The 72,089-nt window shown below is 35.8% G+C and overlaps 5 protein-coding genes and 1 long non-coding RNA gene across 6 annotated transcripts; all 6 read right to left on the bottom strand.

Annotated features, from left to right (window-relative positions):
* Nucleotides 1–7,883: 7,883 nt before the first annotated feature.
* Nucleotides 7,884–10,637, bottom strand: LOC148197669 (uncharacterized). Its single transcript, XM_088115609.1, has 5 exons — nt 9,815–10,637; nt 9,588–9,655; nt 9,097–9,491; nt 8,532–9,003; nt 7,884–8,078 (listed from the first exon to the last, which is right to left on the bottom strand). Exons 1-5 carry the CDS (start codon nt 10,635–10,637, stop codon nt 7,884–7,886), a joined length of 1,953 nt encoding a protein of 650 aa, XP_087971735.1.
* Nucleotides 10,638–13,822: 3,185 nt separating this feature from the next.
* Nucleotides 13,823–17,056, bottom strand: LOC148197668 (uncharacterized). The gene is made up of 2 exons (XM_088116115.1): nt 14,591–17,056; nt 13,823–14,457 (listed from the first exon to the last, which is right to left on the bottom strand). Exons 1-2 carry the CDS (start codon nt 17,052–17,054, stop codon nt 14,129–14,131), a joined length of 2,793 nt encoding a protein of 930 aa, XP_087972241.1. The 5' UTR covers nt 17,055–17,056; the 3' UTR covers nt 13,823–14,128.
* Nucleotides 17,057–18,157: 1,101 nt separating this feature from the next.
* On the bottom strand, nt 18,158–18,809 carry LOC148197667 (uncharacterized). The gene is made up of 2 exons (XR_015786827.1): nt 18,519–18,809; nt 18,158–18,424 (listed from the first exon to the last, which is right to left on the bottom strand). It is a non-coding gene; the product is annotated as an uncharacterized LOC148197667 (long non-coding RNA).
* Nucleotides 18,810–25,592: 6,783 nt separating this feature from the next.
* LOC124835043 (uncharacterized) lies at nt 25,593–26,210 on the bottom strand. The gene has a single exon (XM_047309907.1). It carries the CDS (start codon nt 26,208–26,210, stop codon nt 25,593–25,595), a length of 618 nt encoding a protein of 205 aa, XP_047165863.1.
* A 17,927-nt stretch (nt 26,211–44,137) lies between these two features.
* On the bottom strand, nt 44,138–50,751 carry LOC124823181 (uncharacterized). The gene is made up of 3 exons (XM_047295351.2): nt 49,804–50,751; nt 44,750–46,298; nt 44,138–44,661 (listed from the first exon to the last, which is right to left on the bottom strand). The coding sequence occupies exons 1-3, from the start codon at nt 50,749–50,751 to the stop codon at nt 44,294–44,296; spliced, it is 2,865 nt and encodes a 954-aa protein (XP_047151307.2). The 3' UTR covers nt 44,138–44,293.
* A 17,949-nt stretch (nt 50,752–68,700) lies between these two features.
* Nucleotides 68,701–71,860, bottom strand: LOC124823182 (uncharacterized). The gene is made up of 2 exons (XM_047295352.2): nt 69,318–71,860; nt 68,701–69,229 (listed from the first exon to the last, which is right to left on the bottom strand). Exons 1-2 carry the CDS (start codon nt 71,812–71,814, stop codon nt 68,880–68,882), a joined length of 2,847 nt encoding a protein of 948 aa, XP_047151308.2. The 5' UTR covers nt 71,815–71,860; the 3' UTR covers nt 68,701–68,879.
* Nucleotides 71,861–72,089: the final 229 nt, after the last annotated feature.

Below are 72,089 nucleotides of genomic sequence, written 5' to 3'. Positions count from 1 at the left end.
CTTGACTGTTTTAAACTTGTTAGGATATCAATATTACACATTCTTAGCCAACTTTAATAGAATTTCAAAAATCTCACCTTTATAATATGCTTTTTAAGGTTTTAAGTAGTCAAATTTTAAGTTTTGCTACTTGTTCCAATTTGAGTTGTTTCTTAACTTCATTTCATTAGTTTAAACTTGTTAGGATATGAATATTACATATTGTTCGGCTACTCTAGGTTAATTCCCAATTCCTCACCTTTTTAGTACACTTTTTAAGGTTTTAAGTAGTTAAATTTTGAGTTTTAGGTACTTGATCAAATTTGAGTTGTTTCTTAGCTTCATTTCGCTAGTTTAAACTTGTTAGGATATGAATTATTACATATTGTTAGGCTACTTTAGGTGAATTTCTAATTTCTCACCTTTTTAGTACACTTTTTAAGGTTTTAAGTTGTCAAATTTTTAGTTTTAGGTACTTCATCCAATTTGAGTTGTTTCTTTGCTACACTAGACTATTTTAACCTTGTTAGGATATCAATATTACACATTCTTTGCCTAGTTTAATAAAATTTCAAATTTCTCACATTTTTAGTACACTTTTTAAGGTTTTAAGTCGTCAAATTTTGAGTTTTAGGTACTTGTTCCAAATTGAGTTATTTCTTAGCTACACTCAGGCTATTTTAAACTTGTTAGGATATGAATATTACATATTGTTAGGCTACTTTAGGTGAATTCTAAATTTCTCACCTTTTTAATACTCTTTTTAAGGTTTTAAGTAGTCAAATTTTGAATTTTAGATACTTGTTCCAATTTGAGTTGGTTCTTAGCTTCATTAAACTAGTTTAAACTTGTTAGGATATGAACATTACATATTTTTAGGCTACTTTAGGGGAATTCCCAATTCCTCACCTTTTTAATACACTTTTTAAGGTTTTAAGTAGTCGAATTTTGAGTTTTAAGTACTTGATCCAATTTGAGTTGTTTCGTAGCTTTATTTCACTAGTTTAAACTTGTTAGGATATGAATATTACATATTTAATAGCTGGTATGTCAGAATGGAGGAAAATGTCAGTTTATGTAGAGGGTCTATGACCTCGGCTCTGCAAACAACCAATGCCAAAAGTTGTGGACAAAGATTTTTGTTAAAATGAAGAGGGGAATCTCAGTTTGTCGAAGGGCCTACGTTCACCCTTTCTGCAGACAACCGAGGCCAAAAGCTCTGCATAAAGATTTTTGTCAGAGTGTAGAGGAAATGTCAGTTTGTTTAGATGGCCTACAGCCTCGGTTCTGCAAACGACCGAGGCCAAAAGTCCTACGCAAATATTTTTTTCAATTGAAAAGTTTTTCCTTGTCAGTTTTGTAGATCCTGTGGCGGTGGTTCTCTGGAGAGCCGAGGCCATATATACTCCATTGCTTTGGTTATTATTGAACTGAGATATATGTTTACGTAAACCAAAGCATAATAGGCATGTTAGTATCTCCTTGTTTTACTAGTGTACTCATGGTGTCTAGAGAAATTGCATTCGGGTTATAATAAATTGAATTGATTAGTGGAACCTCTTTAGCTGTTTTCTGGAGAAAGTATAGCTCGAGAGTTTTAGAAATCAGTATAAAAATTCATCTTTATTCTTGATTTTTTATTATTTTAGATTACTTAAAACGAAAATAGTTGTGTTTATTCAATTCTCTCATCCCTTTTTAGAGTCATTTGTAACAACATCTATTTATAGACCTTTGATGTTGAATTACATAACTTACACTACATACAACATTATAGTAGTAGTTCATCACATAACTAGAACACTTAATTAATTGCAATCAAAATTGATACACTAAAAGACAATATATTTCAAAAGAAAAAATATAAATATTTTTTTATCCCATCAATAAGTAATATCATAAGAAAGATACTATTAAGAAATTATTCCCACTAGTAAATAAATAACTTTTTAACTCGCACATTACGCTTCGGTTTCAAAAAAATCGAAACGTATAAAAATGGGGTGACAATTTCGTAATTATGGCGACATTATATGCCTTTGTTCAATTCGAACCAATGCTTAAAGGGGTATACTGTCTCGGTTCTCTAACCAACCAAGGCAAAAAACCCTATTGAATCAAACTATTCATCTGACAGCTTTTTTGAAAGAGGTCTACTGCCTCGGTTCTTTGACCAACCGAGAAAAATAAAACCCTAACAGCTTTTTCAAAATAGGCCTACTGCCTCGGTTCTCTGACCAACCGAGGCAAAAAGCCCTGACAAATTTTTCGAAATAAGCCTACTGTCTCAGTTCTCTGACCAACTGAAGCAGTGTGTCTTGCTAGAAACTGGTTTTGAACGTTTCAAATCCATTTTGTCAACCTTTACTGCCTCAGTTCCATTTTAACCGATGCCATAGACCCTTTATGCCTCAATTTAAGCGCGAACCGAGGCCTATAGTTAGTAGATATTTTCAATTTTTTCATTTACAATTTTATTTTGAATTTTTTTGGAAGGTTTACATATCAGTTGTTTTTAAAACCGAGGTAATAGCCTCTTTGATGGTTAAATTTCATAAGCATAAAATAGTAAGCACATTTTTCGCTTTTTCTTCTTCTTCTTCCACTAGAGAGTAACTTCTCATCTCGTGCGAACAACTTCTTCGTGTTGCTCTGCCGCCACTACCTCCATCACTAGCCACCATGCTGCTTCCACCACTAGTCGTCGCTGTTGCCTCCACTATTGGTCGTCCCTGCTACCTCCATCACTGATCGTCGCTGCATCTGTTGCACGAATGTTGTTGCCTCTATTTTTCTCGTGCGAACTACACTTTGCATTGTTGCCACCGTCGTTCATCGTCGCCACCGGTCGTTCATCGCCACCAACGACAGTTCGTCGCCACCTTTGACCCTTCGACCCTTCGTTGCCGCCTTCGGCTGTTTGCACGCGACCTCCGACCATTTCGTTTACTGCCTCCATTGTCTCATTGCATATAAAAAAAGAAACAAATATTTTGAATAGGATAAAGACCCAATTTCTAAAGAAAAAAAGGCATTTACCGCCTCGGTTCGAAACCAACTGAAGCAAAAGACCCCACATACTGCCTTGGTTAAGAATCGAGGCAATCTATATGTCTCGGTTTATGAGCCACTACGTGTATACGAAAATAACTGGTGTCATTTCCCTTTACTGCACTAGTAATCAATCAATGTATTATTTTTAGATATGAAAGCAACACTTAATACCTTTCCTATCATGTTTTTATAAAATCCTAGTGTAATTTTGTGAAGAAATTACCTTAATGAATAGATTTAGAAAAAATTACAACCATAGATAAATCATGTGGGTTCATGACTTCATATTAATGAAATCATACTAATAGAACAAATTCAGTGGTACACATTGAAGATTATTTTAATTTAATTAAATTTTCTACTATAATATTGAAGTCGATGAGCATAATTTGCAATTTGTTTTTCAATTGCAGTTGTGCATTATAAGCATGATTTCAATTGTTCTATTTTTAAACTATGTCATGGATGAAAAGTACGACTTCAGTTTTTTATTTAATGTCAAAATCGTCCACGACAAGCATTACATCTTTTTAGAAAACAAAAGACTAAATTTTTTTTTGACGTGCACAACTTAACAGAAATTGTGTTTATGAAACACTTCACTTTTAAAAGAAAAAAAAAATAGAAATTCTTTGTCATGAAATACTTCTAACATTAAAAGAAAATTAATCAAATTATGGTCCAAGATTTTTATGAGAAAAAAAATCCTTTTTATCATGTACAACTTTTTTGTCTTATACTAAATATTTAGTTTCTTGTACATCACCTTATATATTATGATAGATTTTATAAATGTTGTAACATCCCAACATATAGTAATTACCATAATCAGAATTAATTACATTAATCATATAAAACAGTGCAGTCTTACAAATCTGAACTAGCGTCTAATTGCCGAACGGCATAAACATAAAGAAATAACGAACGCTTATACAAGCAAGAGTTCAGGGACGAACGGTCTTACAAAACTATAACCGAACGTTCAAAAATAACATAAATGAAACTAACTACAACACACGCGAGCGCTCTAAGGCTCGGCTTTAACTTCTACCTCCGCCAGATTAGCGTCTTCCAAATTTTCTTCTTCTAGTACTTCTTCAAGTGACGCGCCTCCATCTGCTCACATCCACACGGATGATCATTGCAATGACAGGACGAACGTACATATACAAGGCGACAACACAAGGAAACGAAAGGGTAAGCTTATATAACTTAAATTATACATCAACATATACAATAAACATATCATTCCACGCAAGCACTCATGTAACATTATATGAATATATATATATATATATATATATATATATATATATATATACTTATGACGACCGTCCGGACTGTATGATCTGTGTAGCTACAAGCGTCCTCGCACCCGAGTGGTGTAGTAGCCGGGATATACCTAATCAGCTGCCACTCGAGGTTAGTCCGTTCTTACGTCGCCCATGTTAACTTATGGACTAAGGACCTCCTGCCATTCCCACACATGAACTACTCCTCTCTACTTGAGAACGAGTGTCACGGAATATCAGGATGGACCAAGCCTGGCTTAGCTTATCCACAGTCATACTTTACCAAATTTAACATTTAAATATATAAAAGAGACGTTCCTCCATGGAACGCTCGTTCAAATCCCATCCTCATAGAATCACTCAATATAGTGTTCGCATGGTAAGATCTTATAATTTATCATCATTTTCATATTTAACTTTAAGAGCATAAAAGGACGAACGTTCAGTCCTTTGAAGAATTAGGACGAACGTCTAAAATAAGTACTGGATGGACGAACGTGACTCTCTGTTTGGTCAGTTAAATGAAACGACTCAATTTGAAAGAGTACTGATACTTAGAAAAGATCTTGGACCAGATTCAATATAGGGAAGATGGTTAATAATACTTAGGAATTTTCTTTGTAAAATTTTGTATATACAGAACTGATGCCAGTATTTGAACGAACATAAGAAGATAGATATTCAAATGTTGGAACGAACGCTATTTTGGGACGAACGCTTCGGTATCAGACCGAGCGCTGTTTAGGACGAACGCTTCAGTATCAGACCGAGCGTCATTTAGAACTAACGTTCGACATGAGGCCGAACTCTATGAAAGACGAACGTTCGACATAAGGCCGAACGCTATGAAAGACGAACGTTCGACGTAAGGCCGAACGCTATAAGGGCGAACGCTTCGGTTAAAGACCGAGCGTTCCGTATTTGTAAAGTTTCAAATATTCAAATTCAGCTGAGCTAAACCGAACGCTCAAACATTCAAATGGGGACGCTCATTCTCGAGCAGAGTTCTTTCCAAATGAAAGAATTCCATTCTAAGCTAATTTCCAGGAAAACCGAACGGTATAAGACTGTACGATGACGAGCGTCTTTTATCATAGGGAAGTGTTTTAAATTTCAGATTTCTCAACCTTAGCAGAATTTTCCAGATTTCAAATTTATAAACTTTATAACTTTCATTCCAGATTTTAATTCACCTTAAACATCATCATCAAACAGATCTCAACATTTTAATCATTCCAACTATACAATAACCACACTCCGTTCATACATAATCAAATCAACATACATTTCAACCAAATAAGAATTCATATTCATCCATACAATCAGTATTCGTTCATGCATACTCAAACAGCCCACATACATATCTTCATAACATTCTTTCATACCACACACAAGTATAAATTAAACATATAAGCTTCCCTTACCCGGATTGGAAATCAAACTTGTCCTAGATGTGAATGTGGCTTCGTCCAACTACGTTGTTCTTAGGTTCTTGACACTTCCAGAACACAATCTAACCACGGAATACAGATCGCTTAGAATACATGCTTGCATGCAACTAAAAACCCTATTTTTCCAGAACCCTAAAGACGAGCTACGGAAAGGGGACTTACCAGTTCCAGTTCTTGAAGCTGTTCGGTCCAAAAGAAAGCTCACAGCTGGGCGAACGTTCCTACGGTGCTGTAAGTTGATCGGAGAAGAAGGTAAGGAGTTATCGTAGAGAGAAGGTGAACTGGTTCTAGAGAGAAGTTGGAGAAAAATGAAAGGTTTTGGTTCTGAGGAAGAAGAAGAGTGCGTGCAGGTGAGAGAGCGTTTTTCGAAACTCAGTTTTGTTAATTTCCACGCCCAAACGAACGAGCGTCTCCTCTGCTGACACCTGCACTCTCACTTCTGACTTCCGAAACTTCTACGTGACAAGTGGCGCTCTTGCATGCAGCGTTTAGTGCGTTTTTAATGCACTGAACGTGTGGCGCGTTGCATTTATGGGAGCAGTCAGGTGACTCAGCAGTGAAAATAAATGACAGATTTGACAGTAATCATGGTTTAAATTTCCGAGACTTCACATTCCACCTATCTACAAAAATTTTCGACCTCGAAAATTAAAGACTCACCCGGAAATAGATTAGGGTATAAGTCCTTCTTGGCACTCTCAACTTCCCACGTTGAATCACCAGTCTTAGCGTCCCACACCATCTTCACCAAACGAACGTCCTTGCCTTTATAGTACTTGGTGCGGCTATCTTCTATACGGACTGGATGTAGCTCCAACGTTCGGTCTGGACGAAGCTGGACGTCTTCCAACTCCAGTACATGTGATGGATTCGCTATATACTTCCGAAGTTGAGAAACGTGGAAAACTGGGTGAAGGTTTGATAGTTGAGGCGGCAATGCAAGCTCGTACGCTACTGGTCCGATCTTCCTCAGAATCTGGTATGGTCCAATGAATTTGGGAGACAGCTTCTTTGGACGAACGGCTCGGCCTACACCAGTGATTGGGTTGAGTCGAAGGAACACATGATCTCCAGCAGCGAACTCCAACGGTCTTCTCCTCTTATCAGCATAAGATATCTGCCTGCTCAAAGACGTCTTCAACCTCTCCTGAATTTGCTTGACTTTCTCGGTCGTTTGCTGGATAAGCTCGGGTCCAGTTAGCACGTTCTCTCCTTCCTTGAACCAACATAGTGGCGTTCGACATTTTCTCCCATAAAGTGCTTCAAACGGTGCCATTCCAATGCTCGCCTGGAAACTGTTGTTATACGTGAACTCCACCAATGGCAAGACTTCATCCCATGCGCCCAAGTGATCTAGGACGCACGTCCTCAGCAAGTCTTCTAACGTCTGGATAGTTCTTTCAGACTGGCCGTCCGTTTGTGGATGATACGCTGAACTCATTTGTAGTCTGCTCCCTAACTCACCTTGTAGAGATTGCCAAAACCGAGATGTGAATCTCGTGTCTCGGTCAGAAATTATGCTTGAAGGCACTCCATGCAGACGAACGACCTCCTTAATATACAACTTAGCCAGATTCGTCATAGACATCTTCAAGTTCACGGCCAGGAAGTGGGCGCTCTTCGTTAGTCTGTCCACAATCACCCAAATCGAGTCATGATTTCTGACCGTACGTGGTAGATGGGTCACGAAATCCATGGATATGCTATCCCACTTCCATTCGGGAATTTCCAATTGCTGCAGTAGGCCGCCAGGTCTTTGGTGTTCCGCCTTCGCTCGTTGACAGGTTAGACAAGATGCCACAAAACGAGCGACATCGCTCTTCATTCCAGGCCACCAAAATGATTTCCGGAGGTCTTGATACATCTTAGTCATGCCAGGGTGCATGCTAAGACGGCTGTGATGACCTTCCTCCAGAATAATTCTCTTCAGCTCGCCATCATCTGGAACGCACGTCCTACCCATATAACGCAACATGCCATCCGTTCCCGTATTGAACTCCTTATCTTGATCCTTACCGAGCGCTCTCAAAATCTTCACCAGCTCTTCATCCTCACGTTGTTTCACTCTAATCCGATCAAACACATCGCTAGATATTCTAAGGTTACATCACTTGATGCTGCTCGGTTTTAACTCAAACTGTAACCTTAGATCTCTGAAACTCTCTACCAAGCTCAACTCGCGCACCATCATGGACGACACATGCACCACCTTTCTGCTTAGGGCGTCCGCTACCACGTTAGCTTTCCCAGGGTGATACAGCAGCTCAAAATCATAATCTTTCAGAAATTCTAGCCAACGCCTCTGCCTCATGTTCAACTCCTTCTGATCAAATAAATATTTGAGGCTCTTGTGATCACTGAAGACTTGGAACGTGGATCCGTACAAGAAATGTCTCCAAATCTTCAGCGAAAAAACGACCGCTGCCAACTCCAGGTCGTGCGTTGGGTAATTCCTTTCGTGAATCCTCAACTGACGAGACGCATAAGCCACCGCTCGCTTCTCTTGCATCAAAACACAACCCAAACCTTGGTGAGAGGCGTCGCAATACACTTCGAAAGGTTTAGACGCGTCTGGAATAACTAACACTGGAGCGCTCGTCAATTTCACTTTCATCTCCTGGAAACTGGCCTCACAACGATCGGTCCAGGCGAACGGCTGGTCTTTACGAGTCAACTGAGTTAGCGGCGCCACTATCTTAGCAAAACCCTCAATGAAACGTCTGTAGTAGCCCGCCAATCCAACAAAACTACGTACCTCAGTGACCGAACGCGGACTCTCCCATTCCAGTACCGCTCGCACTTTCGCTGGATCTACCGAGATGCCTCCAGCCGACACCACATGACCCAAAAACTGAATCTCCTTCATCCAGAATTCACACTTAGACAACTTGGCATATAGCTCCTTCTCCCGTAACACTCCAAGTACAAGTCTAAGATGTTCTTCATGCTCGTCTTCGTTCTTGGAATAAATGAGAATATCATCTATGAAGACGACCACAAACTTATCCAAATAAGGCCTGAATATGCGGTTCATATATTCCATGAACACGGCTGGAGCGTTCGTTACTCCAAAAGGCATCACCACATATTCATAATGCCCATAGCGAGACCTGAATGCTGTCTTCTGGATGTCGTCCTCCTTAACCCTGATTTGATGATACCCGGATCTCAAATCTATCTTTGAGAACACTGCAGCCCCATGCAACTGATCCAGCAGGTCATCTATCCTTGGCAATGGGTATTTGTTCTTGATGGTCAGCTTATTCAATTGCCTGTAGTCTATACATAACCGAGAGCTGCCATCCTTCTTCCTTACTAACAGCATGGGCGCTCCCCAGGGTGATACGCTCGGCCTAATGAATTTCTTCTCTATCAACTCTTCAATTTGCTCCTTGAGTTTAGCTAACTCAGCAGGCGACATTCGATATGGCTGAACCGAGATAGGAGCCGCTGTCGTCACCAAATCAATGGTAAACTCCACTTCACGACGAGGGGGAAGTCCAGGTATCTCTTCCGGGAAAACGTCCGCAAACTCTTTCACAACCGATCGTCCATTGCTGTCACTAGTGGACGATCGTCCTAAATTCGCATTCCCAACTTCTCCATCTTCATGCGTCATAATGAGAAAACAGCTGGCGCCTTCCATAATGTCTTCTTTCAGTTGGCCGAGCGTCACTGAAAGAACTTCTTCTTCTTCACCAGGGAAGATTAATTCCTTCGCTCCACAATCAATAAGAATGCGATTGGCAGCCAACCAATCCATTCCTAAAATCACCTCCAAACCTTGAAGAGGTAAGCAGATGAGGCTAACCTTGAACTTACGCCCTTCCACTTCTATGGGACACTTGACGCACATAGTGGACGTCCTAACCTCACCCGCTGCTGGTGTAGACACCACCAGATCAAACTGCATATCGCTCACTTCTAATCCCAGCTTTTCAACACACGCCTTCGAGATGAAGGAGTGCGTTGCCCCCGAATCATACAAAGCACAACACGGTCTACCAAACAGCATGCATTCACCAATTATAAGATTACCTGAGCTCGCTGCCTCAGCGCTCGTTATAGCATACACTCGCCCACTCGCTTGGGCTCGTCCTCCTCTTGGCTGATTCCTCCCAGCATTTGGCGGCCTCATCACTGCACGCCCACTCACATTGCACTCATGATCCAAGTGCCCATTCCTTCCGCAACGGTTGCAGTGCTTTCCTCCCACCAACTGAGGGCAAGAAGACCTATAATGCGGTCCTCCGCACCGGAAACAAACCACACTTCCCTGTCCAGACTGTCCGACAGGGATTACTGCTTGAGATCCGGTCGTCTGAGAAGGCTGGTTTGGACGAGCGTATGGAGGTCTCCTCTGAACAGTTCCTCCTCTGGACACGATCGGTCCCCTACTCATCTGTTGCTGCCTCTTCAACCGTTCCGCCTCTGCCATATTCTTCTCCAAAACCTTGGCTCGCTCAACCATAGCAGGAAACGACCGGATACATAAACTTGAGATCAATACTTTCAGGTCACTTCTCAGCCCATTCTCAAATTTCCTGCACTGCCACTCCTCATTGGTGGCCATCGTATTGAACCTCAGAAGATGTTTAAAGGTGTTGGTATACTCCGACACTGACTTTGCCCCTTGTGACAGTTGAAGAAACTCAACTTCCTTAGCGTAACGCACGCTATCTGGGAAGTATTCCTCATAAAATTTGCCTCTGAAAACCGCCCAGGTGATGGGATTCTGAGCGTCCGTTAAGATGGCTTTCATACTCGTCCACCAGTGGCTAGCTTCACCAGTCAACAAGTACTCTGTAAAAGCCAAGCGGCTTTCATCTGGACACCTCTTAGCATCGTAAATATGCTCCATGTCTCTCAGCCACTGGTCCACCTCATCAGGAAGGCATTTCCCACTGAATTTAGCCGGATGATGTTGGAGGAAACTCTCCAAACTCCATTCAGCTGCAGGCGGGGCAGCGTTGGAAGAAGACGCTCCCGGGGTGTGTCTTGTAGCAGCTAAGATCTCCATCAATTGCCTTTGTGTGTTTTCAGAATTGACACGCGAGGCCTCCAAACCTTGCATAGCAGCTTGGTTTTGCTGCATCAGGGTGGCGTTCTGCTCCAGCAACGTTGTGTTCTGTTGATGCAGCCTTTCAACCACGGTTTCCAACAACCTAGTGTTGCTGGACGTATCGGACTCATTCGGTTGAGGAGGAGGAGGAAGTCTAGGCGCCATTAGTTCTCTGGATCAGAGAAAAACGAGCGTTAGTAATGTTCAAGAGTTAAAACAATAACTCATTAACACATAATAAGCACACAGCAAAAACGTAGTGCACTCATAACCTACAGTGTTCCTTAAAAGGACAAAACTGCTCTGATACCACTAATGTAACATCCCAACATATAGTAATTACCATAATCAGAATTAATTACATTAATCATATAAAACAGTGCAGTCTTACAAATCTGAACTAGCGTCTAATTGCCGAACGGCATAAACATAAAGAAATAACGAACGCTTATACAAGCAAGAGTTCAGGGACGAACGGTCTTACAAAACTATAACCGAACGTTCAAAAATAACATAAATGAAACTAACTACAACACACGCGAGCGCTCTAGGGCTCGGCTTTAACTTCTACCTCCGCCAGGTTAGCGTCTTCCAAATTTTCTTCTTCTAGTACTTCTTCAAGTGACGCGCCTCCATCTGCTCACATCCACACGGATGATCATTGCAATGACAGGACGAACGTACATATACAAGGCGACAACACAAGGAAACGAAAGGGTAAGCTTATATAACTTAAATTATACATCAACATATACAATAAACATATCATTCCACGCAAGCACTCATGTAACATTATATGAATATATATATATATATATATATATATATATATATATATATATATATATACTTATGACGACCGTCCGGACTGTATGATCTGTGTAGCTACAAGCGTCCTCGCACCCGAGTGGTGTAGTAGCCGGGATATACCTAATCAGCTGCCACTCGAGGTTAGTCCGTTCTTACGTCGCCCATGTTAACTTATGGACTAAGGACCTCCTGCCATTCCCACACATGAACTACTCCTCTCTACTTGAGAACGAGTGTCACGGAATATCAGGATGGACCAAGCCTGGCTTAGCTTATCCACAGTCATACTTTACCAAATTTAACATTTAAATATATAAAAGAGACGTTCCTCCATGGAACGCTCGTTCAAATCCCATCCTCATAGAATCACTCAATATAGTGTTCGCATGGTAAGATCTTATAATTTATCATCATTTTCATATTTAACTTTAAGAGCATAAAAGGACGAACGTTCAGTCCTTTGAAGAATTAGGACGAACGTCTAAAATAAGTACTGGATGGACGAACGTGACTCTCTGTTTGGTCAGTTAAATGAAACGACTCAATTTGAAAGAGTACTGATACTTAGAAAAGATCTTGGACCAGATTCAATATAGGGAAGATGGTTAATAATACTTAGGAATTTTCTTTGTAAAATTTTGTATATACAGAACTGATGCCAGTATTTGAACGAACATAAGAAGATAGATATTCAAATGTTGGAACGAACGCTATTTTGGGACGAACGCTTCGGTATCAGACCGAGCGCTGTTTAGGACGAACGCTTCAGTATCAGACCGAGCGTCATTTAGAACTAACGTTCGACATGAGGCCGAACTCTATGAAAGACGAACGTTCGACATAAGGCCGAACGCTATGAAAGACGAACGTTCGACGTAAGGCCGAACGCTATAAGGGCGAACGCTTCGGTTAAAGACCGAGCGTTACGTATTTGTAAAGTTTCAAATATTCAAATTCAGCTGAGCTAAACCGAACGCTCAAACATTCAAATGGGGACGCTCATTCTCGAGCAGAGTTCTTTCCAAATGAAAGAATTCCATTCTAAGCTAATTTCCAGGAAAACCGAACGGTATAAGACCGTACGATGACGAGCGTCTTTTATCATAGGGAAGTGTTTTAAATTTCAGATTTCTCAACCTTAGCAGAATTTTCCAGATTTCAAATTTATAAACTTTATAACTTTCATTCCAGATTTTAATTCACCTTAAACATCATCATCAAACAGATCTCAACATTTTAATCATTCCAACTATACAATAACCACACTCCGTTCATACATAATCAAATCAACATATATTTCAACCAAATAAGAATTCATATTCATCCATACAATCAGTATTCGTTCATGCATACTCAAACAGCCCACATACATATCTTCATAACATTCTTTCATACCACACACAAGTATAAATTAAACATATAAGCTTCCCTTACCCGGATTGGAAATCAAACTTGTCCTAGATGTGAATGTGGCTTCGTCCAACTACGTTGTTCTTAGGTTCTTGACACTTCCAGAACACAATCTAACCACGGAATACAGATCGCTTAGAATACATGCTTGCATGCAACTAAAAACCCTATTTTTCCAGAACCCTAAAGACGAGCTACGGAAAGGGGACTTACCAGTTCCAGTTCTTGAAGCTGTTCGGTCCAAAAGAAAGCTCACAGCTGGGCGAACGTTCCTACGGTGCTGTAAGTTGATCGGAGAAGAAGGTAAGGAGTTATCGTAGAGAGAAGGTGAACTGGTTCTAGAGAGAAGTTGGAGAAAAATGAAAGGTTTTGGTTCTGAGGAAGAAGAAGAGTGCGTGCAGGTGAGAGAGCGTTTTTCGAAACTCAGCTTTGTTAATTTCCACGCCCAAACGAACGAGCGTCTCCTCTGCTGACACCTGCACTCTCACTTCTGACTTCCGAAACTTCTACGTGACAAGTGGCGCTCTTGCATGCAGCGTTTAGTGCGTTTTTAATGCACTGAACGTGTGGCGCGTTGCATTTATGGGAGCAGTCAGGTGACTCAGCAGTGAAAATAAATGACAGATTTGACAGTAATCATGGTTTAAATTTCCGAGAATTCACAAATGTTAACTTATATAAGTTTTGGAACGTTTAAATTTCAACTCAAATAAAGCTAACTTTTATATTCTACTTAAATAATATACTAAACAGTTTGGGGGAAAATGAACGTAGTGAAAATGAAAATTCACTTTAAACTTCAATTAACTTATATACTACAATAAAAAATATTTTTCAACTTTAAATAACTCCAACTTTAAATAACTACAAACGCAAACTTAATAATCAGTGGCTGTGGATCAAGGAAGTGTCAGTATCCACTTGAGGATGAAACATCATTCTCTTTTTTATTTAAGTAACTAATAAGTTGGTGCCGGCTGCTATTTTATACTATAGCACATGGCACTCTTCTGCCTGTAAACGAAAGGTTTGCTTTCATAGTTGGATGTTCAGTCTTTCAGCTGTGTGTGTCACAATGAAGATGACCTGGACATTGCAAGCTCGTTGGTTACGAGCTTCATGGTTGGACGAGATCGTGGAGTTTCAGTGAGGCAAGAAATTGCTATCTTGAGAATTGATACCAACTCTTTCAAAGTAGAACTTGTTAGATGAGGTAGACGTTCATCCAAATTATCCATCAATGCCATATGATCAAGTGTTGAGATCATACCAATTGATAAAGAAGATTGCAATAAAGATGTAACATCACCAGGGTGCCTTCCAAATAATATTTCCAATGCCAAGACCCCAAAACTATACACGTCACATTTCTCGTTTATTTCCATTGTGTATGCAAGTTCTGTATCAAATTAAAAATTAACTAGCATTTTAGTCGTAAAGAAAGAATCAAACTAAAAATATCTTTTTAATGATCAACAAAAACAAGCTGCTGAAATACCATGATATGTACACAATATAGAAAGGAAACTAACCTGGAGCAGCATATCCAAAGGTTCCGGCAAATGATGTCCAATTGGCTGAACTATGATCAAGAAGCTTAGCAGTTCCGAAGTCTGAGACATGAACTACATATTCTGAATCCAAAAGAACATTTTTGCTTGATATATCACGATGAACAATTGGAGGTAAGCAATCATGGTGCATATAGCATAAAGCATTTGCCACGTCTTTAATAGCATCCACCCTTTTCTTCCAATCAAATGCAGTTGCTTGTTCATCGTCTTTCAAAATCTTCTTCACATCGCCCCTCTCTAGGAATTCGCACACCAAAAATGAGTATTGTGAATGCGAACAAAACCCATGAAACTTTACAATGTTACGATGTCGGATTTCTGTCAAAGCCTGGATCTCATTTACGAAAGCTTTCTGATTGAGGATTTCTCCATCCGAAACTGAATGAAGTTTCTTCACAGCAACAACTTCACCTGTAGGTAATAATGCTTTGTAAATACAACCTTGACCTCCAACTCCAATGAGATATTTCTCATCAAAATTTTCGGTGGCTTCCATAATATTCTCAAACATAATTTTGCCTCCGAAACTCCATACTGGAAACATGCTGGGAGATCGTGGAGCCTGTTCTTTTTCTTTGTTTGAAGTTCGGCATAAATTACAGGAGACACCAAAAAGAAATAATGCAAGCATTAGAATGGCCAAAGTAACGGATAAAACTGCTATTAGCACTTTCCTTGTCGTATTATTATGAGATTTCCCACTTACTGTCGGGCAAGGCTCCAAGCCCGCGACATTGCCACACAGGCCTTTATTATTTCTCAGTGCTTCAATGGTGGCATTGTGGAAGATACGATTTTCAGGAAGTGGACCCTCAAACCGGTTGTATGATATATCAAAAGATGTCAAGCTTATCATATCATGTAAGCTAGAGAGACCACCTGAAAGACTGTTGTGCGATAGATTCAATGTTTCTAAGTCTTTTAAACCAAACGTTGGTGGTAATCTTCCACTCAACAAATTTCCACTGAGATCAAGACTTGAGAGAAAATTCAAACTGCCAAGCTCAGAAGGAATGTTTCCCTCAAATTTATTCTGGCTCAGATTCAAGGACAATAAATTGTGCAAACTTCCAAGTTGTTTCTGGATTAAGCCTGTGAAATCATTTGACCCGAGCTCCAAGAATTGAAGTCGCTTTAGTGATTCTATTTTGGAGGGAACATTTCCAGAAAGCCTATTGTTGTTGATTGAAAGATCAAACAAGAGGGTTAAGTTGCATAAATCTTCTGGAATGTTTCCTGTAAGATGGTTTGAGGATAGATCAAGCAGCTGTAATTTGGTTGCGCCACCTAGTTCTGGTGGAATAACACCTGACAAATTGTTTTTGAAAATCATGAAGCTTGTGAGGCTGCGAAATTTTCCCCAAGTAGGTGAAAGATTACCGTGAAAATTATTTTCTCTGAGATCGATGTAATTCAAGTTTGGAAGGACATCAAAAAAGTTTGTTATATCCCCAGTTAGATGGTTTTGCTGAAGCCTGAGTCTTTTAAGGCTGTAGCATTTCTTCAAAGTCTCTGGAATTGGGCCAGTGAAATTGTTATTAGCAGCTGTGAAGTATTTCATATTTCCGCCGAGGCAAACGTTCTGAGGTATTTGGCCTATAAAATTATTATCAGCAAGTTGCAAACATTCGAGACCAGTAAGCTTCTCCATTTCTATTGGAATCTCGCCAGTAAGTTCATTCTCACAAACACATATGATCTTGGCGGTTGATAAATTTCCGATATGGGGAGGGATGGATCCGGTGAGTTGATTTGTAGATAAAGATAACTTGGTGAGCCTGGACAAATTCCCAATACTGGCAGGAATGGGTCCAGAGAGTTTATTTTCATAAAGGTGAATGAGTTCTAAAAGTGGTAAGGTTCCTAAGGTAGGAGGGATTGACCCAGAGAGGTTGTTGTTATATATATCGAATGTGATAAGAGACTGGAGATGGCCCACTTCATTAGGAATAGAACCAGAGAGACCATTGACACCAAGATTCAGATACTTTAGTTTGGAAAGATTACAGATGGTTTTGGGAATGCTACCGGAGAGATTATTTTTAGACAAGTCAAGCGTGTTGAGATTGGACAACTGTTCAATCTGTGGAGGAATACTTCCAGACAAGTAGTTGAAACTCATATTCAGAACGAGAATGTTTGGAAGTAATGAGAAGTTAAAAGTTTGAAGTGTACCTTTCAATCCAACACGTGTAAGATTTATGTGAGAAACAGAATGGGAATCATCACATTCTATTCCTCGCCAGATGCAAGGATTAGTGCCATTCCATGAAGAGAGAGAAGCTTGACTGTGGTTGTCAAGGCTGCCTTTCCACTTCAATAAAGCATTTGCTTCCGAATCGGAAGAACTGGCAGCACCGTAATGTGGAAACGCACAAAACAACATTACAATGGACAGAAGCGTTGGAAATACGAACACCATGATGAAATTTTCAATTAAAAGAGATATAAATTGCATGACATATATAAGAACCCAATTCAAGAAATATTCTACTTTTTCTTTCGTTGAATTGGTTATTGTTAGTGCACCGTATTAACCACGTTAAACTGTTACCATCATATATTCGCTTCTTTATATGACATGTTCACTGTTAAAATGTCACGTTTATCTTTATCTATTAAACCACAAAATGTTTATCCCCCAAGTTCAAAGATATTTAAAGTGTGTTATTAAATACTATGATCTTTTTTCGTTTATTCGTTTTCTTTTTCATCTTAAAAATTTTATATAGAAATGTTTTCAATTTTCAATATATTTAAATACATTAAATTTTAATTCAATTTGTTTTAATTTATTTTATTTTCATATAGGGTTAAATATGTTTTTCACTACAAGAAAAAAGTGTATTATATACAGCAAAAATCCGTATATAAGACCCAAAATCCGTATATAATACGTGTTTATATACGGATTACATACGGGCAAAAATCCGTATATAATACCGTCGTAGCTAGGTTTATATACGGATTTATCCGTATATAATTTATGTATGGAAATTATATACGGATTTATCCGTATATAAATTATATACGGATTTATCCGTATATAAATTATATACGGATAAATCCGTATATAATTTCCATATATAAATTATATACGGATTTATCCGTATATAATTTCCGTATATAAATTATATACGGATTTATCCGTATATAATTTCTGTATATAAATTATATACGGATAAATCCGTATATAATGGCTTAAGAAGAGCTAAATAAATGCCCTGTATATAGCAGTTCTCCATGCACAATATACAAGCAGAATAAAAGTTCTTATTCTATTGACAAACTTTCTGGATTAGACCAATAAATATAAATATAAAAATTAATGTTAACCTATCTAAACCAATATTCACTATATATTCTAATTTCTCTGCATATGTTATTTTATATATATATATAAATTATATAAAAAGAAATTGTGATGTTCACCATATGCTTAAAATTCCTCAAACTCATGGTATAACACTTTAATGGAATGATGTCTAATATTTAGTTTAATGAAGCTCAACCTAATAAGAGTAATTTGCTGACTCTTAAGAAAGCCCCAATATATTATCAAGTTCAGAGTTAAACAACTATTAATCAACAGTTCCAATAAAAATTAACAAGTAGCTCAGAACTCACTGTCTCTAAAATAGGTTTTTTAAATGTTAGATAATCGATAGGGACATACCACTAAACAGTTTAAAAGACGTGGGATGGGTTCTTCGTTGAGTGGTCAATGCTAAATCAGATTTCTTTGATAAGTAAAGGGCAGGATCAATAATGATGGGCCTTGCTCTTTGATTCCTGCATAGAATAAGTAATATAAGTCAGGGGAGAAAAACATGCAGAATATAGTCTACAAAATATTTTCAGATGCATAATAATCAAATTCACTTACAATTTCCAACCAGCAATGTGTGTATGCTCAATGAAATTTAGATTCCTTGACAGATTCGAGAAAACATAAAGCAAATCTGCAAAAGCAGAAAACAAATATCAAATGGGTTCAGGGAGTAAACTTTTTGCATGTTTGTCTTGATAAATGCTTAAACTGAAACTATAAACAACATGGAATGATCTATACGAATCTGGATTTATGCCAAATGATACACTATCAGACAGAAAGAAGATGTTGAAACCAGAAGACTAAAATCATTGAGTACAAAATACCATGAAGCAAATTGTTACACAGTTATGCAGGTACTATAATTTTCCGTATGTAATTTCATTATTTCTTGTAGTGTTTAGTCCCTAAACTATTGGTCGTTTCTGGTTTTCGTCCCTCTTCCAAAGTAAGGTACAATTTGGTCCTCATTCTTTAGAAAAACGTTCCTCTTAGTCCTCAAAATTTTGTTTTTAGTCCTCGTTTTAGTCCTCAAAACGTTCGTTTTTTCGACTAAAACGAACGTTTTTTAAAGATTGAGGACTAAATTGTACCTTACTTTGGAAGAGGGACGAAAACCAGAAACGGTCAATAGTTTAGGGACTAAAAACATATTTAACCCTTTTCATATATATTGTTTGCACAAAGATCAATTTCCATCAAATTCAAAAATTATTTAAATATTAAATAATTGTTAAAAAAATATCAGTATTGATTATTTTTTTGTAATGGATCTTAATTTATACTACTTTTTGTCAAAGTTTTAAAATATTTTTTATTTTATTATTGTAAAGAAAATTAAAATTATGATAAACATGATCTAGACCAAATAAAATCAAATCCATTTTTCTCGACATTTATATTGAACTTTGACTTGACTGATAGGCAATTGGGTTGAATCTCAGGTGATTTAACTTGATTTTATTTGAGACAATTTGTCTTAATTCTAGGTTAAAGAGGACTTATCTTGACATTCGGTTTGAAACGACTTGATTTGACTTTAAGTTCAGTCTAACTTGATTTGATTTTTTGTCTAGGCTTAATTAGCTCGACCTTCAACTCTAATTTATCTTGACCTTCATCCAAAATTAACTCATCCCGACCTTCTGTCTGAATCAATTCGTCCCAACTTTCAATCCAGAATAACTGGTTTTAACCTTTGACCCTTGCCAACTATTCTCGACATTCAATTGAGTCTACTCTATTGGTTTGAAACACTTTCAAAAATTTCTTAACTCAATTTATTTCTAATTACTTTACTTTATTTAAACATATCATTGTATTATGAAGAGTTTTAAATTCTCAAATTAAATGAATTACCTGTTTTAATTACTCCATCCAACACGCAAGTTAAAAAAAATACTTATAATTGAATAAATATGCATATTATACTCAATATTTTTAGTCACATTATAGTGACATTATCATGGATGAGTACCTACAATTTTTGTGCAAAACGTCAAAAAGAGCCATGGCAATTTCTCTGAAGTGGGCCATGCAGTTGATTTTGAGGGAAAATGAAAACGATGCTTCTATCAATTTTCCAACGTCTGGTCGTGGAAAAACAAAGGGTAGGTAAGCTATTTTCAAGGGACATTGGACCGTGTAGACGAGGTTGTCATCACGTGAATAAAAAATCAAATTTAATGGTTAGATTAAACAATCTTGGTTCCCACCTCTATAAATTATGAGGATTAAGTACGCTCTTAATTTATTCTAAATGTATGTCAAACATATTTGTTAGGTTTAATTTTATTTTTAATATTTTTGAGTGTTAATATTAATTACACGTTGATCATTAAAATAAAATATATTAATTAATAGAACTAAGATCTATAAAATATTTTAAATAATATAACTAAGCCATTAATAATTTACTTTAACATTGTGTTTTATTAAAAATAATTTTATTTCATATAAATTTCTTTTAACTTAAAAAAATATCATTTTAAACATTGTATTAATCTCTTTAATTAAAAACATTATAAAATGTAAGAGTCCAAAAAATTTAGTTTATAGATGGACAGGTATTTTGTGTAAAGACTGAGAGGAGTCAGCCTTGGGAGTGAACAAGTGGCACCAGATAATGGGACCGAGCAGTTAATAATAAAATAATGTTGATATATAAATGTTGAATTCAAAGTTGGTTTCATTATCTGAGAAACCATTATCACTCTTCAAAGCTCTGTTCTCTTTTCTCCTCCTTCTCTCTAAAAAAAATCTCTCATCTCACCTCATTTGATCTACCATCAGATTGTGTCTAAGTCATTCTGGTGTCAAGAATTCCTCATTTTGGTGTCAAGAATTCCTCATTCGCCGATCAAACTTGTGTTTTTAACGGTTAAGTTTTGTTTCTTGAGTTTTTGTCAAAATTTGGAAAATTCTGTCACATGCAAGGTAGCCCTGCTGGTTGCATGTGTTCTTCAACCTTCTCTTGTTCTTTCTATGACATCCCAAAATATATAAAAACCATATATAATAAAGACGTCATCATTGCATAATATAGGAAAGCAGTCAAGAGTAATTAAGGATTACGGTCATCCTTAGAATAGCGTGGAATTGAAAACTAGAGTATTAGAGTTTCTCCCTGGAATTTACAGAGTATTTAAAATTTTAAACATACAAAAGTTTGTCAAAGCTAGCAAATAAAAACTAGCGAATCTAAGTTGCAGCGCTGCCATCCCCATCAAGAACTGTTTCCAAAGTGTCCTCCTTGCCATCTGCTCCCACCCAAGTGGGTGATCATCGCACATACCCAAACCCAAACACTACAAGAAATGCGCTTATTTCCGGCGGCTCTTTACCGAGGGCCTATGAGCCTTCGGTAAGTCATTCGTGAGTTCAATTACAGACGGCTGAGAGACCTTCGGTAATTTCTTCGAAAAATTTTAAGATGTTCCCTCTCTGCAATTCATTTTCCCACTTCCCACCGGCCCTAGTGCTCTCTCGTCGCCCAAAACCTTTCCCTCCAACCCTTTGCTCCTTCAACGCTATCAAGCCCTAATCTTGCTCTCCTCTGGCCAAATTTCAGAAATTCCCCTTCTCCTCTGCCAAATTTTCGAAATTCCTCCACCGCTACGAAAACTGTTGTCTGTTTTTGGTCACCCCAAGCCGTTCTCCGCGTCCTTCAGAAGCTTCTCGTACGCCTCGTGCATCTCGTCCAACTGCAGCACCGACTTCCAGATTCGCTTCTCCGTCTCCGCCCGCTCCCGGCCCTCCCTCTCCTTCTCGGCCTGGTGGGCCCGCCACTCGTGAATCTCCATCTCCGCGGGGCGCGATCTCCTCTAGTTCGTGGGACAGGTGGGCCTCGATCTCCGTCAGCCTGGCCCTGGCGCTGTCAACTTCCTCATGCGTGGGCAGCTCCCCCATCTGGTTCAGGACCGTTCCGGCCTAGGCCACCTGAGATACGACTCGGCCCATGGAGGCCATGAGGTATGGGTCGGCGAGGTGCGGCATTTGGCTCACAATCTCCGGAGCCCGCGGCTGCTCGAGGTCGAAGTGGTCGGAGTCGGAAAGGATGGGAAAGGTTCGAGGGTTGTGATCCATGGCGTGAGAATGAGTTTGGGGTTTGCGAATTGGGAATTGGGAATTGGGAATTTGTTATCTATGATTCTTAATTAATTAATTAGTTGATTTTTCTGTTGTTTCACAAATATAATTTTTTATGCAGCTGCCTGTATGTCAATGGAAATGGCGTGGATGAAGAAGAGGAGCAAATAAGTTCTGCCACTCACAACACTGCTAACGATGAAATGAATCAATATTTGAAGGAGCTTCAACTGGAGGAACAGGGTGATAATCCTAAGATTAATGGTGGCAAGGAAAAACAAGCAGCCAGAAAAAAAGGCATCACAGAAGCAGAAATGAAAAATGAGGCAACATCAGAAGCAGGTAGTACAGAGGCAACATCAGAGAAGCCTGCTAAACATCATCTTTATCCATCAGGAAGGATCTTGCATCTTGTCCCTGTACCTTCCTCTGAAAATTCTGATGATGCTGATGAGAAACGTGTCGTCTTGTATGAAACGCCCAGAGAGATGTATGGAAAACTCCGACTTTCAATAAGGATGACAGTCACTCACTGCTTACTCTCTTCTTTCGCACTTCGAAACTTACCGAGGGCTTTTGCCCTTCGGTAATTACCGAAGGCTTTTGGCCTTCGGTAATTACCGAAGGACAAAAGCCCTCGGTAATATTTAGCGACAAGAGATTTACCGAAGGATTTTTGGCCGTCGATAAGCCTTCGGTAAACACCCTTTATCGACGGCTTATGGCATTTTCCGAGGGCTTTTGGCCTTCGGTAATGCCCTACTTTTTTGTAGTGAAACACAAACAAGTAGGGGTGAGCTAGACATAAAAAGCATGTTATTCAACCTCACACGACATGCAAAAATCATTCAAACATGGTAAAATGACATCACATGACTTGTTACTTTATAAACTGACTCGTCCGAACTTAGAATGATAGTCGAGCTATGGCGGGTCTTGGGCTCCCCCACCCTACCACACTCACGAGGTTAGTCTGTTATCACTCACCTTGGATCATACTGGAAGCACCCAAGACTAGGACCTCCTGCTACTCCTCACCACATGGTTCAATCCTCTCTACATGAGAAGAAAGACCATTGGAGTTTCAGGATGACCCCCAAGACTGAGCTCCTACTTTCATTCTAAACACTACCAGGGCACCACCATGTATCCTCTCCTTGAGGATCATGGAATTGCGTCCATGAACCATATTGTCACTTTGAAACTTAACCCAAGACATGAATAACCGGATATCATCATATTATCACAGTGAATTCAACATATCTCATACATTCACATACTTTCCACATAAATCACATCATTATAGTTCACAATCATGTTCCGATGCATAAATTCAAATCCAATAAAATCCAATCATCGCAGACATCATACAAACTGAATATATCACAAAATAAATTAACAGTACATAATCTGTTCAATAGGATTTAAGTAAAAAAACTTGTCGAGTAGACTTCCAGGAAAGAGAGGTGCGTCTGTTAATCTCTTTGGCAAGTGCACCAAATCGTTCAAGTAATAAACCGTGGTAAGACCAGGTATCGTTTTCCCAAGAGACTCGTAATACTAGAAAATTGTGCGATTAACAACTCATCTAGACTCAAGAACAACTCATCATTTAAGAATATGTGCAAAAAGATAAATTCACAAGTAATTACAAGGTTGGACTTTGGTATTGAAGGCACTTGGAAATGGAAAAGACTAGAAATGGTATGAAATGACATTGTTAAGGTTAGTTTTTACCAATGCACTCTTGTGTATAACCAATTTCATCTCCTCTCTATCAATTTACTAAAGTCAATCCACTAAAACACTCTAGCCCTAATCCCTTAGGTGAAAGAGCCTAGGTTTTCCTTATCAAACTCCAATCCCTTGGACAATCTAACAAGCAAACCCGCATTAAGAACTAGGATCTAAGACAACATGTGAATCATATCCCATCCCTGGCTCAATGACCCGCAAGGACTCTTGTTTCAGTTCAAGATTTCATATCCCATTCCTGGCTCAATGAAACCCCAAAATCAAGTCATGAACGTCCCCATTACATGCAAGCTTTAAGATCAGAAACAAGAATACTAGTAATAGATAGAAAAGGCATTTATAAATACGAAACAATCATTCATTACACAAGAGTTCATAAGCTACATCTAACCCTAACAAGATGAATCTGGTTCTCCATTTCATGGAGAACCCTAAAGCTTACAAACATGGAAGATGGAAGAAGAAGGAGACCCAAAGGAAGAGGAGGAGATGTTCCCACAAGCTCCTCGTGCCCTCCATGAGCTCCAGACGTGAAATCGCACCTCCAAAGAACCAAAGACCCTTTTTCTTTCTGCCTCATGAGTATATATACTGCCCGAATTCTCGCTTAAGCTAAATTATTCTCGCTTAAGCGAGAATTCTTCTTGGAGAAGATAGTCATTCTCGCTTAAGCTAAATTATTCTCGCTTAAGCGAAAATGACTGTTAAATCAAAGACTTCCTGGATCACCGAGGCTCTTCAATGTAATGGAGGATCTTCCTAACATCAAAATAGATCAAAGAAAACAAGGGATTAGAGTATTATTTACGTAATGTAGCCCAAAATATAGATAAATACTAAAACTAAATAAAAGAGAGGATTTAAGCAAGTAATAAGCTAAAGAAGAGTTGATTTTGCTACTAAAATGATGCTTAGATAATGGTAAGAATTAGCATTATCAGCGTCACAATGGACAACTTAAGTACCAAGTCTTTCTTTAGCCAAAGTGTTCCTCAACTAGTTTTTAATGAATTTCTTATTTACAGATTCAAAACAACAGCATATAATATTAACACCGAAATTCAATATAGATAGATATACAGTAAACGTTAACAATATTCACACAGAATTTCAAGACATGAATAGTAATAAAACAATACTAAATCATAATATAAAAGCATAGAAAGGTTAGCTCCCCTACCTCTTCTCTAGAATTATTTTCTCACTAGAAGCTGTTCCCTGAAAACTCTTCAGAATCTCTACTCTTCTTACAACCAAAATTTCTTCCTAACTCTTTCTTCTCTAAATTTCAAGATTTCTCTCTTGATTCTTCTTCTCTTTGTGCAAAATAGCCTCCCCCTTCATAGCTATTTATAGTCCAAAAATTTTACTATTCATCAATTTTTTTAATATTATTTTAATATTATTTTATTATATTAATTTCTTAATCACCACTTACTTAATGGATTCATAATGGATTCCTTAATAATGTCTTTAAATCTGATCCTAATTCCTTCCATGCTAAACAATTCTTATCCTTTCATTTTATTTATTTTTTTACTATTCACTTTTTACTATTCACTATTCAGTATTCATTTTTTTTTAATTTTCTTAAAAAAAATCCTAAATAAGTTATCAAAATTTGAACCTCTCCTTCTAAATTACTATAACTTTATATCCAAAATTTACATTTTTCTATCCATTAAAATTATTATTACTAATAAAATGCTAAAATTTACTAATATTTTTCATGAGTCTTACATTTTCCCCAACAAAAAAAATTTTCGTCCCCGAAAATTCTACACTTCAAGAAAATAGTTGAGGGTACAATTGCTTCATTTCTTCTTCTAGTTCCCATGTAGAGTCACCTGTCCTCTTATCCCAAACCACCCTGACTAAAATGATAGTTTTTCCTCTAAGTTCCTTTGCTTTAGTGTCTTCTATACAAACAAGTTGTACTTCCACGGAGAGATCCTCTCGGATTTGAATCTCTTCTATTTCTAAAATGTGAGAAGGATCAGGTACATACTTTCTTAGTTGGGAAACATGAAAAACTGGATGGAGATTGGCCAACTGAGGGGGTAACGCAATCTCGTAAGAGACTGGCCCAATTCGCCTCAAAATTTGGTATGGACCAATGAACTTAGGAGAAAGTTTCCTCGAGCGAAGAGCTCTACCGATACCCGTGGTTGAAGTTACTCGCAGGAAAACATGATTCCCAACCGCAAACTCTAACGGTCTCCTCCTTTGATCTGCATAGGACTCCTGCCTATTCTGAGATGCCCGCATCCTCTCCTGTATAAGCTTCACCTTCTCTGTGGTCGGCTGAACTAGTTCTGGTCCCGTCAACACTACCTCTCCATCCTGAAACCAACAAAGAGGTGTTTTGCAGCACCTCCCATATAATGCTTCAAACGGTGCCATTATTCGCATTAGTAATTGCAAGGAAAATTTTGGAAATAAATTTGGGACATTTGAAGGTTAAATGAGAAATGACAATTGAGCCCAATGCATCTCAGCCATTTCAATTTTCGCACAGCGCTACGTGAATGTTGTGTCAACTTGTGTGTCTTCGTTTGAGTTCAATTCTTATCCGTTTTCCACGCAATTTTTTTCACAGTTTCTTCTTGATGTCTATTTTAACGTATAGTTTTTACTTTGTTCAAATTCGTTCTGTGTTGTTCCCAGTATTTTGTTTACTCCCCTATGTCAGTTCAGTGCTTACTGTTTGAGTGATTTATAATCTCTTTACATTGTTTGCTTGCTGTTTGGTATTTGTGGTGGCTGGAATATCACGGTATTGGCTTGGTCCAGCAAAACATCTCACTGCCACAACATGAAGGGTCTAAATTTTAGGCCTCTTGATTGGTTGCAAGGTGCATTTCACGGTAGAATCAAATTGGCAACATCCATATGCCTTCACGTGAAAAGAAGGAACAAGTCCTTTCTCTCTTGAATTTTAAGAAGCATTGATTGGCTTGGAATGACATTGCATCTCACGGACATAGCTAACTGAAAGCATGAAGCAACACATGATTTCTTTCTTCTAAAATTAGTGCACAATGGCATGTAAGGGACAAGTGAACAAACACGTTGTAAATGGGAGACATGCACGGCAAATGCTTCCAGTCACATTTCAAAACCAAACAACACATGGTGAGGGAATCTTAAAGCTTTTGGTTTTAATTGGTTTGGAACAACACCTCACGGCCTAAGGCAGCAGCCAGCACTAAATGAAGAATCTTCTTTCTCTTTTGGAAGTGGGAAGCACCATAACATCAGACAAAAGAAGGGACCACCAATTGGAGAAGCATCTCACGGTTTTTCTCTCCAGCTGCACCATGGAAATTAATTCTTCATTCTTTCTTTAGATGAGCTTCACGTGAAGACACTAGGTGCAGCCCATGAAAGACCAACAAAGCACACAGCAGCTGCCACAAAGAAGTCCAACCATTCACACATCTCACGGCTTTGGTGCAGCAGAAAAATATCCAACCTTCACACCTTCATACGTTCCAGCTGCACCACTCTTCATCCAGCAGCTTTGAATAAGAAAGAACACATCCAAGAGAAGCTTGAAGGAAGAGCTATGGCCTTGGTCCAGCAGGAGCAACTTTGGTGAGGTGCTGCACGTTCCATACTCCATTCACGGTCTTGGTTCAGCAGCTAAGGCAGCTAGTGGAGGTGAGTCATTGTCTTGAGTGCTCCATTACCTTAAGTGCTCCATGCATTACCTTGAGGGCTCCATCCACTAAGGAAATCATCATCATTTTGCAACTAAGTGGAGAGTCCAATGGGGAGGGAGTGCACGGCTATAATGAAGGAAGAATCAAATTTTCAGAGGATGGTTGGTGGTGTGTGAGGGGGAGGCCGAGAGCTCCACAAGAGAAGAGTTTTTGGACATGTGAGGCAGAGAGGAGAAGGAGGCCGTGAGCTCATGGTGGGAGGATGAAGGAAACCAATCACTGCTGGAATGGAGGATGATACTTGAAGTTCTTGTTGTCTTCTCATTTGGTTTTGTAAATCTTTCATTTAAGCTTTTGTTCATCTTCTGTTGCATTTATCTATCTCTTCCATAAACTGTAATTTGAATTCTGTGTTTGTGAAAGTTGTTTTGAGAGCTTTGTAATTTAATCTTGAAGTGTTTTCTTTCCTTTTGATTTGTGCTGCAAAGGTCACGGTTGTGTAGAATTCATACTCCTTCTTTTGTTTAGTTTTCTTGATAAACTTTTGGTTGAATCTTTTCATTATGCTTGAATGTTCACGGTTGTTCAAGGAATAATTGTTTCATGATTTTATTTTAAGCAAAGCAAAAGTGATTAAAATTGGAAGGAGGAGAAGAGGTTGAATTGTTGGGAGGTGGAGCAGCTCACGGTTATTTCATTTCCAGTAGCAAACCTTTTAATTCTTTTTGTTATTGTTGAGAAGAATAGGAGTTGGCACGTTAAAACTTTCTTTTTCTTGTAAGAACCATTTATCTTTCTTCTAAATTCCATTAGCATTTAGTCCAACATGTTGACCTCTTTTTGCATTATGTTTTTGTCTTTTAATGAGTTGTTTTAGAGAAGAAGTGCCGCTGGAATGGTGTGTATGTTAGGAATACAATTTCAATTGTTTTTCATTTCAAAAGATGTCAAGAAGTGTTAATTAAGGGTAGGAGTACGTAGGAGTGCTATCACATGTTTTCTTTGTAAAATAAAATTGGAATGGATGTTGGAAGGCATGGTGTTGGATGAAGGAATCTAATTTCATTTTCAATGAAACCCATGGAAGCTAAACATGTCACGGCTATAATTAATTTTTGTTTAGAAACTTTTCAAAAAAATTTAATTTCTGTAAGAAGTTGTTGTACGTTTTCTGAACATTTACAGTTTCTGCGTTTTATTTCAAATCCTGATGAATTGTGTATTCTATATTGTTTCACTGTGTTTAATTGTTCAATCAAGCTTTTTAATTTGTAATACACACTTTGAAAGTTCATTTTTACAGCATTGTGTCTCTTCTAATTTTACCCTTTACTATTTTCTGCACCGTTTACTATTTTCTGCACACACACATACACTTTGCTCCGACTATTGACACACGACACGCGAGCCTCTCCTGTTCACGAGACCAAGCAAGGGAACTTGAACTATAGCTTCTGAGAACTTCCTCTGACAAACAGTATTCTGCAAGAGCTTCTGTTCAACAACGTTACATTGATCTTCACATAAACTCAATATATAGCTAGTTGTTCTGAATATCTCAGGTTAAGTCTCAACTGCCACGAATAATCGATTATTGTAAGTGATAATCTATTATTCAAGTCCGTTACAGGTTTTCAAAAATGTGATAATCGATTATATGAGTTGATAATCGATTATTCCTCGATGACTTGTGATAATCGATTATTGTCATTCCATAATCGATTATGGCAGTAAAAAATGCAAGTTTTACAAAGTTACAAGACTTTCCTACTATATTTAATTTCTACAAATTGCTTTTAAATAATTCTAATATCTTCTTCAACTAAAACTTCTTGCAGCATCATCAAAACAATTTTCTTCAAGATTTACCAATACTCCTTATTGGTAACAATATCTTCTACTAAAATTGTAATATTCCATTTTAGTAGCATAAAAATAATAAAATAAGATATTTTATAATAATATTTAAAATTGGTAATTTAGGATCTAAAGAATTGTATTATAGTTATACTATAATAGCATGAGATACATAGATATAGTTTTAAAGAAGTTATGGTATAAATGGAAAATTTCAAAGTCTTTCATAAGATTATAGGGACAAGGTAAAAATAACCTTACAACAAGAGAGTAGTAAAATACATCCCTCCTAACTAACATGCAAAAGAGTTATCCCAAAACAAATAAAATTATATTATATATACAAACATGAATATAAATATAATTAATATATATACACACAAAACATATGGCTTTAAACTTAATTTTAATAATACACGTCCTTGATATCGAAATTCACTAGAGGTGTACACTTATGGTGGTCTTTATGTCTATAGAGTCTTAGTCAAAGAGATTATCATCCTACGTACCATACGTAAGGTTAATTTTCTTCGTGCCTAGGGCCAAATAAACCTATTTACTAGGACCTCTTGCGACTCTCACCGCATAACACATTCTACTCTACATATACTAAAGAAATGCTACCATAAAATTCTCCACTAGATCTCTAGAATTACGCCATACACACACAATGCTCATATCCATTGACAAGCTCATCATCTTCACAATTTCATACATCATTATTCACATGCATATTTTTGTCCATAAATTTATCAACAATTCCTTAAACAACAATTACACATCAATTAAATTGACTATTAAAGTCATGAACATGAATATATCAATCAATAGAACCACCAAGAACCAGTTAAAGAGAAAAAAAAAACTAATAGTAAAGTTGGCTCTAACGACACTCCCAGTGCTCAACGTTTTAGAGCTAAAATGATCCAGACTTACAATACGAAGCTGCCACTAAGGGGTACCCTATTTCCGCTTAGCGGTACCTTACTATCACTCAATGCCAAAGCAATCGCAAAAGTTGGCACTCATCAACATAGTCTAGCACGCAGCGACATAGTTTGGGGTCAGTGTCCTAGAGCTAAAGTGTTCCTAAACCTGCAACATGAAACTGATGCTTAACATTAATATGTTATCGCTCAGTGTTGTATCAACAAACCAAAAAGATTCATGTTGTGAAAGAGGAATTCAGACTTGTTCAATTGCTCAATTGCTCAAATTCCACTCACATTCACAACCAAAAACAATCACAACACTCAAAACATATAATTGTCATCCAAACCATAGAAGACCATACTAGCAGATACACCAAACCAGATTTATAAAGAACAATCAATTTCATCCTCAAATTCAATAAAGTAATAACATGCAATTCATCAAATTTGACAAAAATTACACAACATAGATCAAGACTAACTTCCTTTACATGTGAGACATCTCAACCTACTCTAAAAATATCAAATCGTCTTCAGACTCATAATATACTTTATCTATACCTAGGAACAAGACAAATATAATCATAGCACATCGTTAAAATCGGTAATCAATAAAGAATCGTATTGATCTCTTAAACAACATATGCAACCAAAAGAAGACAAAACAAATTAGACCGAGAGAAAATGGTAGATAAATAACTTAACCCAATTGTGAAACTAATCGATTAAAATTAAAGATTTTTCCGCGATGATCAATCATACAATATTGGTGTTTCACTCATATGAACAAAGAAGAAGAACTCTGAGAGAAGTTAAAAAACTCTTGAAAATGGTTTTCTAGAGAGATGATATGTTTTAAAACAATGAAATTCGTTTATAATAAAAGTATTTATACTAAAATCTTTTAATATTAAAATAATCAAATCCCATTATTTTTAATCAACTATCAATTCTAAAATATCATTTTCTTTGTTATTTTTAAATGATTTGTACCATAACTTCATTTGCACTTTATAAAAATTCCACTTAATGATATTAAAGTGTCTAATTCTACACTGATAATATTTTCTTTTAACAAAATATCCATACACATTAAAGAAAATGTTGAATCTTTAATAGAAAATAAATCATTTTTCATCGACTTTATTTTTCACATTGCTACTTCCTTAAAAATTGTATAACAAAACAATATGTTGAATATCTTCTAATGTTAGATGAAGTTCCCGAGCAATTAAAATTTCGACAGACAAAATTTACAACATTTCATCAGTTTATTTATTCAAAATTTATTTTTCAATGTCTTGCCAATAGTATAAATTATATTTTAGATTATTGACACAATTTATATTACCATTCCAAGTTTTTCACTACTAATAAATTAAAAATATAAAATTTCATCGATAAATAAAAACTAAAATGATAAATTACAAAAAGGTTTAATGTCTCGGTAGGTCCCTATTTTCGGCGTGAATCTCAAATAGGTCCCTTTTTTTTTCGGCGTCTCAATTGGATTCTTTTTTATGTAAAATTGGAGCAATTAGGAGTCTGCCGTCAAATTGAACAAACGACCATTTAAGTTTGCCTACGTGTTATTAAAAATGAGTTTGAATTGATTTTTGTATTAAAAAATGGATTGAGCAAATGTCAAATCAGATATCTTCAAGGGCAAAAAAGGCAAACTGGGCAAACCCCTTTTCTTCTTTTCTTCTTCGATTGGAAGCATGGAGGGGAAACCCCTTTTCTTCTTCAGAGCCCTAAAATCCTAAGAATATGCACGAAAAGGAAAAGAGAGAAACACCTCTTCCTTCAACCTCCAACGCGGCAGTCCTACCCTTCGTCATGCCTTCCTTTCGCCGGCCAAGAGTGTCGTCGACGACGCCACCCACGCCGGACGGAGCAGCCCAAACTTCGACCTCCTTTTCGTGCGCGAGAGAGAAATCTCGTCTCTCCCTGCGACGTTGCCGGCACGAACCAGGATCACCATCGCTGACGCCGTGTTCAATAACCGATCGGAGTCGTGAGGACTGGTCTCTTCTCCCACCGTTAAGACTATGCCTCTTTGCTAAATGGATGTGCGCTTGAAAGATCTCACTTTCACCCTCAAAAAGCTGAACCCTTTTGTCCCCTTTCTCCATCTCTTTCTCTTTCTCTCTATGCCAAGAAAAGTTACTACTCTTGCTCCTTAATTCTCTCTCTCTCTCTCTGTTTCTCTCTATTGGTGTGAGAGTTTGAGGAAAACTCAGTTTATGAGGCGGCTTCTGCAAACAGTAGGTAATTGGTGGGTGATCTGTCCTGTGATACATGTTACAACTTCAATGGAAAAATTACCATCACAATCCAATCAAATTCCATCTTTTTCCTTCGATTCATTTTTACCCATATACAACAGATCCAGAAACTCACACCTACACACCATAAAATGGTTTTACATTGAAGTTCAAGTTTGTGGGCAAGGCAATCTAATTATGAAATGGAAGAAGCTAGAATTTTTTTTTAAAATAATTTTTTTTGCAAGCATATAATTTTGAGTTGAATGGAATGAACATGCAAGCGTACGGGAGACACATTGAAAGTGAAGATATTTTTTATGCAGGTGAAAAATAAGCTTGAGAGTGATGAAGAGGGTGAGTTGGTCTCTCGCTTAGTGGAAAATATGAAACCATGCAAGATTGAATTCGGATCAGGGGACTACAATTAAAGTTTTAGATTTTGCCCACTTTGCCCTTTCCTAAATCTGAATCCATATTTGTGCAATCCAAATTTTTAATATAAAATTCGTTTTTAATGCCACGTCAGATTAATGAATACACTGACCATACTACATAGGCCAAACTTAAACGACCGTTTGTTCAATTTGACGACAGACCCCTAATTGCTCCAATTTTACACAAAAAAGAACACAATTGAGACGCCGAAAAGAAAAGGGACCTATTTGAGATTCACGCCGAAAATAGGGACCTACCGAGACATTAAACCATTACAAAAATATAAGATGTCAATTTTAAAATTTATTATTTAAAATTCTTAATATTCTAATTGAAGAATAGATTCAACAAGCACTCATTCAAAGTAGTTATTCTAATTTGTGGATAAAAAATAATCTTAAAATGCTAGATCAGTAACACTCTAACTACACTGTATTTTTGAAAAAAAAAAGAAAAAGAAATTCAATCTTCTAGCCTGTTGGAAGCTTTGAAATTTTGTCATGCAATTACACTAGAAATTTCTGCTTGCTAGTAACGACACTAACACCGTTTTGTCATGTAAACACGTTTAAGGCACCAAACTGTACTTGTTGTGTTTAGTGTATATTCAACGTTTTATATGGAGTTCATTGTTTTCTATCCAATTTGCATTCATACTGTGAATTTACCAATTTTTGTGAAACTTTTTGTTCTCCTTTGATTGTTTTAAGAGCGAGATGAAGAAAATGCATAAAGATGATTTGTGAAATATGAAGTTTAAGATATTTCATATTTATCATGAAAATAATTGTTATATATTTGATGATTTGAAAATTCATTAGCGGTTTTTAGTTTCTCTTGTTTTTCTTCTAAGTTTAGTTTTTCTTTTCTCATAATAAATATCAAATTCTGTAACGTGTAGTTTCTCCATTAAAAGTTTGTTTTTTATTTTTTTTATGAATTAATTATGTTTTTAGTCATTGAAATTTCATGTGAAAGTTAGAATTGGTATTTTGATTTCTAAACTTTAAAATCGAATAGAAATAATCTTTTTAGTCTAATTACTTTAAATTTTGTTAACATAGAAAATGCATTTTCCAATAGATATTGAATTGGAAACATATGTAAATAATTTGAATGTTGGTATGAAATGTTTTTAGATGTCAATTTTAATTAATGTAATTAAGTTAAAAAAAACTTTATTTATTTAATATTTAAATTTAACGATCAAAATATATTAAAATTTTAGACAAAGAAAAATTTCAATTTCACTTCTAAATTAGTTTAGAAACTAAAAGTATATTCAATTATTTTTTATTATAAATTTAATACAGTATTTCCATGATTTAATTTTAGTTTTATTTCTTTGTTATGATATAGTTCATATAATGACATATTAAAGATGAATTATCAAAGTTATCCTGGTTGACATGCTAAGTTCATATATAATTTTATTTTAAAAAATCATAAACTTATTACATTATGTTATTGAATAATAGTCATGATTATTTTTCATAGATACTGTTTCGGTTGAATTAATATGAGGGTCGGTCGTCCTTCCTTCCTCTACTCCCTTTTGATCTTCAATAGTTTCCGAGAATGCAATCCACTTTGATTAGTTGTAATCGTCCTTCCTTCCTCTGCTAAGACAGTTCTGACGCTCAAGTCAGATATCTTTCATAAAGAGGTCCATATTTTATTACAATAGATTAAGATGTCTTTAACTTATCATTCACCTAATAGATTAAGATGTCTTTAACTTATCATTCACCTTGCACTTATAGGCTTTGTCATTGTCCATCCCATTGAATGTCCATTAATGCAGTATAAATATACCCTGCCAATCATTCATAAATGTAATATATATGCATATGATACGATAATTACTCACATTAATTACGTATTAATGTCCTTCAGTGTGCCTACCAGGCCGACTGGCACTTTCGTCCAGATGGCCGATCTACTGTTCTCACGTCGTCTATGATCGATCGCCTCTGTTCAGTCCTGTATGGTACATATACCATTGTTATAACTAATATCACAAATAAAAAAATAGTACTCATACATATTTAAAAATAAAAGTTATAAATATTTTGTTTAATGTTTTTCGAGGATAATTTGTCATGAGTTTATTTTATATAGTTACGAAATCCTTGGAGCATCAATTTTATTATTTAATGCTTCTTAACATTTTTGAAAGCTTTGATATTTTTAGAACCGAAAATCCATCATTGAGAAGCTAGGTTCTTAGGATTATATTCGAAACTTCATTCTTGCTACTACATAGAAGTCTTCTCAACCACATCAGTCTTTATTTTCAAACCGTATGTCCCAAATAAAAATCATATTGAAAATAGATTTTAATTCTTTAATAAAATTTTATAAGGATCAAAGATATGCGAGTCTATGATAACGCATGGATATTGAACTTATAGCAAAAATCTCCACCGTCTCATTATGGATAAATGAGGAAAATGCAACATTCATGCTTCTTTTTAGTCAATTATTCTTCCTAATAGCCCAGTGATGACGAAGAGCTAACATTCTCAATTTGGTTGATTTGAGAGACATTGTGAACTAGAAGTCAAATATGGTGTCACACAACATTACTCTTGTAAAGTGCAGTTACATTACGCGTTGTTGGAATATTTACTCCTTTGTGTTGATGAAGTAATTCTTTGGTGACTTTACGTTTAATATTTCTTGTCCTATAGGAGAAAATAATCTTCAATATTATTACTGTTACTATGTGGTGAGTTGGATAACCGATCGGTTAGGTTAGGGCGAAAAGCGGTCCAACCGATCGGGTTCGACAGTCGTTATACAAAATTAAAGTGCAATCAATATGATATCTGCTATTGATAAATGGTTAATGGTGGCGTTAATGACCATTAAGAGGTAAATTAATAGATCCGATTCTTTTAAATCCTATAAGTTGAAGTTTAATTTCGAGGTAAGGGACATTTTTTTCATAATTTAATTACTTTAGACCTTCAGAGAAAAGATATGACTTGAGTGTCAAAGTGTCTTCTGTAAGTCACCCCTTAAACCGATCGGTCATATAGAGCAGCGTGAGGAGCAAACGTTCGTCTAGACATGAGAATTGTGCAGGAATCATCCTCGTCCCAATCCAGCAGAAACATTTTGGCGCTCACCGCAGGGCTGAGGATAGCAGAAGAAACCCAATTAAGACCATAAGGATGACAAGACAACCAGACTCGATAGCGTTAGTTCAGGAAATGTAGAGATAGATGCAAGCCATGTGCAGAGATTGCAACCTTGCGAGCGGAGCACGGTGTAGGGCAGAGGGAGCAATCGAATCAGCATTCGGTAGTGCCTACCCATGTTCCTACATTGGAGCTTGCTCAAACTTACCTCGAGGGAACTACCCAGGAGGAAAACAGTTTGGTCCGCCCGACTAATGCTGATGAGGCCGGTGCGCTTCACCCATTCATAGTGGCTATTATGGAAGAGTCAATGCTAGATAAGATGCCTCTAGCTCTTGACAAATACGATGGATCAGGGCATCAAGAGGAGCATGTGAGATCATTTGTGGACGCTATGGCGATATATTTGCCTAATGACTTGGTTTGGTGAAGGGTATTTTCCTTATCCCTTAAAGGAGAAGTTCTAGCATGGTTTCATTCCCTTTGCCCTCGGACCATAAGCGATTTTGGTATGCTGAGAAATTTGTTTAAACAACAGTTTGCTTCCAACAAGCCACAAAACCTTACTTATATGGAGCTAACGAAAATTAGACAAAGAAAGAATGAAAGCCTGCGGAATTTCATGGACCGATACAATCGGCCCGCGCGACAAGTACAGGACGTCGGCAAAAAATTCATTAAGGCCTTGTTCTTTTGTGGAGAGCTTGTTCGCGCGTCCAGCTTTACCCTTGGGAGAAATGCAGGAGAATGCTTGAGGATGTGCGTGCTATCGAAAAAAGGCAGCACGAGGAGAATGCTTCATCCTTAGCAGGTCAAGAGCGAAAGGAGAACAACAGGGCTAGGGATGGCAAAAAAATCCGCGCCCGCGGATATCCGCAGATAAAATCCGCGACGGATAGTTGATACCCGCGGATATTTACTACCCGTAACCCGCGGGTAGCGGATATTTTAATACCCGCTTATAAACGGGTCGGGTGCGGGTATTATACTATCCGTACCCGCGGATACCCGCTACCCGCAAAAAATAAAAATAAAAATTTAATTTATTTTTTATTAAGTTAAATTTAATTAAAATTAACATTAATTTATATTTTACAAGATTAAATTTAATTAAAATTGAATTTAAATTTATATTTAATTTAATTTATATTATATTTTATATATTTATTGTAATTTTATTTAAATTTTATTTTAATAATTTATTAAAATATATTTTTTTTTAATATTTATGGGTATCCGCGGATATCCGCGGGTTTTAAAATACCCGCGGATATTTTTTAAGCGGATATCCGTGCGGGTAGCGGGTCGGGTAACGGGTGGATTTTTTTTTGTCGGGTCGGGTTGCGGGTAGGCACTATCCGTGCCCGACCCGACCCGTTGCCATCCCTAAACAGGGCGCTCGTGTCGAACGAACGACATAAGGGTAAGAAGTACAGAGAGGGTCCGGAAGGACCCAAATTTAATTAGTACACCCCTCTGAATGCACCGAGAGCAAGATTTTTGGAGGGAGCCTTGAGCGTTGATCTCCTCCCCGTGTTGAAGAAAAAACCAACGTCTAAGAATGCGGATGATAGTAAACACTGTCTCTATCATTAGAATAGGGGGCATACAACTAAAGAGTACATAACACTTCGAGACAAGATTGAGGATTTGTTAAGAGCAGGGCACTTGATGAAGTATGTGAGAAACGAGCGGGGGAAAGAAGCTCGCAACGAAGAGAAAGATCCGGACGATATGACCGTATAAACGAGCGTCGGTCTGAATGTCGTAGCAGAAGTCGAAGTCAAGATCGATAGTTGCGCGGTCACATTAATACAATCTCTGGAGGCTTTGCTGGAGAAGGGTTGACAGCCTCGGTGAGAAAGAGGCATTTAAGAGATTTGAAAAGTGTCCATAAGGTGGACATCAAGAAACGCTCGACGCCACCAATTACGTTTTCTGACGAGGATTTCCATGCTCCCGAACCTGAGCAGGATGATCTTATGGTGATAACTACTGTTATCGCACGAGTAGTTGGATAACCAATTGGTTGGGTTAGGGCGAAAAGCAGTGCAACCGGTCGGGTCAGACAACCGTTATACAGAGTTATTGCGTAGTCAATACGATAACTGCTATTGATGAGTCATTAATGATGGCGTTAATGACCATTAAGAGGTAAATTAATAGGTCCGATTCTTTTAAACCTATAAATAGAGGTTTAATTTCGAGGTAAGGGACATTTTTTCCATAATTTAACTACTTTAGACCTTCAGAGGAAAGATTTGACTTGAGCGTCAGAGTGTCTTCTACAGGTCACCCCCCTAGACAGGACAATTGTGCAGGAATCATCCTCGTCCCAATCCAACAAAAACAATTACTATTATTATTTGGCTATTGTAAATGTTGCTCTACTTTGAAAGTCTTGTCTATACACCAGTACATTTTTTGCGTTCTAACTCGTGTAATATATTTTGATTTTGAAGAAACCGAAGCATACCAATGTTATGACAGCTCGAAATGGAGTGTTGTTGAGCTTATCGTAGCTCAGATTGGTATATTCCAATCTTATCATAGCTTAGAATGGTATACTGTCGAGCTTATCAGAGCTTGGGATGGTATGTCGTTGTTCTTGTCAAAGCTCAAACTAGTATGTTGTTGAGGTTGGCGTGGTCGAAAAGGCTCACAAGGTCGACGACCCTAATTGTTCCCCATTTTTAGAAAATTTGTGTTCATTTGGGTTTACTAATCTTCTTACTTGTGCACCCATATGGTTTTAGATTTTTTCACCCTTATTTTTGTTTGGTTTCTTGGATTCTTTGTCTTATGTCTTTGTGCTCCTCTACACTCTGTTAACCCACATCCCTTATCTACTTTGTTGCTACTTTTAGGCCTATTTTATTTTACTTGTTGCACCTCAATATTCACTACACACACTTCTTATTAATTGCTCACCACACTACTTGTTTTACTATGCATCCTTATTAGTTTGTTTTTCTATTTGGGTTGTTTTAAATTTTGGACTTTTATTTTATTTCATTTTTAAATACTTATCTTAACCATTTTGTTTCTTTCACTATCTCGTACACTCACCTTTGTTTTATAACAAAAAATAATACAAATTATAAAATTGAAAATCATTTTTTTTCTACTTGTGTGATCATCTGCATCGCCCTAGTACTTAATATCTTTCTTTTTCTAAATAAATAAATAATTTTTTAAAGGTATATGTACTTGTGTGACATTCTGTGTCATCCTAGTACTTAATATAATAGCCTTCTTTTATGAAGTGATTAAAATATGTTTATAAAGCTATAAGTACTCGTGTGACTGTTCTCATCGTCCTAGTACTTAATACCTTTATTTTTCTCTACCATGCCAAAATTACCAAAAGAATACAAAATCTTCAAAAAACCAGGAACATCAACATTTTCAACTAACAATCTTCCTTTTGAGAATACATGATCCTTGATTTTTTTTCATCAAGAATGGAAATATAGAGGAGTAAGGGCCGGACTTGTCAGATCCAGTTCCAAAAAAATCAAATCAAAATCATTTTTAAGAAAGAACTACATAACTTTGATTTCTCGATTAAAATGAGAATATATAGGAGTAAGGTCAATCATTGTCGGGTCCAAAAAACCAAAAACTACCTTTATTTCTTTAGAGTGTTATTTTCGAGAAAAATAAAACATTTTTAAAACCACATCGTCTTTGTACCTTTAGTTAAAGGTATTGTCTTCGAGCAAGTGTAGTAAAATGGTAATACTTTCCTTATGCTTAATCAAATCCCAAACCCAAATTTCGATTTTTATAAACCATGTCTTATTTTATAAATTTTCATAATTCTTCATAATAAATTATGATAGCAACTCCAAAACTTCTTTCTAAACTCGTTTATTTTTTGGTTCATCGTCTTTCTAAACTTGTTTCTTATTTTCAAGAAAAAGAAAACATTTTTAAAACCACACCACCTTTATACATTTTGTTAAAGTTAGTGCCTTGTGTAATAAAGTGTTAATACTTTCTTTTTTAGAGCAATAAGATGACAAATGATGATCATCCTCATTTTAGAGCATTAAGAGACAAATGATGATCATCCTTATCTGTATGCTCTTATTCCTCCTGTTTGCCAGCATTCTTATCTATATAGAGGAACCAATTAGAGAAGAATGACTGAATTTAACTGGATATCTAACCAGAGCTTTTTGATTGGGCATATACTTTTCTTCATACAGCTTAGCTAACCACTGTTCGTAACAAATTCGGGACAGATAATGCAACCACATCTCGCTTAATATCCCCATTCAAACCACTGATAAAGCAGTTTAACAGAGCTTCTTCAGTTCGATTTGCTAGGGACATGAACTTGAGGTAATAATCTGATACTGATTCGTTCTGCTGTAAGTTGAACAATTTGACCATACGGCTATCGAAAGGAGAAGGCCCAATGTTAGATTCCAATGCTCGGGTGAGAGTTGTCCATGTTGTGACTGCCTCCATCTTTTGTAGCATCCAAAACCAAGTTACCTCGTCCTTTTCAAAATGGATAGATGCAGTATCAATTTGCCTGCATCCGGAGTATTATGATAATAAAAAAACTTATCAGTCTTGAATATCCATTCTAACACTGATGAAGAGCCATCATAACGAGGAAAGCCCAGAGAAATATCTCGACTCTATGAAACCATCGTAATTGGTGAAACTTTCAACGTTGAGCCCGAGTTCGATGAACTTCCATGACTAGATGAAGAATGAAGCAAGAGTTGTTGTAAAGCAAGTTTAGTTTCTTCCATCGTCACTTCCTGTTCTTCATTCCTATCTTCCATAATTTTCTGAAGTTTCTCCACTGTCAGAGCCAAACATCGAATGTCTTCACCGTTACTGCGAATCTCCGCCTGCATCTCTTTCATTCTCGTATTCTTCGTCATAGAAGCCAATGAGAGCAACAATGAAACAGTGCTAAACCAATAAAACAGTAAAAACTGAAAAAATTTGATAAACCAACTCAGTGTCCAGCAATATTTTACAAAATAAGAACTATTTCAACAAGGGATAAAGGCAACAAAGTATCTAAGCTCCCAGACATTTCCATTCGTCGTGTATTAAATAAGATAAAATTCATGCATGTCGGAAAGGTATATGAGAAAAGAAGTGCAACAGACAGAAGAGGTGAAGAAATCAGTGTAGGCATAGAGGGAGAATTTCAGTACCAAAATCATCATGCCCTCTGCCAAATGAAATCATTCAATTTAATATTCTCTCTTTGCATGAGAGCTGTGACGTGCCCCTTTTGTTTTCTCTTTGTTAGCCACATGGCCAATTTGCTCAACTGACTCACCCTCCTTCCCAACACCTTTAATATTTGTTACAGTTTCATTTGTTGAATATTATGTCCGACACAAGACTTGTTTTAAAAGGCATTTGTACCTCTATATGCATGCATTGTTGGTATGTATTTATTGGATATGTTATCAAGTACATGCATGGACAATATTGTTTTTTGAGACGCGATAATCATTGCTTTTAATGATTTATTCTAGTATGTTGAGCAAATCAAAACTTCTCAAATGGTACCAAAGAACTCAGAACTAGCAAGTAAACTCGTTAAGAGTAGAAAACTCAGGATAAGAGAATATAAGAGAGTGGTTTTTTCCATTCCAGAAAAGAAGGGGAAGTCACGAATAGGAGGTTTAAGCCATGGCTAAAACAAGAGGACCTTTATGTTGCGATTGGTTATTGTACTGTATCGTTTGCAATATTTAAAAATATCGCAATAATCCCTCCTCACATATAGCAAAAAGCAACAAGAAGGAAATTTTCAAATTTTAAAATATTTTTATTTGATATACGTACGAAATCCTTGGAGGGTCAGTTTTATTACATAATGACATCCGTTTTTGTAAAGGAAACAATACACCATTACTATACTAATAAGATAACCTTCAACTCTTATGATAGAAACTTTTTACTTCATCCTCTCACACCTTCTCAAGTAGAAGAGGACCAAGTACAAATGAGAAAGAAGAGATAAAAAGAAAGATATGACACTTACAAACAAAAAAATGAAGTTAAATGTTAAGAGTGTCAAAGTAAGACATTCAAGTCCAATTAGTGCTCCAACAAAAAAATACTCATATTAATGACCAAAGGCTAGTGTGTAGAGTCAACACAATGCATTCAACACATGCATTCAACACAATGCAAACAAGAGCTTAAAAGAAAATACTCCTAAACTTCAATGTCTTAATCATTCATTTGATTAAAGGTGTGTGATCCTTGGGAGCTACATGCTTTGGATTATTATTCTAATAACACTTATTTTGTCTCTTGTTCTTTGTAGAAGGGTATTTGATCTGGGGCAGAAATCCAAACATCTCCAAAAGGAGGAAGGATGTTCATATGACAACTATAAGATTTGAGGTCAAATTCTTTTAAAAAGAGAGGGGATGATGAAATACCCCTATTCATGGCCTAAGAATTCAAGAAGAGCTAGAGTCATTATTTATTAAAGAATATTTAACCCTAAGGGAAGGAAGCTAAACATCTCCAAAGGGAGGAAGGATATGTTTACATGACAACTTGAGGATTTGAGGTAAAATCTTTTTGAAGAGGGAAGGGGTGGTGGCATATCCCTAGCCATGACACAAATACATTGAAGAAGAGCTAGAATCATCCATGCAAGGTTAGGCAAAGTTTTTTCTCTTCAGCCATCTTGGAACACCTCTAGTACATTAGGAATATTTAGGCCTTGTATTAAGGGTCAAGTAGTGTAGGATTTCCTTTTAAACATTATATCATGGGACAAGTAGTATAACGTTTTTAGTCAATAAATTTGTGTCTAGCTTAAGTTAATCTTGGTGATTAATTTTTTAACCTAACTTGGTGGACAAGACAAGGAACAAGGTGTCTCACATTAGAGAAGGGGTCATGCGTTATAATTCTAGTGGGGAAGCTTTTACTATAGTAGTGACCACATGACACTCTAGGAGTGAAATTTTTTTCTATATATTACTGGCCACATGTCCTTTTGATCGTCGATGTTGCACTCGACTAAAATTAATATTACAGATTAAATGCAATAATTAGGGAGTGACTCTTAGGTCGTCTCTCAAGAACCAATTTTTGGTTCTGCCATAAAATCAAACACGTAGTGAGGGGTTTCGAACAATTTTACGAATTGAAGTTAACACAACAATTAACTTGGACTAAACAGTGATTAAAAATGGATGGTCACTAGTTCGATTACAATGTTTCCTATCCTTGATTAACAACAAATTACATGTTCCTCTCACCCCTAATCCAACATGAATTAACCAACTGAGTGAAGGTTAATCCGGTCTTCAAAATTGTGAATTAAACAAACACAATGCATATATCTAATCAATTATGCACCACACAGGTTAATCAACTAAACGAAAATTAAACATCAATTAGACCACTAAACGTGTCCTAATTGCAAGCACAAAGCACATTAAACATAATGCAAGGTAACAACAAAGAAATCAAATGATAGCACACCAATCTAGAGGCACATTTGCAATCTCTCTCTTGTCACCAACCAACAGAATTCAACCTTCCATAAAAACGACTTCAACACAATAAAAACGAATTACAACCATAACAACAATATGAAATTGAAACTGAAATTGGAATACGAAAATGCAACTACAAACAAGAACATAACACATCTGGAAACGAAATTCACCCAGAAAACGAAATTGTAAAACATGGGAAAACGAAATTATTTGTCCATAATATTTTTCGACAAAATGTTTACTGATAAATTTTTGGCCGTCGAAAATCCCTTGAAAAGTTGTAGTCATTATCAAATAATTTTATTCGTCAGTCAATCGAATTTTTTTTTAGTGTTCCATATGCAGTACTTTTGTGTGAGAAAAAAAAAGATCGCTTTTATCATGTACACATTCTCTTGGTTATTTACGTAATAATAAGTTGGTGTCGGCTGCTATTTTATACCAGCGCATGGCACCCTTCTGCCTGTAAACGAAAGGTTTGCTTTCCTAGTGAAAAAATAGCAGAGGAAAATAAATAAAGCTTAGAAGTTTTATTCTTTTCATAGTGTAGTACTATATTACAAAGACAAGCTAACTTCACGATTACAAGATCTATTTTTCATAACATTAAATAGATTACATGAAATAACAAGAAAATATAATACAAAATACAGGGAACAAGTACAACTCAAGCATGTATGTGTAGGATGTTCAGTCTTTCAGCTCTGTGCATTGAAGATGACCTCGACATCGCAAGCTCGTTGGTTACGAGCTTCATGGTTGGACGAGATCCTGGAGTTTCAGTGAGGCAAGAAATTGCTATCTTGAGAATTGATACCAGCTCTTTCAAAGTAGAACTTGTTGGATGAGGTAGACGTTCATCCAAGTTATCCATCAATGCCATATGATCAAGTGTTGAGATCATACCAATTGATAAAGAAGATTGCAATAAAGATGTAACATCACCAGGGTGCCTTCCAAATAATATTTCCAATGCCAAGACCCCAAAACTATACACGTCACATTTCTCGTTTACTTCCATTGTGTATGCAAGTTCTGTATCAAATTAAAAATATTTTTTAAATCATCAACAAAAACAAGCTGAAATACCATGATATGTACTCAATATAGAAAGGAAACTAACCTGGAGCAGCATATCCAAAGGTTCCGGCAAATGATGTCCAATTGGCTGAACTATGATCAAGAAGCTTAGCAGTTCCAAAGTCTGAGACATGAGGTACATATTCTGAATCCAAAAGAACATTTTTGCTTGATATATCACGATGAACAATTGGAGGTAAGCAATCATGGTGCATATAGCATAAAGCATTTGCCACGTCTTTAATAGCATCCACCCTTTTCTTCCAATCAAATGCAGTTGCTTGTTCATCGTCTTTCAAAATCTTCTTCACATCGCCCCTCTCTAGGAATTCGCACACCAAAAATGAGTATTGTGAATGCGAACAAAACCCATGAAACTTTACAATGTTACGATGTCGGATTTCTGTCAAAGCCTGGATCTCAGTTACGAAAGCTTTCTGATTAAGGATTTCTCCATTTGAAACTGAATGGAGTTTCTTCACAGCAACAACTTCACCTGTAGGTAATACTGCTTTGTAAACACAACCTTGACCTCCAACTCCAATGAGATATTTGTCATCAAAATATTCGGTGGCTTCAATAATGTTCTCAAACATAATTTTGCCTCCAAAACTCCATACTGGAGACATGCTTGGAGATCGTGAACTTAGAGCCTGCAATTGTTCTTTGTTTGAAGTTCGGCATAAATTACAGGAGACACCAAAAAGAAATAGTGCAAGCATTAGAATGGCCACAGTAACGGATAAAACTGCTATTAGGACTTTCCTTGTTGTATTATTATGAGATTTCTCACTTACTGTCGGGCAAGGCTCCAAGCCCGCGACATTGCCACACAGGCCTTTATTATTTCTCAGAGCTTCAATGGTGACATTGTGGAAGACTGGATTTTCAGGAAGTGGACCCTCAAACTGGTTGTTTGATATATCAAAAGATGTCAAGCTTATCATATCATCTAAGCTAGAGAGACCACCTGAAAGACTGTTGTGGGATAGATTCAATGTTTCTAAGCCTTTTAAACCAAACGTTGGTGGTAATCTTCCACTCAACAAATTTCCACTGAGATCAAGATTTGAGAGATAATTCAAAGTGCAAAGCTCTGAAGGAATATTTCCCTCAAATTTATTCTGGCTCAGATTCAAGGACAATAAATTGTGCAAATTTCCAAGTTGTTTCTGGATTAAGCCAGTGAAATCATTTGATCCGAGCTCCAAAAATTTGAGTACCTTCAGTGATTCTATTTTGGAGGGAACATTTCCAGAAAGATTATTGTTGTTGATTGAAAGATCAAACAAGAGGGTCAAGTTGCATAAATCTTCTGGAATGTTTCCTGTAAGATGGTTTGAGGATAGATCAAGCAGCCGTAATTTGGTTGCACCACCTAGTTCTGGTGGAATAACACCTGACAAATTGTTTTTGAAAATGATGAAGCCTGTAAGGCTGCGAAATTTTCCCCAAGTAGGTGAAAGATTACCGTGAAAATTATTTTCACTGAGATCGATGTAGTTCAAGTTTGGAAGGACATCAAAAAAGTTTGTTATATCCCCAGTTAGATGGTTTTGCTGAAGCCTGAGTCTTTTAAGGCTGTAGCATTTCTTCAAAGTCTATTAAAGAGTAATGCAAATTCTAGAAGAATGTAGAAGCACCTTAGATAGAAGAATTGAAATGTAATACAAGTTCTAGAATATTCTAGAAAAACCTAAGATAGGAAGAAAAATCAAGAATATTCTACATAGGTAAAAATCTAGAACATTCCACATAAGTTGTGGCTAGCATGTTCTAGAATAATCTATGGGTCTATAAATACCCATGAACTCTATCATTTGATGTAAGATGTAGCCAACATCTATCATTTTGTATGAAGCCAACATCTACCATTTGTATGAGCTAACATCTACTACAACTAAAGACAACTACATCACTTCTTTCAACTACTACTTCTACATTCTACTATCTCTACATTTTCTCTACCACATCAACTACTCCTTTCACAACCTTCAAAATACTAACAGTGGTACCAGAGCTACGTTCGGTCATCTACTGGGCGTAGATAAAATTTTCAACTACCTCAAACAAAACTATAACTCATTCTACTACTTCCAAATATATTCTCAACACATGGCTACTACTAATCAAACATCATCAATTCCAGTACCTATTTTCAAAGGAGAAAATTATGATTTTTGGAGTGTCAAAATGAAGACATTCTTCCGCTCTCAAGATTTATGGGATATCATAGAAGAGGGATTCACTATTCCAGAAGACACCTCTACTCTTACTGCAGCTCAAAAGAAGGAGTTGAAAGAAAACAAGCAGAAGGATTCAAGGGCTTTATTTGTTCTTCAACAAGCAGTTGATGAGACAATTTTTCCAAGGATAATTGGTGCCACAAGTGCAAAACAAGCTTGGAATACAATACGAGAGGAGTTTCAAGGAAGTGACGAGGTACGCAATATTAAACTTCATTCTCTAAGACGAGAGTTTGAATTATTAAGAATGAAAGAATCTGAGACCATTAAAGACTACTATTCTAGAATAAAAGAAATAGTTAGTCAGATGAGAGCCTATGGGGAAAATATTCTTGACAAAAAGATCGTTGAGAAAATTTTAATTTCTATTCCCCAAAAGTATGATGCAATCGCAACCGCGATTGAACAAACAAAAGATTTGGCTACATTGTCAGTCACACAACTAATGGGCTCTCTTGAAGCATATGAACAAAGATTGAAAAGGCATGAAGAAGACTCGGTTGAAAATGCCTTTCAATCAAAACTAAAATTACGGTCTCAGAATAAAGAATATGAAGGAAATAAAAGTAGAGAAGAAATTTCTAGAAATAAAGAAAATCCTAGAAGCTTCTCGAAGACTCGTCAAGAAAAATATCCTCCATGTGGCATATGTAAAAAGACAAGTCACTTGGAAAAAGATTGTTGGCATCATGGAAAACCTCAATGCCACTATTGCAAGAAATTTGGTCACATAGAAAAGTATTGTCGTAATAAAAAGAAGCATAAAGCAAACTTTGCGGAAGAAGATAATCAAGAGAAACTCTTATTCTACGCCAATCAAGAATCTTCTGATAGAGAAGAAAGTTGGTACTTGGATAGTGGATGCAGTAATCACATGGCAAAAGATCAAAGTATCTTCAAAGACATTGATAAATCTGTCAATGTCAAAGTTCGGCTAGGAAATGGCACCACAGTGGAGTCTCGAGGCAAAGGAACTGTCATGGTGGAGACAAAGAAAGGTACGAAATTCATCAAGGATGTTTTACTAGTTCCAAATCTTAAAGAAAATCTTTTAAGTATTGGCCAAATGATGGAGAATGAATATTCTCTTCATTTTGAGAAAGATACATGCAAAATTTATGACAATAAAATGATAGAAATTGGCCAAGTAAAAATGGAGAAGAGAAATAGAAGCTTTCCTATAAGCTTCAAACCTGGAACTAATATTGCCATGAAGGTAGAAGTTGATGACTCATGGCTTTGGCATAGGAGATTTGGCCACTTCAACACACATGCCTTAAAACTTCTATATACGAAAAACATGATGAGAGATCTTCCATGCTTGAAGGAGAATAATGAATCATGTGAAGGATGTCTCCTCGGAAAACAACATCGATTACCATTCTCGACAGACAAAGCATGGAGAGCAAAAGACTTATTGGAGTTGATTCATACCGATGTTTGCGGACCGATGAGAACACCTTCACATCATAACAACAGGTATTTCATCCTCTTCATTGATGACTTCTCTAGAATGACATGGGTCTATTTCTTAAAGGCAAAGTCAGAAGTTTTTGGAGTATTCAAGAAATTCAAGGCCCTTGTTGAGAAGCAAAGTGGAAAACAGCTAAAAGTACTTAGAAGTGATCGTGGCAAGGAGTACACATCTCACGAGTTTGACAAATTCTGTGAAGATGAAGGCATAGAGCGACAACTTACAGTCGCATATACTCCACAACAAAATGGCGTGTCAGAGAGAAAGAATCGCACAGTTATGGAGATGGCAAGATCAATGCTGAAAGAGAAAAGTATGCCTAACACTTTTTGGGCTGAAGCAGTTTACACTGCAGTTTATATTCTAAACAGATGTCCAACTAAAGCAGTCCAAGACAAGACTCCTATTGAAGCTTGGAGTGGGAGAAAGCCATCGGCTAAACACCTACGAGTATTTGGATCTATCTGCTACATACATGTTCCTGATCAAAGGAGGCACAAGCTTGAAGACAAAACTATACGAGGAATATTTTTGGGATATAGCACACAGTCAAAAGGCTATCGAGTTTACAACCTACAAACTAAAAAGCTCATCATCAGTCGAGATGTTGAAGTTGATGAAAATGCTTCTTGGAATTGGGAAGAAGAAAAAGTTGTTAAAAGCAACATTCTACTTCCAGTGCAACAATCTCAAGAAGAAACTCAAGAAGAGGTAGAAAATTCAGGTATGCTTTCTCCACCTGCACAACAAGATTCTTCACCTGAATCTAGTCCAAGAAGAGTAAGATCTTTGGTAGACATATATGAAACTTGCAATATGGCCATGATTGAACTTAATTGTTATGAAGAAGCATCAAAGCAGGAACTATGGTCAAGGAAATGGAGGAAGAAGATCAAATTAAAGATATGTTACCAAGACCAAGATTTGAACTACTGCACACAATGCTTGGAGTTACCGAATTTGCATTAAGGAGGAGTATTAAAGAGTAATGCAAATTCTAGAAGAATGTAGAAGCACCTTAGATAGAAGAATTGAAATGTAATACAAGTTCTAGAATATTCTAGAAAAACCTAAGATAGGAAGAAAAATCAAGAATATTCTACATAGGTAAAAATCTAGAACATTCCACATAAGTTGTGGCTAGCATGTTCTAGAATAATCTATGGGTCTATAAATACCCATGAACTCTATCATTTGATGTAAGATGTAGCCAACATCTATCATTTTGTATGAAGCCAACATCTACCATTTGTATGAGCTAACATCTACTACAACTAAAGACAACTACATCACTTCTTTCAACTACTACTTCTACATTCTACTATCTCTACATTTTCTCTACCACATCAACTACTCCTTTCACAACCTTCAAAATACTAACAAAGTCTCTGGAATTGGGCCAGTGAAATTGTTATTACCAGCTGTGAAGTATTTCATGTTTCCGCCGAGGCAAATGTTCTGAGGTATTTGGCCTATAAAATTATTATCAGCAAGTTGCAAACATTCGAGAGCAGTAAGCTTCTCCATTTCTATTGGAATCTCGCCAGTAAGTTCGTTCTCAATAAAACATATGACCTTGGCGTTTGATAAATTTCCGATATGGGGAGGGATGGATCCGGTGAGTTGATTTGTAGATAAAGATAACTTGGTGAGCCTGGACAAATTCCCAATACTGGCAGGAATGGGTCCAGAGAGTTTATTTTCATAAAGGTGAATGAGTTCTAAAAGTGGTAAGGTTCCTAAGGTAGGAGGGATTGACCCAGAGAGGTTGTTGTTATATATATCGAATGTGATAAGAGACTGGAGATGGCCCACTTCATTAGGAATAGAACCAGAGAGACCATTGACACCAAGATTCAGATACTTTAGTTTGGAAAGATTACAGATGGTTTTGGGAATGCTACCGGAGAGATTATTTTTAGACAAGTCAAGCGTGTTGAGATTGGACAACTGTTCAATCCGTGGAGGAATACTTCCAGACAAGGAGTTGAAACTCATATTCAGAACGAGAATGTTTGGAAATAATGAGAAGTTAAAAGTTTGAAGTGTACCTTTCAATCCAACACGTGTAAGATTTACGTGAGAAACAGAATGGGAATCATCACATTCTATTCCTCGCCAGATGCAAGGATTAGTGCCATTCCATGAAGAGAGAGAAGATTGACTGTGGCTGTCAAGGCTGCCTTTCCACTTCAACAAAGCATTTGCTTCCGAATCAGAAGAACTGGCAGCATCATAATGTGGAAATGCACAAAACAATATTACAAGAAGCATCAATAAAGGTTTGAGCTTCATGGACAGAAGCGTTGGAAAGACGAACACCATGATGAAATTTTCAATTACAAGAGAAAATAACTTGCATGTAATTGATGGGATTTTGCAAATACTTATGACCATGACATATATAAAAACCCATGTCTAGAAATATTCTACTTTTTCTTTCGTTGAATTGGTTGTTGTTATTGCACGTATTACCACGTTTAACTGTTACCATCATATATATTCCCTAAACCAAAAATGTTAACCCCAGGTCAAAGGAGGACTCATCTTCACATTCGATTTGAATGACTTGTATTGATATTTGACTTAGGACAAATTGTTTTAATATTTAATTTGAAATTCACTTGAGTTAATTTTAAGTTTAAGTGATTTTGGTTCTAACTAACTATCTTCACTTTTGTCCAAAATCAATTCATCTTGTCCTTTCATCCGAATTAACTCGTCTCGACCTTCATTCAAAAATAATTTGTTTTGTCTTTTGACCTTTGTTAACGGTTCACGACATTCGATTGAGTCTTCAGTTTAAAATGACTTGATTGAGCTTTCAATTTAAACTAACTCAGTTCAATGAGAGTGGAATGAAAAAAAAAATTCAAATTATTTATACTTTTTAAGATATTTAAAATTTTTCTATTCTATTTATTTGAACTTCCTTGAAAAATTTCTTAACTCTCAATTTATTTCTAATTAGTTTATTTATGAAGAAAAATTTTAAACTCTCTAAATAAATGAATTACCTTTTTTAATTACTCCATCCAACACAAGTTAAAAAAAATACTCATACATATCTTATGCATATTATACTTAATTAATATTTTTAAAATAAATACATATCTTCTTTATTTCATTTTTAATAAAATAATAATCATACAACCTCTAATTTTTCTAATTTTTAATAGAATGATATTTGTTATCCTTATATTTTAAATATGACACTCATATCTTATAACAGTGTCATTACTTCCTTTCTTTTTTATTAAAAAATAATGTACATTAATTTTAATTAAAAATATGAATTGCAATTATATTTAAAAAATGAATATTTGTACAAATAAAAGCCTGTTCATATTTTTATTTAACTTTTAACTAATATATATTTTATAAAATAAAACAAGAGTGTAAGTGTTACTTTTTTAAAAAATATTTCAAAAATACGTATAGTTTTATTGAAAGTATAGACATTAATATTGGTGCTTTTTAATAATTTGAAAAGATGTGGTTTCTATTTATTAAAATTTGAAAACACAAATATTTATTTTAAATCTACTGTAACTATAACTCAATATGATTTGAGAAAGACATGTATAAACTCTTTTTCTCATCAAATCTAAGGTAAAAATAAAACTGAATTTAAGAAATTAAATTAGTATAGGATATTAAGAAGAAAAAAACACCGTAATTAACATGTAGACTTGCAAGCAAATAGAGGAGACTTGCACATCCAATATTCAAAGTCAACATAAACGAGTGGGTTTTAGGGAAAGTATTAGTTGGCATCATCTTTGGTTCAAACTATAGAGACATTATGATGGAAGAGTCCATACCATTTTTCTGCAAAACGTCAAAAACAGCCATGGCAATTTCTCTGAAGTGGGCCATGCAGTTGATTTTGAGGGAATATGAAAACGATGCCTCTATCAATTGTCATCGTCTGGTCGTGGACGAAACAAAGGGTAGGTAAGCTATTTTCAAGGATATTGGACAGTGTAGACGAGGTTGTCATAAGGAGAATCAAAATTCAAACTTAATCATGTAATTGGTGGTTAGATTAAATAATCTTGGTTCCCACCTCTATAAATTATGAGGATTAAGTACGTTCTTAATTTGTTGTAAATGTATGTCAAATATATTTGTTACCTTTAATTTTATTTTTAATTAATAGTACAGTCAAGGAAAACGACAGCGGTTATTTTCGCCTGTTGGCAGCAGTTTCACAACCGAGATATATACTGGCAAGGTAAAAACTCTACCTCTTTTTGCCTCAGTTTTGAATCGAGGCAAAAAGAAGTATGTTTTTGCCTCGATTCAAATACAACCGAGGCAGTAGAGGGTGTTCCTTTTTTACTCTTTTTTTTTTGCTAGACTTTTAGCCTCAGTTGCAGGTGAACTGAGGTAGTAGAGGGGTCTTATGTCTCGGTTTGTAGTTGAACCGAGGTAGTATAAGGGTTTATTTTTTTGTTTTCCTCAACCTTTCTACAATAAAGGCTACAATATAGGGGGTTTAAGTTTTTTCTCAATAGAGGTTGCAATATGATTACTCAACAACAATATCTTCTTTAAGTTTTTTGTTAGTTTTTAATAAACAGAGATAGATATTCTTCTGACAGGGATTATTTCCTAATCAACCATTTGGGCAAAGTTCCAAAGCATTGAAACCAAAAATTGTAAACAATAACTGATGAGCTATTTTTGAAGTACACCAATTTCATTCACAAAATATACAAGTGTGAAGTGATGTGAATATCATCATCAAACAGAATGATGAGGCTGAGAGCAGCACCTATTGAGGAGTCTGAGTACTGCATTTGCTTTTCTTCTAGCTCTCAAAGATCCATCAGAAGCCAAGTTTTGAAGAGGGTTATTGAATTTTCCTTCCCTTTCACTGAACCAAATCTAAGAAGATCAATAAGAAGTGGCACCAATGCTCTACTATTTCTTATCTCTTTCAATCCCTCAAAGCAACCAAGGAGTGAAGCAAGCACTACAAGTGCATCATCTCTTATGTCAGCCTTGTCATCCATCATCTGCTACGCCAACTTGAAACCTCAGTTGGGTTGAACCTCTCGGTGGATTAGCAATGTCAAACACTGCCCCATACACCCTGCGAAAGGGTTCCCATCGTTGTTGCCCTTTCTGCACAACATTTCAACTTAAACCTTCAAAATAGCTCCCAAAATAACACAGAAAAAAAGTACCTTTTTAGCTTTTGTAAGAATCAAAGGCTTTTAGGTTTTGGTGCAATGAGCATTGCGAAGGTTGTCATCACCAACTCTGAGATGCCAACAGGAACACAATCCCAACACAGTCGCAACCAAGCTCTCAAAGAACGGAGAACGATTTGGGGAAGAAAGGAGACTCCTGCAAGGCCAAACCAGAACAAACAGAAGAAAAGATGAAGTTTGATGCCTCCCCTTCTTGTGAAGTTGGGACAAAGAAGGGAGAAGAAAGAAGTTGGAGTTTGAACCCTCGCAGAAACGCCACCTCTACAGGATGCCTTAACCACGACTTCGCCACGACCTCGCCACCACTTCGCCGCGCTTGCCGTCAAGGTTGAGTCTGTCGCGGTGAAGAAAAAGTGCAGAAGCTTCAAGCTTCTGGATTTCGCAAAGAAAAATGTGGAAGAGAGACAAAGAGACAAGCCGTCATTTGGTTAAAGGGACCACCGACACGGTTGGGAAAGGAAGTCGCGCCACTGCTGCAAACCTTCATCCACCGTTGCCGTTGCCCTTAAAGCCCTCTTCCACCCACCCGCCCACTCGGAGCTACGCCGCACAAAGGCCTTTTCCGCCTTCAAAAATAAACCTTTCTCTACCTCCTTTGAACCCCAGCGCAAATCCTTCGCTGCCAAGAATAGATCTCCAACCTCCTCTATCGCGAACTCGTTGCCGTAGCCATTGGGCTTGGCGATGATAGTAGATAGGCCGCCATCCATAACAGCGGAGCTTCGTGAAGATGGTCATGGAAGATGAAAAAGGGGAAATATGCTTCGAAGAGAACCCTAACAGAGGTGTGAAATATGCTTCGAAGGGTTCGCACGAATGAAGATGTGGGAGGAAAGTCTCGAGAGGTAACTCATATTGACCTATATGTCTCGGTTAGAAGGCAAACCGAAACATAAATGTTCAATGACATATATCCGTAGAAGACTGAAGCAGTAGGGCTTTGTCACAGAGGGTTTTATGCTTCGGTTTCGTAAATAACCAACACAATAGAGTGCATAGGTTTTGGTTTCCACTATACCGGGATGTATAAGTTCACCTTAATTACAAAAATGCCACCACATTTTAATATCCTTTGGTTTGTGAAAACTGAGATGTATTAAGCGGGTTAAAAGACTGTTTTTTTACTAGTGAATATTTTTTAATGTTAATATTAATTATACCTAGTTGAACATTAAAATAAAATATATTAATTAATATAACTAAGATGTATAAAATATTTTAAATAATATAACTATGCCATTAATAATTTACTTTAACATTGTGTTTTATTAAAAATAATTTTATTTCATACAAATTTCTTTTAACTTAAAAAAATATCATTTTAAACATTGTATCAATCTCTTTAATTAAAAACATTATAAAACATCTTTTAATATTATATATCTTAATATGTTAGTCCATGTAATCAATTAGAGATTAATTTAATATCTAATAATAGTAAGTTCTTAAAATATTGATAACTAATGTTAAATCAATTTAAAACCTAATTCATATACTAATTATAAATTTTTATTAAAACATAAAGATTAGTTTAGACATTTAGTTAGTGAAATAGTATCTAATTTAGTTAATATAATAGAAATAGGAAGGCGGTAGAAACTTTGGGTTCAGCTTCTCCATTAACATAATATTAACAACTATCATTTATAAAAAAAATCTAATTATTTTAATTTTTAATAGTTTATATTACTTTAATTATATTAATAGAATAATTTTACTTTTACAGCTAAACTAATCATAATTAATAATAATGACTAAAATAGAATAATTAAAAAATACATATATTTAAAATATTTAATGTAAATGAGTTAAATGTTAACAGAGTCCTAATGCTAGGATAAAAATAAATTTAAATTATTTTATTACTTTCATTTTCATATATTCTATTATTTGGTTGTTATAGTAACCAATTAACAATTTTAGACCACATTACATTTAACATATCTAATTTAGTTTATGGTTGATTTAGTTTAATTTCTAATTAAATAAGATATTAAAATTCATTTTTCTTATATCTTCTACTAAAATTGTAATATTCCATTGTAGTAGCATAAAACTAATAAAATAAGATATTTTATAATAATATTTAAAATTGGTAATTTAGGATCTAAAGAATTGTATTATAGTTATACTATAATAGCATGAGATACATAGATATTGTTTTAAAGAAGTTACGGTATAAAAGGAAAATTTCAAAGTCTTTCATAAGATTATAGGGACAAGGTAAAAATAACCTTACAACAAGAGAGTAGTAAAATACATCCCTCTTATAAACTAACATGCAAAAGAGTTATCCCAAAACAAATAAAATCATATTATATATACAAACATGAATATAAATATAATTAATATATATGCACACAAAACATATGGCTTTAAACTTAATTTTAATAATACACGTCCTTGATATCGAAATTCACTAGAGGTGTACACTTATGGTGGTCTTTATGTCTATAGAGTCATAATCAAAGAGATTATCATCCTACGTACCATACGCAAGGTTAATTTTCTTCATGCCTAGGGCCAAACAAACCTATTTACTAGGACCTCTTGCGACTCTCACCGCATAACACATTCTACTCTACATATGTGAATGATTATTAGAGTTCAGGATACTCTTTTACTGAATCCATACATCAATGCATATACTAAAGAAATGCTACCATAAAATTCTCCACTAGATCTCTAGAATTACGCCATACACATACAATGCTCATATCCATTGACAAGCTCATCATCTTCACAATTCCATACATCATTATTCACATGCATATTTTTTTCCATAAATTTATCAACAATTCCTTAAACAACAATTACACATAAATTAAATTGACTATTAAAGTCATGAACACGAATATATCAATCAACAGAACCACCAAGAACCAGTTAAAGAGAAAAAAAAACTAATAGCAAAGTTGGCTCCCAACGACACTCCCAATGCTCAATGTTTTAGAGCTAAAATGATCCAGACTTACAATACGAAGTTGCCACTAAGGGGTACCCTATTTTCGCTTAACGGTACCTTACTATCACTCAACATCAAAGCAATCGCAAAAGTTGGCACTCAGCAACATAGTCTAGCACACAACGACATAGTTTGGGGTCAGCGTCCTAGAGCTAAAGTGTTCCTAAACCTGCAGCATGAAACTGATGCTTAATATTAATATGTTATCGCTCAGTGTTGTATCAACAAACGAAAAAGATTCATGTTGTGAAAGAGGAATTCAGACTTGTTCAATTGCTCATTGCTCAAATTCCACTCACATTCACAACCAAAAACAATCACAACACTCAAAACATATAATTGTCATCCAAACCATAGAAGACCATACTAGCAGATACACTAAACCAGATTTATAAAGAACAATCAATTTCATCCTCAAATTCAATAAAGCAGTAACATGCAATTCATCAAATTTGACAAAAATTACACAACATAGATCAAGACTAACTTCCTTTACATGTGAGACATCTCAACCTACTCTAAGAATATCAAATCGTCTTCAGACTCATAATATATTTTATCTATACCTAGGAACAAGACAAATATAATCATAGCACATCGTTAAAATCGGTAATCAATAAATAATCGTATTGATCTCTTAAACAACATATGCAACCAAAAGAAGACAAAACAAATTAGACCGAGAGAAAATGGTAGACAAATAACTTAACCCAATTGTGAAATCGATCGGTTCAAATTAAAGATTTTTCCGCGATGATCAATCATACAATATTGGTGTTTCACTCATATGCACAAAGAAGAAGAACTCTGAGAGAAGTTAAAAAACTCTAGAAAATGGGTTTATAGAGAGATGATATGTTTTAAAACAATAAAATTCGTTTATAATAAAATTTTTTATACTAAAATTTTTTAATATTAAAATAATCAAATCCGAGTATTTTTAATCAACTATCAATTCTAAAATATCATTTTCTTTGTTATTTTTAAATAATTTGTACCATAACTTCATTTGCACTTTATAAAAATTCCACTTAATGATATTAAAGTGTCTAATTCTACACTGATAATATTTTCTTTTAACAAAACATCCATACACATTAAAGAAAATGTTGAATCTTTAATAGAAAATAAATCATTTTTCATCGACTTTATTTTTCACATTGCTACTTCCTTAAAAATTGTACAACAAAACAATATGTTGAATATCTTCTAATGTTAGATGAAGTTCCCGAGCAATTAAAGTTTCGACAGACAAAATTTATAACATTTCATCAGTTTATTTATTCAAAATTTATTTTTCAATGTCTTGCCAATAGAATTTCATTTTTAGTAAAAAAAATGTACTAGTAAAAGGCAAAATATATATATATATATATATATATATATATATATATATATATATATATATAATACATGTAATATATAAAATAGTCATATAAAAGTAAAAAATGTTCACATATAAATTATATTTTAGATTATTGACACAATTTATATTACCATTCCAAGTTTTTCACTACTAATAAATTAAAAATATAAAATTTCATGGATAAATAAAAACTAAAATGATAAATTACAAAAATATAAGATGTCAATTTTAAAATTTATTATTTAAAATTCTTAATATTCTAATTGAAGAATAGATTCAACAAGCACTCATTCAAAGTAGTTATTCTAATTTGTGGATAAAAAATAATCTTAAAATGCTAGATCAGTAACACTCTAACTACACTGTATTTTTGAAAAAAAAAAAAAAGAAATTCAATCTTCTAGCCTGTTGGAAGCTTTGAAATTTTGTCATGCAATTACACTAGAAATTTCTGCTTGCTAGTAACGACACTAAACCGTTTTGTCATGTAAACACGTTTAAGGCACCAAACTGTACTTGTTGTGTTTAGTGTATATTCAATGTTTTATATGGAGTTCATTGTTTTCTATCCAATTTGCATTCATACTGTGAATTTACCAATTTTTGTGAAACTTTTTGTTCTCCTTTGATTGTTTTAAGAGCAAGATGAAGAAAATGCATAAAGATGATTTGTGAAATATGAAGTTTAAGATATTTCATATTTATCATGAAAATAATTGTTATATATTTGATGATTTGAAAATTCACTAGCGGTTTTTAGTTTCTCTTGTTTTTATTCTAAGTTTAGTTTTTTTTTTTCTCATAATAAATATCAAATTTTGTAACGTGTAGTTTCTCCATTAAAAGTTTGTTTTTTATTTTTTTTATGAATTAATTATGTTTTTAGTCATTGAAATTTCATGTGAAAGTTAGAATTGGTATTTTGATTTCTAAACTTTAAAATCGAATAGAAATAATCTTTTTAGTCTAATTACTTTAAATTTTGTTAACATAGAAAATGTATTTTCCAATAGATATTGAATTGGAAACATATGTAAATAATTTGAATGTTGGTATGAAATGTTTTTAAGATGTCAATTTTAATTAATGTAATTAAGTTAAAAAAACTTTATTTATTTAATATTTAAATTTAAGGATCAAAATATATTAAAATTTTAGACAAAAGAAAAATTTCAATTTCACTTCTAAATTAGTTTAGAAACTAAAAATATATTTAATTATTTTTTATTATAAATTTAATACAGTATTTCCATGATTTCATTTTAGTTTTATTTCTTTGTTATGATATAGTTCATATAATGACATCTTAAAGATGAATTATCAAAGTTATCTTGGTTGGCATGCTAAGTTCATATATAATTTTATTTTAAAAATCATAAACTTATTACATTATGTTATTGAATAATAGTCATAATTATTTTTCATAGATACTGTTTCGGTTGAATTAGTATGACGGTCGGTCGTCCTTCCTTTCTCTTCTCTCTTTCAATTTTCAATGCTCTCCGAAAATGCAATCCGATGAGTTGTTGACCTACAGAAGACACTCTGATGCACAAGTTAGATATCTTTTTTTCCTTGCATTTATAGGCTTTCCCATTGTCCATCCCATTTAATGTCCATTAATGCAGTATAAATATACTCTGCCAATTATTCATAAATGTAATATATATGCATATGATACGATAATTACTCATTAATTATTTCTTAATGTCCTTCAGTGTGCTTACCAGGTCGACTGACACTTTCGTCCATGGTCGATTCTTACTTTATCTATGTTCAGTCCTGTATAGTACATATACCATTGTTATAACTAATATCACAAATAAAAAAATAGTACTCATACAGAGTATTTAAAAATAAAAGTTATAAATATTTTGTTTGGTGTTTTTCGAGGATAATTTGTCATCAGTTTATTTTATATAGTTACGAAATCCTTGGAGCATCAATTTTATTATTTAATGCTTCTTAACATTTTTGAAAGCTTTGATATTTTTAGAACCGAAAATCCATCATTGAGAAGCTAGGTTCTTAGGATTATATTCAAAACTTCATTCTTGCTACTACATAGAAGTCTTCTCAACCACATCAGTCTTTATTTTCAAACCGTATGTCCCAAATAAAAATCATATTGAAAATAGATGTTAATTCTTTAATAAAATTTTATAAGGATCAAAGATATGCGAGTCTATGATAACGCATGGATATTGAACTTATAGCAAAAATCTCCACCGTCTCATTATGGATAAATGAGGAAAATGCAACATTCATGCTTCTTTTTAGTCAATTATTCTTCCTAATAGCCCAGTGATGACGAAGAGCTAACATTCTCAATTTGGTTGATTTGAGAGACATTGCGGACTAGAAGTCAAATATGGTGTCACACAACATTACTCTTGTAAAGTGCAGTTACATTACGCGTTGTTGGAATATTTACTCCTTTGTGTTGGTGAAGTAATTCTTTGGTGACTTTACGTTTAATATTTCTTGTCCTATAGGAGAAAATAATCTTCAATATTATTACTGTTTCTATGTGGTGAGTTGGATAACCGATCGGTTAGGTTAGGGCGAAAAGCGGCCCAACCAATCGGGTTCGACAGTCGTTGTACAAAATTAAAGTGCAATCAATATGATATCTGTTATTGATAAATGGTTAATGGTAGCGTTAATGACCATTAAGAGGTAAATTAATAGATCCGATTTTTTTAAACCCTATAAGTTGAAGTTTAATTTCGAGGTAAGGGACATTTTTTTCATAATTTAATTACTTTAGTTAGACCTTCAGAGAAAAGATATGACTTGAGTGTCAAAGTGTCTTCTATAAGTCACCCCTTAAACTAATCGGTCATATAGAGTAGCGTGAGGAGCAAATGTTCGTCCAGACATGAGAATTGTGCAGGAATCATCCTCGTCCCAATCCAGCAGAAACATTTTGGCGCCCACTGCAGGCCTGAGGATAGCAAAAGAAACCCAATTAAGACCATAAGGATGACAAGACAACCAGACTCGATAGCGTTAGTTCAGGAAATACAGAGACAGATGCAAGCCATGTGCAGAGATGCAACCTTGCGAGCGGAGCACGGTGTAGGGCAAAGGGAGCAATCGAATCAGCATTCGACAGTGCCTACCCATGCTCCTAAATTGGAGCTTGCTCAAACTTACCTTGAGGGAACTACCCAAGAGGAAAACAGTTTGTTCCGCCCGACTAATGCTGGTGAGGCCGGTGCGCTTCACCCATTCATAGTGGCTATTATGGAAGAGTCAATGCTAGATAAGATGCCTCTAGCTCTTAACATATACGATGGATTGCATCGGGAGGAGCATGTGAGATCGTTTGTGGACGCTATGGCGATATATTTGCCTAATGACTTGGTTTGGTGAAGGGTATTTTCCTTATCCCTTAAAGGAGAAGTTCTAGCATGGTTTCATTCCCTTTGCCCTCGGACCATAAGCGATTTTGGTACGCTGAGAAATTTGTTTAAACAACAGTTTGCTTCCAACAGGCCGCAAAACCTTACTTATATGGAGCTAACGAAAATTAGACAAAGAAAGGATGAAAGCCTGCGGAATTTCATGGACCGATACAATCGGCCCGCGCGGCAAGTAAAGGATGTCGACAAAAAATTCACTATGAGCAACTTGGCCACAACTTTAAGGCTTTGTTCTTTTGTAGAGAGCTTGTTCGTGCGTCCAGCTTTAACCTTGGGAGAAATGCAGGAGAATGCTTGAGGAGGTGCGTGCTATCGAAAAAAGGCAGCACGAGGAGAATGCTTCGTCCTTAGATGGTCAAGAGCGAAAGGAGAACAAGAGGGCGCTCATGTCGGACGAACGACATAAGGGTAAGAAGTACAAAGAGGGTCTGGAAGGACCCAAATTTAATTAGTACACCCCTCTGAATGCACCGAGAGCAAGATTTCTGGAGGGAGCCTTGAGCGTTGATCTCCACCTAACGTTGAAGAAAAAACCAACGTCTAAGAATGCGGATGATAGTAAACACTGCCTCTACCATTAGAATAGGGGGCATACAACTGAAGAGTACATAACACTTCGAGACAAGATTGAGCAGTTGTTAAGAGCAGGGCACTTGATGAAGTATGTGAGAAACAAGCGGGGGAAAGAAGCTCACAACGAAGAGAAAGATCTGGACGATATGATCGTATAAACGAGCGTCGATCTGAATTTCGTAGCAGAAGTCGAAGTCAAGATCGATAGTTGCACGGTCACATTAATACAATCTCTAGAGGCTTTGCTGGAGAAGGGTTGACAGCCTCGATGACAAAGAGGCATTTAAGAGATTTGAAAAGTATCCATAAGGTGGACATGGAGAAACGCTCGATGCCACCAATCACGTTTTCTGACAAGGATTTCCATGCTCCCGAACCTGAGCAGGATGATCTTATGGTGATAACTATTGTTATCGCACGAGTAGTTGGATAACCGATTGGTTGGGTTAGGGCGAAAAGTGGTGCAACCGGTCGGGTCAGACAACCGTTATACAGAGTTATTGCGTAGTCAATACGATAACTGCTATTGATGAGTGATTAATGGTGGCGTTAATGACCATTAAGAGGTAAATTAATAGGTCTGATTCTTTTAAACCTATAAATAGAGGTTTAATTTCGAGGTAAGGGACATTTTTTCCATAATTTAACTACTTTAGACCTTCAGAGGAAAGATTTGACTTGAGCGTCAGAGTGTCTTCTACAGGTCACCCCCCTAGACAGGACAATTGTGCAGGAATCATCCTCGTCCCAATCCAACAAAAACAATTACTATTATTATTTGGCTATTGTAAATGTTGCTCTACTTTGAAAGTCTTGTCTATACACTAGTACATTTTTAGGGTTCTAACTCGGTGTAATATATTTTGATTTTGAAGAAACCGAAGCATATACCATTGTTATGACAGCTCGAAATGGAGTGTTGTTGAGCTTATCCTAGCTTAGATTGGAATATTCCAATCTTATCATAGCTTAGAATGGTATACTGTCGAGCTTATCAGAGCTTGGGATGGTATGTCGTTGTTCTTGTCAAAGCTGAAACTAGTATCTTGTTGAGGTTGGCGTGGTCGAAAAGGCTGACAAGGTCGGCGACCCTAATTGTTCCCCATTTTTAGAAAAATTGTGTCCATTTGGGTTTACTAATCTTCTTACTTGTGCACCCATATGGTTTTAGATTTTTTCACCTTTATTTTTGTTTGGTTTCTTGGATTCTTTGTCTTATGTCTTTGTGCTCCTCCACACTCTGTTAACCCACATCCCTTATCTACTTTGTTGCTACTTTTAGGCCTATTTTATTTTACTTGTTGTTGTTGTGTAGGTTTAATATACATGCATATCCATATGTCACCCCATTAGTAAGATATTGTCCGCTTTGGGCTAAGCCCTCACGGATTTGCTTTTGGTACCGCTCCAAAAGGCCTCTTACTAAGGGATGTATCTTATGTGTATATAAACCCATGTGTATTTCATATTTTATCCGATGTGAGACTTTGTTTGTACCCAACAGTTGCACCTCAATATTCACTACACACACTTCTTATTAATTGCTCACCACACTACTTGTTTTACTATGCATCCTTATTAGTTTTTTTTTCTATTTGGGTTGTTTTAAATTTTGGACTTTTATTTTATTTCATTTTTAAATACTTATCTTAACCATTTTGTTTCTTTCACTATCTCGTACACTCACCTTTGTTTTATAACATAAAATAATACAAATCATAAAATTGAAAATCATTTTTTTTTCTACATTTTAAAGCTATAAGTACTTGTGTGATCATCTGCATCGTCCTAATACTTAATATCTTTCTTTTTCTAAATAAATAAATAATTTTTTAAAGGTATATGTACTTGTGTAACATTCTGTGTCATCCTAGTACTTAATATAATAGCCTTCTTTTATGAAGTGATTAAAATATGTTTATAAAGATATCTCATCGTCCTAGTACTTAATACCTTTATTTTTCTATACCATGCCAAAATTACCAAAAGAATACAAAATCTTCAAAAACCAAAAACATCAACATTTTCAACTAACAATCTTCCTTTTGAGAACAACATGATCCTTGATTTTTTTTTCATCAAGAATGGAGATACGTAGGAGTAAGGGTCGGACTTGTCAGATCCAGTTCCAAAAAAATCAAATCAAAATCATTTGTAAGAAAGAACTACATAACTTTGATTTCTCAATTGAAATGAGAATATATAGGAGTAAGGTCAATCCTTATTGGGTCCAAAAAACCAAAAACTACCTTTATTTCTTTAGAGTGTTATTTTCGAGAAAAATAAAACATTTTTAAAACCACCTCGCCTTTGTACCTTTAGTTAAAGGTATTGCCTTCGAGCAAGTGTAGTAAAGTGGTAATACTTTCCTTATGCTTAATCAAATCCCAAACCTAAATTTCGATTTTTATAAACCATGCTTATTTTATAATTTTTCATAATTTTCATAATAAATTATGATAGCAACTCCAAAACTTCTTTCTAAACTCGTTTATTTTTTGGTTCATCGTCTTTCTAAACTTGTTTCTTATTTTTGAGAAAAAGAAAACATTTTTAAAATCACGTCACATTTATACATTTTGTTAAAGTTAGTGGCTTGTGTAATAAATACATTTTGTTAAAGTTAGTGCCTTCTATAATAAAGTGTTAATACTTTCTTTTTAGAGCAATAAGATGACAAATGATGATCATCCTCATTTTAGAGCATTAAGAGACAAATGATGATCATCCTTATCTGTATGCTCTGATTCCTCCTGTTTGCCAGCATTCTTATTTATATAGAGGAACCAATTAGAGAAGAATGACTGAATTTAACTAGATATGTAACCAGAGCTTTTTGATTGGGCATATACTTTTCTTCATACAGCTTAGCTAACCACTGTTCGTAACAAATTCGGGAGAGATAATGCAACCACATCTCGCTTAATATCCCCATTCAAACCATTGATAAAATAGTTTAACAGAGCTTCTTCAGTTCGACTTGCTAGGGACATGAACTTGAGGTAATAATCTGATACTGATTCGTTCTACTGTAAGTTGAACAATTTGACCATACGGCTATCGCAAGGAGAAGGCCCGATGTTAGATTCCAATGCTCGGGTGAGAGTTGTCCATGTTGTGACTGCCTCCATCTTTTGTAGCATCCAAAACCAAGTTACCTCGTCCTTTTCAAAATGGATAGATGCAGTATCAATTTGCCTGCATCCGGAGTATTATGATAATATAAAAACTTATCAGTCTTGAATATCCATTCTAAAACTGATGAAGAGCCATCATAATGAGGAAAGCCCAGAGAAATATCTCGACTCTATGAAACCATCGTAATTGGTGAAATTTTCAACGTTGAGCCCGAGTTCGATGAACTTCCATGACTAGATGAAGAATGAAGCAAGAGTTGTTGTAAAGCAAGTTTAGTTTCTTCCATCGTCACTTCCTGTTCTTCATTCCTATCTTCCATCATTTTCTGAAGTTTCTCCACTGTCAGAGCCAAACATCGAATGTCTTCACCGTTACTGCGAATCTCCGCCTGCATCTCTTTCATTCTCGTATTCTCCGTCATAGAAGCCAATGAGAGCAACAATGAAACAGTGCTAAACCAATAAAACAATAAAAACTGAAAAAATTTGATAAACCAACTCAGTGTCCAGCAAGATTTTACAAAATAAGAACTATTTCAACAAGGGATAAAGGCAACAAAGTATCTAAGCTCCCAGACATTTCCATTTGTCGTGTATTAAATAAGATAAAATTCATGCATGTCAGAAAGGTATATGAGAAAATAAGTGCAACAGACAGAAGAGGTGAAGAAATCAGTGTAGGCATAGAGGGAGAATTTCAGTACCAAAATCATCATGCCCTCTGCCAAATGAAATCATTCAATTTAATATTCTCTCTTTGCATGAGAGTTGTGACGTGCCCCTTTTGTTTTCTCTTTGTTAGCCACATGGCCAATTTGATCAACTGACTCACCCTCCTTCCCAACACCTTTAATATTTGTTACAATTTCATTTGTTGAATATTATGTCTGACACAAGACTTGTTTTAAAAGGCATTTGTACCTCTATATGCATGCATTGTTGGTATGTATTTATTGGATATGTTATCAAGTACATGCATGGACAAGATTGTTTTTTGAGACGCGATAATCATTGCTTTTAATGATTTATTCTAGTATGTTGAGCAAATCAAAACTTCTCAAATGGTACCAAAGAACTCAGAACTAGCAAGTAAACTCGTTAAGAGTAGAAAACTCAGGATAAGAGAATATAAGAGAGTGATTTTTTCCATTCCAGAAAAGAAGGGGAAGTCACGAATAGGAGGTTTAAGCCATGGCTAAAACAAGAGGACCTTTATGTTGCGATTGGTTATTGTACTCTATCGTTTGCAATATTTAAAAATATCGCAATAATCCCTCCTCACATATAGCAAAAAGCAACAAGAAGGAAATTTTCAAATTTTAAAATATTTTTATTTGATATACGTACGAAATCCTTGGAGGGTCAGTTTTATTACATAATGACATCCGTTTTTGTAAAGGAAACAATACACCATTACTATACTAATAAGATAACCTTCAACTCTTATGATAGAAAGTTTTTACTTCATCCTCTCACACCTTCTCAAGTAGAAGAGGACCAAGTACAAATGAGAAAGAAGAGATAAAAAGAAAGATATGACACTTACAAACAAAAAAATGAAGTTAAATGTTAAAAGTGTCAAAGTAAGACATACAAGTCCAATTAGTGCTCCAACAAAAAAATACTCATATTAATGACCAAAGGCTAGTGTGTAGAGTCAAAATAGGTCTTCTTCTAATATTCCTCTTGGTAGAATTTGGAAAAGGAAAGTCACTCCAAAAACACATGCATTCAATACAATGCAAACAAGAGCTTAAAAGAAAATACTCCTAAACTTCAATGTCTTAATCATTCATTTGATTAAAGGTGTGTGATCCTTGGGAGCTACATGCTTTGGATTATTATTCTAATAACACTTATTTTGTCTCTTGTTCTTTGTAGAAGGGTATTTGATCTGGGGCAGAAATCCAAACATCTCCAAAAGGAGGAAGGATGTTCATATGACAACTACAAGATTTGAGGTCAAATTCTTTTAAAAAGAGAGAGGATGATGAAATACCCCTATTCATGGCCCAAGAATTCAAGAAGAGCTAGAGTCATTATTTATTAAAGAATATTTAACCCTAAGGGAAGGAAGCTAAACATCTCCAAAGGGAGGAAGGATATGTTTACATGACAACTTGAGGATTTGAGGTAAAATCTTTTTGAAGAGGGAAGGGGTGGTGGCATATCCTTAGCCATGACACAAATACATTGAAGAAGAGCTAGAATCATCCATGCAAGGTTTCAGCCATCTTGGAACACCTCTAGTACATTAGGAATATTTAGGCCTTGTATTAAGGGTCAAGTAGTGTAGGATTTCCTTTTAGACATTATATCATGGGACAAGTAGTATAACGTTTTTGGTCAATAAATTTGTGTCTAGCTTAAGTTAATCTTGGTGATTAATTTTTTAACCTAACTTGGTGGACAAGACAAGGAACAAGGTGTCTCACATTAGAGAAGGGGTCATGCGTTATAATTCTAGTGGGGAAGCTTTTACTAGAGTAGTAACCACATGGCACTCTAGGAGTGAAATTTTTTTCTATATATTACTGGCCACATGTCCTTTTGATCATCGATGTTACACTCGACTAAAATTAATATTACAGATTAAATGCAGTAATTAGGGAGTGACTCCTAGGTCGTCTCTCAAGAACCAATTTTTGATTCTGCCATAAAATCAAACACGTAGTGAGGGGTTTTGAACAATTTTACGAATTGAAGTTAACACAACAATTAACTTGGACTAAACAGTGATTAAAAATGGATGGTCACTAGTTCGATTACAATGTTTCCTATCCTTGATTAACAACAAATTACATGTTCCTCTCACCCCTAATCCAACATGAATTAACCAAGTGAGTGAAGGTTAATCTGGTCTTCAAAATTGTGAATTAAACAAACACAATGCATATATCTAATCAATTATGCACCACACAGGTTAATCAACTAAACGAAAATTAAACATCAATTAGACCACTAAACGTGTCCTAATTGTAAGCACAAAGCACATTAAACATAATGCAAGGTAACAACAAAGAAATCAAATGATAGCACACCAATCTAGAGGCACATTTGCAATCTCTCTCTTGTCACCAACCAACAGAATTCAACCCTCCATAAAAACGACTTCAACACAGTAAAAACGAATTACAACCATAACAACATAGGTAAATACGAAATTGAAACTGAAATTGGAATACGAAAATGAAACTAAAAACGAAACTACAAACAAGAACATAACACATCTGGAAACGAAATTCACCCAGAAAACGAAATTGTAAAACATGGGAAAACGAAATTATTTGTCCATAATATTTTTCGACAAAATGTTTACTGATAAATTTTTGGCCGTCGAAAATCCCTTGAAAAGTTGTAGTCATTATCAAATAATTTTATTCGTCAGTCAATCGACTTTTTTTTTAGTGTTCCATATGCAGTACTTTTGTGTGAGAAAAAAAAAGATCGTTTTTATCATGTACACATTCTCTTGGTTATTTACGTAATAATAAGTTGGTGACGGCTGCTATTTTATACCAGCGCATGGCACCCTTCTGCCTGTAAAGGTTTGCTTTCCTAGTGAAAAAATAGCAGAGGAAAATAAATAAAGCTTAGAAGTTTTATTCTTTTCATAGTGTAGTACTATATTACAAAGACAAGCTAACTTCACGATTACAAGATCTATTTTTCATAACATTAAATAGATTACATGAAATAACAAGAAAATATAATACAAAATACAGGGAACAAGTACAACTCAAGCATGTATATGTAGGATGTTCAGTCTTTCAGCTCTGTGTGTGACATTGAAGATGACCTCGACATCGCAAGCTCGTTGGTTACGAGCTTCATGGTTGGGCGAGATCGTGGAGTTTCAGTGAGGCAAGAAATTGCTATCTTGAGAATTGATACCAGCTCTTTCAAAGTAGAACTTGTTGGATGAGGTAGACGTTCATCCAAGTTATCCATCAATGCCATATGATCAAGTGTTGAGATCATACCAATTGATAAAGAAGATTGCAATAAAGATGTAACATCACCAGGGTGCCTTCCAAATAATATTTCCAATGCCAAGACCCCAAAACTATACACGTCACATTTCTCGTTTACTTCCATTGTGTACGCAAGTTCTGTATCAATTTAAAAATATTTTGTAAATCATCAACAAACACAAGCTGAAATATCATGATATCTACTCAATATAGAAAGGAAACTCACCTGGAGCAGCATATCCAAAGGTTCCGGCAAATGATGTCCAATTGGCTGAACTATGATCAAGAAGCTTAGCAGTTCCGAAGTCTGAGACATGAACTACATATTCTGAATCCAAAAGAACATTTTTGCTTGATATATCACGATGAACAATTGGAGGTAAGCAATCATGGTGCATATAGCATAACGCATTTGCCACGTCTTTAATAGCATCCACCCTTTTCTTCCAATCAAATCCAGTTGCTTGTTCATCGTCTTTCAAAATCTTCTTCACATCGCCCCTCTCTAGGAATTCGCACACCAAAAATGAGTATTGTGAATGCGAACAAAACCCATGAAACTTTACAATGTTACGATGTCGGATTTCTGTCAAAGCCTGGATCTCACTTGTGAAAGCTTTCTGATCGAGGATTTCTCCATTTGAAACTGAATGGAGTTTCTTCACAGCAACAACTTCACCTGTAGGTAATACTGCTTTGTAAACACAACCTTGACCTCCAACTCCAATGAGATATTTGTCATCAAAATATTCGGTGGCTTCAATAATGTTCTCAAACATAATTTTGCCTCCAAAACTCCATACTGGAGACATGCTTGGAGATCGTGAACTTAGAGCCTGCAATTGTTCTTTGTTTGAAGTTCGGCATAAATTACAGGAGACAACAAAAAGAAATAGTGCAAGCATTAGAATGGCCACAGTAACGGATAAAACTGCTATTAGCACTTTCCTTGTCGTATTATTATGAGATTTCCCACTTACTGTCGGGCAAGGCTCCAAGCCCGCGACATTGCCACACAGGCCTTTATTATTTCTCAGAGCTTCAATGGTGACATTCTGGAAGACTTGATTTTCAGGAAGTGGACCCTCAAACTGGTTGTATGATATATCAAAAGATGTCAAGCTTATCATATCATCTAAGCTAGAGAGATCACCTGAAAGACTGTTGTGCGATAGATTCAATGTTTCTAAGCCTTTTATTCCACCAAGCGTTGGTGGTAATCTTCCACTCATCAAATTTCCACTGAGATCAAGACTTGAGAGAAAATTCAAACTGCCAAGCTCAGAAGGAATATTTCCCTCAAATTTATTCTGGCTCAGATTCAAGGACAATAAATTGTGCAAATTTCCAAGTTTTTTCTGGATTAAGCCTGTAAAATTATTTGAGCCGAGCTCCAAAAATTTAAGTCCCTCCAGTGATTCTATTTTGGAGGGAACATTTCCAGAAAGATTATTGTCGTTGATTGAAAGATCAAACAAAAGGGTCAAGTTGCATAAATCTTCTGGAATGTTTCCTGTAAGATGGTTTGAGGAGAGATCAAGCAGCTGTAATTTGGTTGCCCCACCTAGTTCTGGTGGAATAACACCTGACAAATTGTTTTTGAAAATCATGAAGCTTGTGAGGCTGCGAAATTTTCCCCAAGTAGGTGAAATATTACCGTGAAGATTATTTTGACTGAGATCAATGTAGTTCAAGTCTGGAAGGACATCAAAAAAGTTTGTTATATCCCCAGTTAAATGGTTTTGCTGAAGCCTGAGTCTTTTAAGGCTGTAGCATTTCTTCAAAGTCTCTGGAATTGGGCCAGTGAAATTGTTATTACCAGCTGTGAAGTATTTCATGTTTCCCCCGAGGCAAACGTTCTGAGGTATTTGGCCTATAAAATTATTATCAGCAATTGACAAACATTCGAGACCAGTAAGCTTCTCCATTTCTATTGGAATCTCGCCAGTAAGTTCATTCTCAATAACACATATGACCTTGGCGTTTGTTAAATTTCCTATATGGGGAGGGATGGATCCGGTGAGTTGATTTGAAGATAAAGATAACAGGGTGAGCCTGGACAAATTCCCAATACTGGCAGGAATGGATCCAGAGAGTTTATTTTCGAAAAGGTGAATGGATTCTAAAAGGGGCAAGGTTCCTAAGGTAGGAGGGATTGACCCAGAGAGGTTGTTGGTAAATATATCGAATGTAAGAAGAGACTGGAGATGATCCACTTCATTAGGAATAGAACCAGAGAGACTATTGACACTAAGATTCAGATACTTTAGTTTGGAAATATTACAGATGGTTTTGGGAATGTTACCGGAGAGTTGATTGGTAGACAAATCAAGCGTGTTGAGATTGGACAACTGTTCAATCTGTGGAGGAATACTTCCAGACAAGGAGTTGAAACTCATATTCAGAACGAGAATGTTTGGAAATAATGAGAAGTTAAAAGTTTGAAGTGTACCTTTTAATCCAACACGTGTAAGATTTATGTGAGAAACAGAATGGGAATCATCACATTCTATTCCTCGCCAGATGCAAGGATTAGTGCCATTCCATGAAGCGAGAGAAGATTGACTGTGGCTGTCAAGGCTGCCTTTCCACTTCAACAAAGCATTTGCTTCCGAATCAGAAGAACTGGCAGCATCATAATGTGGAAATGCACAAAACAATACAACAAGCATCGATAAAGGTTTTAGCTTCATGTACAGAAGCGTTGGAAAGACGAACACCATGATGAAATTTTCAATTCAAGAGAAATAACTTGCATGCAGTTAATGGGATTTTGCAAATACTTATGAGCATAAAAGTCAAGAAATATTCTGCTGTTTTCTTTTCTTGAATTGGTCTTTGTTACTGCAGCGTATTACCCACGTTAAACTGTTGCCATCATATTCCAATCTTTATACCGCATATGTTCTCATAGAAAATGCAAATATTCCTAATATGCTTATATTTTCATTTTCATAATTTTTACAATTTATAAGTACACACCATAAATCTTCTAATT

The sequence above is a fragment of the Vigna umbellata genome, chromosome 5 (assembly GCF_029865625.1).
Source record: "Vigna umbellata cultivar VRB3 chromosome 5, Vumbellata_1.0, whole genome shotgun sequence".
Taxonomy (NCBI): Eukaryota; Viridiplantae; Streptophyta; class Magnoliopsida; order Fabales; family Fabaceae; genus Vigna; species Vigna umbellata.
Note: the sequence above shows the minus strand (reverse complement) of the source record. Positions and strands in the feature narration are given on the sequence as shown.

Excerpts from the sequence above, each read along its gene's own strand:
- LOC148197669 (XM_088115609.1), bottom strand. The coding sequence starts at position 10,637 with ATGGAGCATATTTACGATGCTAAGAGGTGTCCAGATGAAAGCCGCTTG. Across the intron at positions 9,656-9,814 it reads CGCTGAGGCAGCGAGCTCAG|CGGGTGAGGTTAGGACGTCC; the intron begins GTAATCTTATAA and ends CTACACCAGCAG. Across the intron at positions 9,004-9,096 it reads CCCTGGGGAGCGCCCATGCT|GATAGATGACCTGCTGGATC; the intron begins GTTAGTAAGGAA and ends CCCATTGCCAAG.
- LOC124823181 (XM_047295351.2), bottom strand. The coding sequence starts at position 50,751 with ATGGTGTTCGTCTTTCCAACGCTTCTGTCCATGAAGCTCAAACCTTTA. Across the intron at positions 46,299-49,803 it reads CAATTCCAGAGACTTTGTTA|AAATGCTACAGCCTTAAAAG; the intron begins GTATTTTGAAGG and ends TAGACTTTGAAG. Across the intron at positions 44,662-44,749 it reads CTTTGGATATGCTGCTCCAG|AACTTGCATACACAATGGAA; the intron begins GTTAGTTTCCTT and ends AATTTGATACAG.
- LOC148197668 (XM_088116115.1), bottom strand. The coding sequence starts at position 17,054 with ATGGTGTTCGTATTTCCAACGCTTCTGTCCATTGTAATGTTGTTTTGT. Across the intron at positions 14,458-14,590 it reads CTTTGGATATGCTGCTCCAG|AACTTGCATACACAATGGAA; the intron begins GTTAGTTTCCTT and ends AATTTGATACAG.
- LOC124823182 (XM_047295352.2), bottom strand. The coding sequence starts at position 71,814 with ATGGTGTTCGTCTTTCCAACGCTTCTGTACATGAAGCTAAAACCTTTA. Across the intron at positions 69,230-69,317 it reads CTTTGGATATGCTGCTCCAG|AACTTGCGTACACAATGGAA; the intron begins GTGAGTTTCCTT and ends AAATTGATACAG.
- LOC124835043 (XM_047309907.1), bottom strand. The coding sequence starts at position 26,210 with ATGGCACCGTTTGAAGCATTATATGGGAGGTGCTGCAAAACACCTCTT.